Here is a 71,544-nt window from a genome sequence, read left to right as displayed (position 1 = left end):
CCCTGTTAGTTCTCCTGTTGGTCCGCCCCTGGTGAGCAAGACATCATTATAATCTTTACTGTCAGATCAAATAGTGGTGGAGACACCGGCTTTTTATCCAATTTCCAGTGTACTAATGTTGCTTTAACAAGGGCTAAGTAAGTTGATCTATGGTTTTTAATGGATCAGAAGTTGTTATATCCAATATATTACATCGTAACTTTCTATATTAAAATACGGGCTATGGATGACATTGCAGACACTATCTTTGGATTTTAGGAATGAAACAACTCTGGCTAACAGTGACTCTGTCTAGGCAGCATTAGTCAACAATGCGAAGGATCGCAAGTGCTTCTTTTTATGCAGATGAAGATAAGGGTCTTCTGAAAGCAGTAATACAGATCAAGAAAGAGCTTGATCTATGCTCTTAGTGTAGTGCTGCTTATATGAGACATATTTCGGGAGTAGCGGCCAGGCCATTCACTCAGAAAAGGATCCGAGGTAATTCATAGTTGATATTGCATCACCTTGGGGGTGCTATCATTACTGGGATTCATGAGTTGGATAATTGTAGATTCCGTGGGATTCAATGAATGTGTCACTGCTGCTATCACTAGCAGCCGAAGGTAACAAAGGTAATAAAGTGCTTTAGAATACCTAAATGTTGATATCACGTGTAGGAAATAGTACTAGCAATGACATAATTTTATAACGCGAATGACACAATTTGTTTGGTTTGCAGAATCATAATTTTGTAACGCGAATGACAGAGAAGCATGACATGGTAGTGGGCGGTACGATTCTACTATTGGATAATCAATTGATATAGATGTTGTTTATCATACTTAATGGCTTATTAAGAGTTGTATGCCCTTTTTGGTTTCAGTTGAATGCTAAGAGTTCGTTATTGGAAATAGGGCCATGCTTATACACTGCACCCGCTCACTATTGACATTAATCATCCTCAATAGCATCTATGCAGCAGCATATATCTCATTGTCTTCCTCATGTGAAAATCCAATGGTGGCCTTAAGGTATTTTGCTTAATTTGTCTCAGATGAAGCATGTTATTTCTTTTTGATAACTTATGTTTTTAGGGTACCCAAGCCATCACCATTCTATTCATTAAGTTCAGATTTGCAAATCTTTTTTTTTTTTTTTTTTTTTGGCTCTTATCAATTTTAGGTTTGCGTCCTTCATTTATATATTTTTTTGAGTGGAAGTGTAAACTACATTGGATATCACATATATTATGAATTGTCGGGCAATGGGTAGAATTTGTTATCCTATTTAGTTCATGATACGATCTATTCAGTGTCCTTGCTTTAATGTGATAAATCCTCATCTCTATTACAAGACCTCAAATTAGCTTATCAATCTGTAGATCCCATAAAGGGTTCAGAGTTTCAAACGAGCTGTGGGTTTAATATTCTTATATAGTTCATCTACTATTCCGGGTTAACTTGGTTTGGAGAGAAGAAGTTCATTTGTTGCCCAATTAGAAAAAGTTATGTGATGCAACCTTAACTTCATCTTGATAACTTTGTGATCAACATACTTTCTTTGGCTCTCTTGATACCATTTTTTGGTATATTTCTCTTTTATCCGTTTTTTTTTCCCTTTGTGTGAGTACTTTAGGTTTTGTTGTTAATTACTTCTTAGTATATGGAGCAAAGGGGTGGAACCAACAAATGATTGGGGTTATTCTAATACCATTAATAGCGATATTTTTTCTGTGAACATATTTATAACCTTGATGAAGTTTTAGGGAGAATCGAGATTTTGGTGTGAAGTTACAAATTTCAAATTTGTAACTAGATTATATAAGTCAAAACATATCAAGTCACGTGCAAGAAACATAATCTCAATAATTATGTGATTTTTATTGCATAATCTCAATACAGCGAGATTAGAACGTGGTTAACTGTATGTCAATAAAAATCTGATAACCACATAATCTCAATAACAATAATCGATGTCTAATCTCAATACGTAGTTATCTCAACCAATTATTAAAGGCCTAAGTCAAATAATTATCTCAGTCAAATACGTAATTATCTTAGATAAACAATCTTGCTCTTAATCTCTGAACCAATTATTGTTCAGAGATTATTTCTACATAATCTCAATACTCAAATGAGATATTTCTAGCTGTAAATATCTGACTTAGGCCCTAGATTCCAAGTATCATGGATTTTTTTAGCTTATTGCAGGCTGGCAGGGGAATGTATTACAAATTCATAGATTCTATGAGCCCAAGATTTAAGATGAGCAAGTTATAGGAAGACTACATTGATTAGCTATTTGTATTTAGAGATGAAGCTAGACATAGATTTAAGAGGATCGGAAGCACACATACATGCCCAACCCAAAATGTTAACCTGCAAAGATACCAAGCTTTATGAAAATCCAGACCAAGTTCTCTGACAAATAATAATGTAGTAACAAGTATGTACTCTAGGAGATGCATACAACTAATATGTAGAAGAAAAACAGAGAAAGCTCCATAGGAGCATTAGGTAGAACCTTAGTCCTCCTATGGGGCAGACTGCATAGATATGATTCATCTGCATAGATATCGTCTATGAGCGCATTCGCGATGATGAAAATTTTGCAGTAGATGTCCTTTGATTTGGCATGATTATTTGATTACTCTGTATTGCCTGACTTTCTCTTCTAGGTAATCTGTTATTGGATTCACTCGATTTTACATTTCTTTTTTATATTTCAGTAGCAAAAAAGGTGCAAGATCCTTTGCATGAGCCATTTATTAAGAATTTAGAAGAAAATACGTATTCAACTGAAAGAAGCTCAATTTTTATGTTAGAAGCGGAGATCCTGTACTTTGAAGTGGATATTGAAGTGATCGCCATTTGCCAAGTGCCAAACAAATGTGGAAATGGGAAATGTTGTGGTAAGTTACTGAGATCAGTATGGACAATGGTGTTAAGTGACTCACATAGTTGCATGTGCAACAGACGTATGGTCTTCTACAAAATTCGACCTACATACTGAGTTTCAAGTCAACTCACAGTGAGTGATTCACATTAGCGAAAAGCTGAAAAGGCATTTCCCTTGGATTGCTAATATTATATATAGTGAAATGCAAATTACCCTACTATATGCTAAGGTCACTCAGTTTTCACTAAAAAGTGTTTGACTGAGTAGCATTTTGGCTTACACTCTTTTATTTTTCTTAATACATTTTTTTATTATTATTATTTAGATCTTCATGTGTACTATTTTTGTTCCTTTTTTAAGGTTTGACTAGGTAATGTGTTCTTGATGTTGCAAAGAGCTATGGTTTCTCATGTCAATGTAAAAAGTGAATTTATGACGTTTGTTTGCATGTTGTTCATTTGGGCCCTTTGTAGATTTTCTGTCTTAACTTGATTCCGATTTCAGTTCTGCACTTGAATTATTTACGAGTTTCACGTTAACTCTGCCGGATTACCAGCCCAAAAAACTTTTTGTTTCTTATACGACGTGATAGCAATCGAGTACATCAACAAGTCATAATGCACCAAGTTTGGATAAAAGTGTAAGTGCAGTTTTCTTACAATTTAAATCACTTACTATGAAATTTCGTTATCTCTAATATATGCATTGATACAAATCTCTTCCTACTTTGCTAGTGACAACATTTGCTGTATTCAACAAAGAACTTTCCTGTAATATCAAAGACATGTTCCGATTAAATATTTGGTTCTTTTGCATCTGTATATGTGCATGGCATTAAGCTTTCTCTTATGTGTTCTTTACTGTCTACTCCATATACGATATTATGCATCTGTAAATATGTATGATGTTTTGCTCTTTTCCATTTTGTTCACTGGAGAAGCATCAGAACTTTTTTAAGCTATTTTAAGAGTTATGCATATCTATTTTAAGTCGATAATATGAATACATGCATCGCACGTCCATGATGCTAGATCTCTGATTATATGAGCAAATAACCAGTACGGTGTAGAAATATATGTATACACAGTATATGAGCAAATGTTTTACTGCTTAAGTTTAGACACTTGGTCTATTTGTTGTTTTACTAAATAGAATTCCAAAACCATTTACTATGAATAGGCAGAATTGCTATTTTCCTTAGACGGCCTATTTTATATATCTTATGGAAACCTTTCTAACATAAGGTAAGTATAATATTGAACCTTTCATCTGAATAGTGGAGTAGCTGTACGGGTTCCCTTTCTTAATGTAAATACGCTTTGGTTGTCACTAATTTCTCTCACCTTATTGGTCTTTGGTTTTGTAGAACAAGGAATATCTTTGGGAAATATTTGAAGTAGTGCCAATCACGTGGTGGTTAAGATTTGTTTTAGGTACAATTCATATGTTATTATGCAAATAGACTTATTCTAGCACTAATGAAGGTTGACCATATATGAATTTCTCACTCTCTATTTTCTTTTCTTTTTCCCCAAGATTCCTCTGTTTGGTGAATTCACATGCTAGAATGCTGTCATGGTTGACCGTTTTATTGAAGCAGGTAGCACATACGTATCTACTTTCACATGTCCTTCCTATAAGCTTTAGGAGATCACCCAATATAGGCGTCCAAAGGCGGGGTAAATGTTTATGCTAGGTATACTAATAAAGAGAAATCAATTAGAAAAGAAAAAAAGTTAGAAAAAGAAGAAGAGTATGTTGGAGAAAGATAGGAAGGATATTTCAGTCTTCAATCACTCTGTTTCTAGGGATTTTTGACATATGCCCACTGCTATATGGAAATTTCAAGTAGATGACAACACTTAACTCATGAAATATAAAACACAATCTACTAGCTGATATTGACATTAGTAGTGGAGAGATATGCTTGTCTCTTAACCGCTTTGATAAAGCTGACTTCTCCTACTACAAGGTCCTGACAGTTTTCAAATCCACCCAAGGGAGATGGCCAACCTTTAGTTGCATTAGTCTTTACCCATCTGTTTGATCTCTATTATAAGATAGGCAGGCTCCGAGAGTCTAACTCTTACTGTGAGAGTGCCTTAAGAATATATGCAAAATTTGTGCCAGGAACCACAGTAAAGGAGAGTGCCCCTGGGATGATGGAAATATCTGCCATATTTGAAGATGTGGATGAACCTAAGTAAGCACTAAAACTTCTTCAAAGGGCAATGAAATTGTTGGAAGACACACCTGGTCAAGGAAATATGACTGCAGGAATAGAAGCACAGAGATGGGTGTGATGCTTTACATGGTTGCCAGGTTGGAAGACACAGGAAGGCTTGGAGCTCTTTTGAGATTGTTGTAGCAAAACTTAGAGCCAGTGGAGAGAGAAAATCAGCCTTCTTTGGTGTTGTGCTGATCCCAAATGGCTTGGGTACAGTTGTACAAGATTGATGTGGCTGCTGAATTGTTTGAAGAAGCAAGAAGTACATACTCGAACAGGAGTGTGGCCCATGTCATCCAGATACGCTTGAAGTCTATAGCAATCACGCAGCAACTTATGATGCCATGGGCAGGTGAGGTTTCATTCACCTTTTGCTCTTCTACACCTAGGTAACTTATTGATAGGCTTCCTTAGGTCACTCAAAACATATCTTGCTATTTCTGTCAGTTAAATGTCATGAAATCTTTAGAATTGACTAATACAAATGACACGAACCAGATGAGTAGAAGTATGATTTAGTTAAATGGTTCACCATCCGTTGCTCAAAGTTTAGTGTTGTTTTACTTATCCAATATAAAATTTCTTTTATGCCCATTTCATGCAATTGTTTTTTAATTGGCTTATTTGCTTATTGTTTGAACAGAGGACATTACATGTAAGCCTTAAGGTAGATGCAATTGGAAGTTGTGGTGTCCACTGTAGCAGTTTCAATTAGCATAAACAATTAGTACTAGGAAGGACATCACATTTATTATTACTATTACTTTTATTTTTTGTAATTTATCTTTTTCTTAATAGAAAGAGAATGACAAACTGATTTGGATACCATTTTTTTTGGCACCCTGAGTAGCAAAATATAATCAATGGCATGACACACCACGGAGAAGTAGCTTCAGATGGGCGGTGATGGTTTCCAAGTGTTTGGCATGCATACCCCATGTGATTACCATTTACTTTGATGTATCATGAGACATGATAATATATAGTCTGACATATGCAGTCCAAACTATATAGTTTGCATGATATGGGCCGGGTTACTTTTGGATGTAGTACTGTTTATGTATTCACAACTGAACCAAAAGGGTGTTCCTGCTAAGTTATACCCAGTAGTGCAACATCTATGTTTGTTTCATTTTCGTTGGACTTAGCAATTTGTCAATTTGATGATATGCATGTTCGATGAATTCCCAAATCTCAAGTGTTCACATCTAATCCAATCTTTATGTGTGTTGCAGACTTACATGACATGTAGAGTAATGCAGTTGTGGTTAATAAACTCAAGTCCGTTCTTCTACTTGCTTTGTGTATAAAAAAATTTGGGATTTTTTCACCTCATGTTTATCCACTGAGTAATTAATGTATCTTTCTTAATGATATCTACTAATTGGAATTGCTATTCACGTACATTTAAGTTTTGCACACCAAATAAGTACAGGGCTTGAACCAATTTTTTTAGTGTTGATACGAGACTGATATAAACCGTGTTATGCTTTTCTTATTCTCATTTATGTGCGAAGCACGTGTATTTTAAGGATTTTTGTGTAAATTCAGGTCGAAAATCAAATACATGCAAAATTTCAATTTCATATAAAGGGTAAAAAGGAATTATTTTTGCTATAGTGAAGGAGGTTAAATAGTGAGCATCACTTTTTAGATATACCATGAAATGTCGCAATATAGGTAGCTAATGGTGTGCATTGTACTGCGTGGAAATTGTTGTTGCTGAATTTGGCAGGTAATACTGCACTATTATATCTCTTATTTAATTGTGTTTGGTTTGTGTGTTGACCTCAGCAATGTTCCATATTGGTACCTTGCTTTCAATGGTATGTTCATCAAACGAGTTCTTTGATTTAAGTTGTTCATTTTTTGTAGTTTGTAGTTTGTCTGTTTGGTTGATGTGGACATCTATTTTTTTGAATTGCACTTTGTGTGTGTGTGTCCTACAGGATGATTATGCTATCCAGAGCTTCGAGTGTGGCATTACTGCTCGGTTCCTTTGCATAGGAGATAGATCCAGTACGACTTCAATTATTAGTTTAGGTGGTAACAAATTTTACCGTTTGCATGAAACTTCTATTACTTTTCAACTTCTATGACGATTCTGGTTGAATTTCCTGGGGGAGGGGAATACCCTTCACATTTGTTGATACGGATGAAGGCCTAAGCAAGTTAATAGGAATCTAATACTATCAAATATTTTTCCTATACAGTAGTTTCTTATTATGAGGCGCTTTACATGTAGCATGGAAAAGTAGAATTTTTGAGATCATACAAAACAATATGGCAGTAATACGTACATGACTACTGAAACAATTCGGAGTTGTTTTCTTTATGGGAATCAGAATGCTTCTTTGCAGTACTAGGAGGTTGTGTTAAACGTGCGTTTTGATACTCTACATTCAAATTCACAGCCCAGAATCACTGATGGAACTCAAGTTATAGATTGATGTCTTCTGTACAATGAGATAACATGTGATAGCAAATTAGCAATGGAGTCACTACATCTGTTGGGATTTTGGGACCAGACACTTTTTTTCGGAGGTTTAAATTGCTCGGAAGATTAAAAACTGAAAATTGGAGCTGAAGGTTTGCATGTTAGACTTATTCAGAAATGTTTAGAAAATTGAGCTATATATGTTGATGCCTTGAAGCTTGCCAATTTGGTATTTATTTATAAATTGTTTTTTCCCCTAGAGGACTGCTTTAAGATAGCACAAGGGATCTACTAGAAGCTTAAAATCTCTTACTATTCCTGCACTAGGTGTATAGGTATTTGTTTGTAGCTCCTTAGATTTCAGTCTCATATATTTGTGTCGCTTGCATATTTTTGACAGTTACCTTAATCGAAGTTAGTGGATTGGAGCTTAATGCCTTCTGCTACTGATCCAAACATCGGCTATATGGAGTTTCAGCTTTACTGGAAAATTTTCAATACATTCAAGTTGGCATCATTGGTTTGTAATTCACTCAGTCCTGTTTATAAAATTCATTTTTCATTGATGTTAAAATGTACCTTCATGTATTTCATGTGATACAAGTTATTCATGGTTATAGTCTTATAGAAGAGAGTAAACAGGTGCATAAGATGTACCTCATTCCCTTTGGTTTGTTTGTTTGCTTAGCTCCTACGGTTAGTTTTTCCTGACACTATATATCCTCTTTGTTTAGCAAATTTGTTATGTTTCGTTAGTTTATTTTGGGGCTTGATATTATGTCGTTACTTAAGCTTGATTTTTAAGTATTTAGAGGTGCTTACTATTTACCTTAGCTGAAATATGGATTTGACTTCAATGTTTAATGCTTGAAAAGGGTTGTAGTAAGCTATTGGCTTGAAAAGAGGATGTAATCAGAAACATAGAGTCACCATATGTAACTAAGTATAACCTGAGAAGCCAAAAAAATTATGGATAAGATGTGAATTTTTTGCAGGAACAATTGCAAGCAAGCTTCCTGTTTGATTGAAAGCTTCCAAGGTTTTGATTTCTTATATTTTTAATTGATGTATACTTTATCAAAAAAAAAAACGTGACAAATCAAATGAATGTATTGCAATTCATCCTAAATTTCTTGAATTGCACTTTTTAAGGTTGTGAATATTTAAAACAGTTAGTACATCGATCCATCTCTGTGCTTTTTACTTGGAATAGAAATTCAATTTTGGGTTATATGTATATTCTTTTGAGGGACTTGGAATCTTAAATAAGTTTCATGAACATATTTTAAATTCTACAGGGAAATGAATTTTACCTTCAAGTGGTTCATGTACCCCTTTTAAAATTATGAATATGTATTTGTGTGTTTTGGATCTTGCTTTATTTGCATCTATGACTAAATACCTTTTGTATGCTAATTCAGTATTCCATTATGATGTTCTTTTCCACTTAACACATTTTATTAAGGTTCTGAAGCACTTCCACATGGGCGTCCACTTATCCTGGGTACAATGGAACTTAGATTGTGTTTTCATTCACTAATTCACAACACTTCTGAAGTACTTTCCTATTCAGGATCTCAAGCCTTTAAGATATTATGGTGGTAGTGAAACATAGTCAAACGAAGCCTACTAATAGCTAAGATATTACGTTCTTGGTAATGCCGAGGCGTGGGAAGATGCAAGGACACGGTTTGGTCTAGGCAACTCCCATGCAACATCTTTCGAGCCTGATAGACTTATCGAGTATATCAAAGCATTAGCATTTAAGCCATGTGGTCAAGGTGATAGAATGGAACTTAAAATTGCACATGCTTAACTGTTGGATTTTAATTGTTTGAAGGGGTATTTGTCTTGCTGAGTTTCGTATTTGCAGAGGGTTAGGTTATTGGAGTAGAGATGAACATTTTACTAGCAGGAAAACATGAACCTCCAGTTTCTATTAGTAATGAGCAAACACTATCTGTAACCACTAAATTGGAAACTCATGAACGTTCTTCCTGTAATAAGATAGATTGTAAGAGTTCAATGATAGGACTAAGGCTTCTTCAGGGGATGCTAAGGTTGTGACGAGCGTTCAAGGGTGGTTTGTGGTTGGGGAAATTTGTGTCAATGTAGTGTGAACATGGTGGTGAACCAATTGTTAAGGATCAAGACCAATAGGCCTCCATTTTAGCCTCGAGGAGGAAGAATAACTGTCGGGAGTGATTTGTTGAAGCTGATTACTGGTACTTAATTGGTCGCCTTTGAGAACCTTATAAGAGAATTAGGTTATCTGTTTTGCATTTTATAGATACTTTGTTGTTGATCATGTGTAAAGCGATTCTCTAAACTTCCAATACCACAATAATTGTGTCACTTTCATGACATGCTTATGAACAATTTTAATTTTAAAAAAGGGTTAGATACTTTATAAAGCGACTCTTTATAGATACTTCGTTGTTGACCATGTGTAAAGTGATTCTCTAAACTTCATTCGTTGTTTTGATAGTTGTACTGGTGGATTACTGGACTATATATATTGATTTAGAGAATGACTTTCTTTCACTATCTGCATTAAACTGTTAAATCATGGTGAATTCAATTGAATGTTCATATGGTCTACATAAAAGTATGGCAAATGCATGTTTATAAGCGATATCAACTCATTGAATATTACAGATGCAGTATTGGATGTCACGAGCTAGTCTGAAGTTTCCAGTAGGTCGTATCCATCGTCATTTGAAATCGAGGATTGGTGCAAATGGGCGAGTAGGGGCCACTGCTACAGTTTACTCCACAGCTACACTAGAGTACCTTACAACATAAGTATTGGAGTTGACAGGCAATGCAAGCAAAGATCTCAAAGTGAAGAAGTGTATCACCCCAAGGCATCTGTAGCTAGCTATTAGAGGGGATCGGATGAGGAGCTTGACACGTAGATCAAGGGAACAATTGCAGGTGGTGGTGTGATCCCTCACATCCACAAGTCACTCACCAACAAGTCAACCAAAGAATAAACTGTTCTTTGTTGAGTTTTCCATCAGGCTTAATTGTTGTTTCACAGGCATTGGCCTTGGTTGTATGTTTAGGTACTCAGTAGATGTTACGGTGTTGAATATTTTTAGGCTATTTGTTTTTGTTCTAACTTTTAATTCTTAGTGACGTTCTGATTTGAACTAGGATTTCTCTCTTATGCTTGACTTTCCATGGATTGATGTATTTTTTAGCAAATATGCAATCTGTCTTTCCAAAAAAAAAAAAACAACAAATTGTATTTTTTTTTTATATTATTTTCCCTCTATGGAGCTTAGCTTTAAACTGATTGGAATAGATTATATTTTTTATCAACAGAAAGTTATTGTGTTTCACTCTAAAGTCTTAATCATCATTTTCACAACCTAACCTAGCTACCATTAAAAACAAATTGTTTAATATTCACGTGCAAAAGCATGTGCATTTTAGCTAGTATATGATAATGAATGTGTGCAATACTAACAATTGTAGTACATATACTTGTTATACATTTTAAAATTTAGTGTGTGATATATATTTATATATAACGTATGTATGTATGTATGTACGTATAATATAATATACATGTATTTGATTTGAAATTCAAGTTAATACATGCGTTATAATTTATGAGATGTATTTAAAGTTTTTAGAAAACTTTCAAAGATTAGTGAATTTAGGACCATTACAAATGTTATTGTCGCACTAAAAACCGGTAAGAACCTAACCGGAACCGACCCATAATTTTGGTTTGGGTTTGGTCTTTGGTGTCTCAGTTCTTGTTTTGATATTTTTGATTTCTACCTGTAACTATTTGGTTCCGGTTTTATGATAGGTTGTTTTTTTTCCACTAATCTATAAAAATATTTATCTACATTTAAACAGGCAAAATTACCTAAAAATGCAATATACTTTGTTGTTTTTTACAGACTTTGAATTTATTCTAAAAATGAACGAACTTTTGATTTTTTTACAATTGATGCAACCTGTTTAATTTCCGTCAAATCAAATTTAAAATTGACATTACCGATTAACATCGTGTAATTGTTTAAGGGCAATAATGACTTTGTACTAACACATGTTTAGTTGGACCCAATGATAACACACATAACCCAACTAATTATGACGTCAATTTTGCACTTGATTTAACGGAAATCAAACAAGTTGCATCATCAATTGTAAAAAAAATCGAAAGTTTGTTCATTTTTAGAATAAATTATAAATATGTTGCATTAATTGTAAAAAACAATAAAGTGTAGTTTTAGGTAATTTTGCCTTTAAACTATACACGTGCCATTATAAATTTATATCGCACTCGTGTAGTATGAAATGTGGCATGAAAAATTATATTTATAAATGCTAGTATACATGTGTAAATTACACTATCAACGTTTAACATTGTGACATATAATTTTTGTGTCTTTTACACTTGAAGGCAAAACCCGATGTAGCAAATTCAAACATACAAAAATACTAAATCTCACAACTTAGGTAAAATGTATTGGGTTTACTGCCGGGTTTTGACCAATGGTTTTAATGGTTTTGATTTTGTATCAATTCAATTTTTATTTATCACTTGTATTATAGATTACCTTTTCAAAACCCATTAGCACTGTAATAATAGGGTTTGGTTTCAATCGATTTTTTCTATTTTCCCTACACGAGAGTAGAAAGTTGGTATACCTTGTAGGGCAGCGTCATATATTGATGCGTTGTACCTAAATGAGCAAAACTATGAAAAATCTTCGTTATACACGAGGAGACCATCAATTGGTTGAATAGTACTTAGAAAATATTTGCAGAGGCTTGTTCTACCAATAACTTTTAATATGCTAAAAGATAATAATTTGGGTTCGTTTTTTTGTTTCCAAAAGGATATAAATTAGAAGGAGCGTAGGATTCAATGATATCTTCCTAATTCACTTTGACAACAATTAATTTATTTTGTATATTTCCAAACGTTAATCAGGTTGGGTAGATTGCCGTTGTGATTAAGGCTAAGTCCAATGGTGCATCACCCTCTATTTCCATTCAACCAAAAAATAGTGTTTTGAGGATGGAGAGTCAATTTTGGTGTCCAATGGTTCGGACCATTCTACGCCACTTCGACCGGCGCGGAATTTAAAAAAAAATGCATTCCACACCACTTCAAGTGGCGCTGTTTGACATTTTACAAACCACGCCACTTTAAGTGGCACCGTCTGGGTTTTTACAAACCACGCCATTTCAACTCGCATGGAATGTACTTTCTATTCCTCAATATTACTCTCTATATAGAGAGTATTATGGAGATAAAGAACAAAAACCACCACCACTCCCTCCACTTTTGAAGGAATGGAGAGCCATTGCACCCAGCCTAACAGGCTAAGTCTGGATGTATTTGCATAAGAAGTATCCACTTTTACTAATTGAAAGCAGTTGAATGAGATTTAAAATCTTAGGTCGATATATATAATGTCAAAATTCCATCTACAGTAAGTTACATACACCAAAACGCAAACAGTACGGCATTTTAACAAAATAAGTTTCGGCAAAAACTAAAGAGTATCATAGGTACATTTCGTTATAAAAGTTGGTCGAGGAGAAAAAAAAATGAGGATTGAAGGCGAAGTAAACATATACAGTCTAATACAAACACTAAAGAACAATGGGCTTGGCATACTTTCTTCAGTTCCTAAACACCATATTATAGTTAGTGTTTTAGGAATAGCTGGTTTGGTATTAGCCATTAAAGAGACAAGGATTGGCTTTCCATCGATTTTTTTTACAAGGGGATCTTCAGAAAAGTTGCTATTCATACCTGGTTTGCATAATCTTGGAAACAATTGTTTCTTAAATGTAATTCTACAGGCATTGGCTGGTTGTGAACCTTTTCATCAATATATTGAGAGTGTGGTCGAAGAAGATGGAGTCGAGGAAATGCCTCTTCTTGATGCTTTGGCTTCTTTATTTGGAGGTAAGAATTAATAATTGTGTATTTGCATTTGACTAATTGTTTGGTTTTATATGTACATGATTTTAAGTTTCAACGAATTTAGCTATTGAACAAGTAGAGAAAGCTTTCTACCCTTTGTTGCATTATATACTACACTGGAGAGATAAGTGAATAAAACTCCTCTTTATGCTTTGGCAACTTTAAATAGTCGTATTACTGTGTGGTTGTCATGTTTAACACATAAAGGGAAAAAAATATTTCTTCCTGTACTTCCAGTAGGAACACTAACCTCCTGTTGGAGTTTATATACATAAACATTAAATTGCTGCTGCTTGTTTGTGCGGTGCTTGAGTGCTTCAACATATGCTGCAATTGGTCCATTTTTGGTTCTGTAAGCAAACTGCACTTAGCTAGAACTCGCAGAGATGTAGATAAGAACTATGAGTCTATGACAAGTTTTTGTGGGACTATATACCATATTTAAGGAGTTTACATACTAATTGTATTTTCGCATTTTTTGTCCGATTATTGATGAGTGGCTGCATTTACTGCAGATTTGTGCATCCTTCATGATAAAAGAATGGTATTGAATCCGGACGAGTAATGCAAGCAATGGACCACTACATTCCTAGTTTCAATTTGACAAGGCAGCAGGTAGGATCCTTTAGTTCTTAAACTGTACTTTGTTTTTATCTGAACACAAAAGTGTCATTTCTTTATTGGGATTTCTAGCATATTTGTTGTTTCTTAAACATAATCACATATTTTTGGTCGACAAACAGAATGCAACGAGGAATGAGATCGTTTCTAATCTGTCTTTCCATATTACTTTAGGATGCAGCAGAAGCATTGGATCATCTTTTGTCCTCCTTAAGAAAGGAACTTTTGGAATGTTATGTTCCACATTACTGTTCCCTGGCTGACATCTCTGCCTTAAGCAGTCGGTTTTCGTGTCCAGTGTGGGGAAGCCAAAGTGAGCAGCAAAGATGGCAGCAATACCTACTTGGCCCGTTTGATGGAATCCTTTGCAGTGCTTTAGCGTGTAGGAACTGTTCATCTCAGGTTCGAAACGTTTTTATACTTTTGATTGATAAGTATTTATATGAGGTCCTTATTCTTCTTGAAGGATTCTCTTCTTCGTATCAGATCTAAGTTAGCTTCTGAATATGTGTTCTTTTACCAAAGTATCAAATTTATATTAAAACGAGAAATGTAAAAGAAGTACATTAAGCAAAGTATAAGCCTTTGTCCTTAGAGGACCAGAAATCTGAGTTACCTTTGCTAGGATAAGTTTTTTGGTTGCAAGTTTGTAATACATGTTAAGAATGCTCTTTAAAATGGTAGCAATAGTGTAGGCGTGTAGCGTATGTCAGAAACATTGTATGGGTTAGGTTTTGGTCACGAAAACAAAAGGGTGTTACCATTAGATGGGTCCTCTATAAAAATATATACATCTGTTTGTGGCCTATACAGTTATGTGCACCCTACAAACTACTGCTGTGTGTTTAAAACCTGGGGTACTTGGAGATGTCTGAAGTCTGAACTGTGAAAAGGCACATTCATATAATAAGTCCATAACCGTTGAGAACTCTAAACCGAAAATTTACTTTAAGTAATCCTCACTGTTCAATCTGTGGAAGTCTTTTAGATGGGCAGGAAAAGAAAGCCATTGTCCTTTAATAAAGATTTTGATCCAGTACTTCAAATCGTCCAATTAAGCTGATGCTTGGTCCAAATATTCACCATTCACCAAGGTGTGGTAGCATTGAATAGTCAACCCGTTGTGAAAGCATATATGAGTACGTATTTCATTGCCTCTTTGTTCATCTGCTGCTGTCTTATCTTTTTCTATTTGTGCGTCTGCAGCTCTCAATGGGTTCTGAGTTTTTTCACAGCTTGCCTTTGTCCCCGTTGTTGGACGGTAGTGATTCCATTGTATGTGCATTCAGGATTTGGTCATTAGTGCTTCAGTATGTTTTATGTTCCAATTAGACTTCTATTGCTTTCATGGTAATTTTCGTATCTGACATTTATTTCACTTTTGATTTTCCTTTTAACTTCAGTTAACGGGATCTTCTCTTGAGGATTGCATTAAGAAGTTCACTGCTGCTGAACTCATAGAGAATTACCGCTGCAACCAGTGTTGGCATAATTCTGCAATAAAATATTTATCAATTATAGGAGGAAATGAGGTAAGTATTGGACGTATAGTATTTCTCTAGTAGTCTAGTTTAGGGAAGTCCTTTCTCAGAGGAAGATACTGCTCTTGCACACACACACACACACACACATGCGTCCTTAGAATAAAGTAAAATATCATACATTAAATTTTTTGGTCTGTCATGTTTTGCAGACACATATTGAATCACTCAAGTGCTGTACCAAGGAAGATTCATGTGACTGCAGAAATCTCTTTCCTCAAGACGCTATACTGTCGTCAAATAGTTTCTCATGCGCTATTAAGCAATTACGCATCACTCGCTGTCCAAAGGTATGTATTGTGAAAATCTATACCAACTCTAGGCTAAACCTGGAATCATTTTGTGCATATGCAGGAGATTGGTGTTGAAAATAGATAAGACTGGGTATCTGCTATGGACATTCTTATTATGGAGTCCAGTTACCATTTATAATCTGTTGACATTGAAACATTGCTACTGTCCAAGTAATTTGACATAAGAGGCCTTATGGACTTCTAGTGGGTGTTACACTTACCCTATGTCAAAGGATGAGTGGGCCGAGGGGTGCAAACCTAGTCAGGACATCTTAGTTATCATGTAGGCGTTCATGTCCCCTCATAGTTCTATTCTACATTGTTTTAGTTACAAATTTATTTTATCATCAAATAAACGAGGTTTTACTGATCAGATACACCTCTGCATATTACAATACAATGATACTCAGTAGGAACCAAGTGTCTAAACCTGTGGGTAACTGACATCTTCCTGTCCTTTCTTGAGTACCAATGTGCTAAAACGTTATCTTGATAGTGTTTTCTTTTGCTGGTTTTTCCCAAGGAGTGGATAAGCTGTGATTTGTGAATGTGTAATTTGATCCCCAATCATACCATCAGTATGACCATCTACTTACAGATTCTATGCATTCAACTACAACGTGCTTCGGTGAATAAGTTTGGAGAATCAGTCAAACTCCAGGTAATGTAATTTCCTTGTTATGTATTACGTACATACTAGTCTTGAACCTAAGAGTGGGGCAGAAATTCGAGTTTTCCATGAAACGTTACGTACTATCTATCTTTACTCTTTAGTATTATGCTGATGAATTGTTGCATAAATCTAGCTTGTGTATCTATCGTCGTAACAGAACTGTGACTATAAACCCCAAAGGAAATTACAAAGAGAGACAAGATCAATATTAATTTACCAAAAATTGCAAGGATGGTTATACTTTTTAAATTTGTCTATGACAATTGTAGGGGCATATTTCATTTCCGATGATCTTGGACCTCTTTCCATTCACCAAAGATGCAGTGGGATTGGGGTTAGAAAATTTGAATGAGAATCTCGGAAAGATTCAAGTGAAGCAGCATTTATCACCAATCCCTCGACACAATTATTCTGATATGCAGCTGGAGTGGCAAATGCTTAAACACACAGATGGACCTACAGAAGACTATGTCATTTCAGACTATGGAGGTTCTTTGCACAGAACTTTACATGATAAACGTGCTCAAGCTTTCCAGGCACAATCTGGTGTTTTCCAATCTGAAGGCTTATCTCATCCAGAAATCACAAAACCACCTATGCGTTCTGATATTAAGGTTGGTCAATGTATATTGGCTTGCATTTTAATTATCAAAAAATTAAAAATAAATAATATATATATATATTGGCTTGCATTTTTGTGAACTTTCACTACGGGTATCCCATTAAATTTTAAACGATGAAATTGGGGTCCTGTTTTACATCCTAAGTTTATGAATCCACTGGTTCTCATTAATTTCCTTTTTTTCTTAGATGGAGACTCGTGAGATTCATCCCTTGGTGCCTTCAAAGAATAGTATGTACCAACTTGTTTCTGTTGTGGAGCACTTCGGAAGAGCTGGAACTGGACATTACACTGTTTATAGGAGAGTGAAGGAAGAATCAAATGGTGAAGACTCTGTTAGACAGGGCAAGCCAGCACAATGGCTTTGTGCCTCGGATTCTAAGGTATTTAGTGTTTCAGAACGAGATGTTTTCACTGCAGAGGCAAGCATGCTCTTCTACGAGAGAATTGAAGTCTCAAAACAAGTACCTTCACTGCTTTGAAAAATCTCATCTTAATACTGGTTATTTCTTTTTTCTTGCACCACGCCGTCTCAACTGGCCTTGTATTTTTCGTGTTTTTTCTCATATTTTCATTTTCTGTAGCAAAAATTAGGTAGCAGAAACATGGTATATGCACACAATCCGCACTTACAATATGGAAAATTAAAGGTTCATCTGAAATGTCTCTTCATGTGTTAGAAACTTAGAACACATTGAATGTGGCAGAGCAACGGACGAGGCAACTACAAAACACAAATTTCTTTTTCTGAAGTTTAAAAACCTTCTCAGTATGTATGTACATATATTCATTAAGGAGTCTGTCGCAGCAATTTGTACCAACCCTCCAATATTTAGGGAGTATCTTCTGAGACTTGTATAATTGTGTGGCATATATCACTTGGCATGATTTACTGTATGGCTTTAAAATGGGATTTCTGGTAAGTTGGCATTTGGCATGATTACTATATGAAAATTCAATAATTTCTGGTAAGTTGGCATTTGACAACTTTCTTATTTGAGTGGAAACAGTTTGGTATTCTTCTTGTAAAAGAAAATTGCACGTCTTCCATTGACTTTCTGAGATTGGCAATAATCAGCAAGTCGCCTAAAATCTCTAGAAAACGTGAAAGATAGTCCGACAGCCTGCACCCGAATCTATTTATTATATTAGATGAAAAATTCCACATTTCCACTCTGTATATGACATCAACGTAGTAAACGCGAACCACCATATATATATAACACACGTGTCACGCATTCCCATCAATCTGAAAGCCTGTAGCATCATATACTAACACACACCATATATTAACCCCATTGACTCGTAACCGAGTCGACCCGACGACCCCGTTAATGGCGGCTCAATAGTCAAAGTTGGAAACTCCAAAACCCACCTTCAGTCCCTTCCTCTTTTCTTCAAAGCTCAAACGCCCTTCTTCTCTTCTTTCTGTCTACCAGAACATGAACCCAACCGCACAAGCACTGCTATCAGCGTCAGCTAGTTTCTTTGCTGTAACAATAATCTTCGCCATCGTCTATCTACTATGCAAAAAAGCCAAACACCCACAAACCCAAACCCGGACCACACCAGCACCAGCACCAGCACCTTCTGGTGGTCTCACATCCATAACAATCAGCGAAAGTGCATCGTTCGATCCATCATTAAACCGTATCTCGATGCAAGAGCTACTTATCGCAACTAGAAACTTCTCAACTGACGGAATTATAGGTGACGGAAGTTTCGGGTACGTGTACAAAGCGCGTCTAAATAACGGCGTAACAGTCGCGGTAAAAAACTAAGCAAAGACGCTTTTCAGGGGTTCCGTGAATTTCGGGCAGAAATGGAAACTTTAGGTAAGAATAAAATCCGACACAAGAATCTTGTTAGAATCCTCGGGTACTGTGTTTCGGGAGATGAACGGATGTTAATTTACGAGTTTATTGAGAAAGGAAATCTGGACCAATGGATACACGACACGTCGCTTGATGGTGCTATGTCTCGGTGTGGTTCGGGTTCTGTGTCAGTGTCTGTGTCTAATAAGTCAAGGTCCTTTTCTATAGTACCATTGAAATGGGACATAAGAGTGAAGATAATTAAAGGTGTGGCTAGAGGGTTGTTTTTTTTACATACTTTGGACACACCAATTATTCATAGAGATATTAAGGCTAGTAATGTTTTATTAGATTCTGATTTTGAAGCACATATTGCTGATTTTGGATTAGCGCGACAAGTTCAATTATCGCATTCACATGTTTCGACGCAAGTTGCGGGCACGATGGGGTATATGCCGCCGGAGTATAAGAATGGAGTTACTGCTGCGACTGTTAAAGCGGATGTATATAGTTTTGGGATTTTGATGATTGAGGTTGCAGCGGGGAGGAGGCCGAATTGGCCTATTAAAGTGGAGGATGGGACAGAAGTTGGATTCGTTGAATGGGCTAAAAGGAAAGTTGAATTAGGTAAGGAAATTGAGATGATTGATTCAACTATTAGTAGAGAAAATTTGAGGGAGGCTGAAGTTAGGGAGTTTATTAGGATTGCTGCTTGCTGTACTAGTGAAAGACCTAGAGATAGGCCTTTCATGGTTGAGGTAGTAAGATTATTGAATCAACTCTAATTGTAAGATGGAGGGACATGACTACATGAATGCTAGTGTATATCAACTATGTCAAAGCTTGAAGGTAAAATTTGTTTTGTAATTATGTTAACTCTTTTATTGATACATATTTTTCTTTTCAGTGGAATTTATATGATTGTGACATCAAAATGATCAAATACAATACAACTTATTAAGCTGTAGATTGGTCTTGTTCATTCCATGTGGATTCATGTATTTTTTGGTAAGCATCAGGCAATGTCATTTTGACTAGTCTTTAGTTCAATTTTCATAAAACCGAATTATTGATGCCTTCAGTAGTGCTTACAACAGTAGTTAGCTCCCAGGTCTGTTTTGGATGAAATTGTTATTTGAAACTGAAAATAGGTATCAATATTCATAAATAAATACGATTTTATATATAAGGGTCTGATCATTTGATCCATCAAAAGCATAGGAACATTCTCCGACTGAATGCCATCAGCCCGGCCCATGCCCTCCCTCATAATGATGGTGCTCATAACTCATAATCATATCCTAGGATTCCTAGCTAGTTTCCGAAATTAGATGTCCATGGTACCTTTAGACTTCAGTAACCGTGGACAGGAATTGCAATTTATGCGGCTGGGGCACAGACATGGATGTATCATTTTTCAGGACAAGACGGTGAATCCATGCAACAGAGCTAAGAACCAAGATCTTATTAAGTGAGACACTTGGACTTAGGGGTGATAATTTGGCCCTTGATGCTCAAAACCCTCAAAAGTTGGCCCCTCACAGATTTGAGGGGGGCTCATGTTACACTGTAGTTCTCAAGAAAGACTTGGCCCTCAAGATATTTTTTTTTTTCGATAAGATATATTTTATTTTTTTACATTATATATATGTAAAGCCCTATTTGGTAAATATTTTCACTACAAACGACAAGCTTAATAATTAGTTTATGTATCATATTTTTTGTAATTTGAAAAAAGAGTTCAAATATAAAAAGAAAAGAGTGAATTATGATTATTTTGTGTAAACCCAAAATAGAGGTGATAATTTATGTATTATACTATATATTTGTGTAACCTAAAAGAAAACCATATTTTTCTTATTTTACATTATATTTATGTATTATACATAATTATCTAAATTGTAAAAAAATTATTAAATTAGTTTTCAATAGGGGATAAATTATAACATAATATAATATATGCTTCTTTTTGTAATTGATTTAATGATATGTATATAAGTCATTAAAACAAATCCAACCTAACAACATAGTTAAGTATTAAAAATGTAGATATTTTAAGAATATCATCTCTTCCACCATCTCTATCTATTTTTTCTAAAGATATAAGAATTAGTTTTGTATAATTATATACATATCATTAAATCAAATAAAAAAAAAAAAAAAAAAAAAAAAAAAAAAAAAATAGTAAACTAGTAAAGATAATTAGAATCATTTGGCCCTCAAAAATGAGGGGCCGAGGGAGTTAAGGGCTGAGTTTTCAAACTGATACCCTCAATATCAAATAGGAGACTTGACCCTACCAATCATGAGGGCTTTTATGGTTTGAGGGCCGGGCTAGCCCGGCCCGGCCCTTTTATCACCCCTACTTGGACTAATGCTTGGATGCTCTCCATCAGTCATCAGTTACACTGTGTAGTGAAAGACTGAACAGTAAAGCAAAATGTTGGATTCTCTCTGTCAGTCATCAGTGATTTATTATTATTATTTTTTTATAGATAAAAAGAATACACTTCCAAAACTAGGAAGAGCTTCCTACGTTTCTTACATCCATACATAAAGTAATCAGCGACCTTGCCGGAGTAGGGTTCAAAGTAAAATGCGGAGGGGCTTGTTGTCCCCTAGCCGCGAGTACATTAGCAATAATATTCGAGTCTATGCAAATGTAAAAGAAATTACAATAATCAAACAAAGAGATACTATAGTAAATATCATATGCGATTGATCTAGCTCCCCAAGATAAATTGGTTCCTTTTTGCTCGAAGACTTCAGCTAGGTGTTTGCAATCCGTCAAAATGGTGACACGTTAGAGCTGCAAACGTCGACACAAGTCTACTCCTTGGATGGCTCGTGCCTCTACCTCTTCTAGGTCAGCGGCACTGGTTCTGTCATGTCCTGCACTAATACAATATCCAAAATTATTTCATATAGAAAAAACAAGGCCTGCCTAGTTAGTATTACTATTCCAAGAGGCATCTGTAGTGAGGTAGTGACAGTCATTTTCTATCTCAGGCCAACTATCTATGTAATTGCTTTTAGCATAAGGTTCTTTCTTGTTAGTTATGAAGGTTGAAGCTCTACGGATTATATTAATTGCATTTGTGTGCCTGTTGTTAAATATTAGATAATTTCTACTGGTCCATATTGAGAACATGATAGAAGCAAGAGTACTTAGAATGTCTCTTATCTCAGTCTTATTTTGTATTCTAGCGATAATAGTGGTGATAATAGAAGTAAAGGTAGTATCTTGATTCCAGTGGTCTGTCCTAATGGAAAAGTTAGAAGCATATCAGACAGGTTTGAGTAAATTGCACTGAAAGAGTGCATGAATAGTAGATTTCACCTAGTTATTACAGTGCAGACAAATTCCAGAAGGGATTATATTTCTATTCCATAGGTTTTTCTTTGTGGGAAGGTTGTTGCAAATGGCTTTCCAGAAACTTTTTGCTGTGTCCAGGTTCCACGAGTGATTCCAAAAATTTGGATTGTGGTTGTTGTTGTCTTCTGTGCTTTTGCTTAAATACTTGTACACAAACTTCACTGTTAGTTCACCGTCTTTTTTCCCCATCCATCTTATGGAGTCAACATACTCGTTGTGACTGAGAGGTATTTTCATGATTTCTCTCTCAATATCTGGGAGAAAGATGTTGTGGAGAGCAACTATTTTCCAAATTCGAGTTCCATTGTCAATGAGGTCTTCCACTCACTGGTACGGGCTTGCGCGTGGCGGAGGCCCTATTGGTTTTCTACTTGGTAAGGTTGGTATCCAAGGATCCAGTCATATGTCAATATTTCTTCATGTTCCGATACATCTGGTAGTGAAGGCATTAGGGGTAAAGCAAAATAGAAGAACAATATGTATATATTCTGCATATTGATTGTGATGCAGGGAGGAAAACAATATTTTTGTGATACATTTCAGTTCTCAAATGAAACCATATTTCTAAGACCTTTGATTGGTTGTAAGTTGTTGGTCGTGTTGCGCTATTTATTTTTATCTTTCTAAGCTCAGGTGTTCATCCACCAGATCAGAAATTTAGAATTACACCAGAATGACCAGATCCACTTAGGGCATCTCCAATGGGGGGTGTAAACCATCTAGAGTAGAAATTTTACACCCCAAATATAAAAAAACTTTTTCTAATAGGGGTGTTATACCGTAGGTAATAGAGTATTAGTTGATAGAGAGGGTGGAGAATTCCCTTCTCGCTATCAGTTAATAAAAAGCCCAGGCGACACTCAAGCAAATGTCTGAGTAAAAAAAAATTCGGACGTCACTTTAAGTAACGTCCCTTTCTAATTCTGAAGTTATTTTTTAACTCGGACGTCACTTTAAGTGACGGCACAGTTTAAATTAAAGAGGGACGTCACTTTAAGTGACGTCTGAGATTAAAATCTATTTTTTTTTTTTTTTTATACTTCTCCATTGGGGAATACAGAGTGTATATATTTATAGACTATATAATAATATACAATTAGAGGTGTAAAATCCTAATGACACTTATGTGGAGCCTAGATGGAGGTGTAATTTTACACCCCCCATTGGAGATGCCCTTATAACTCTAGTATTGGACTGTGATCTATAGTTTGAGATTTTAAAATTTTCGGAATTCTGAATTGTTGAATTGTTGAAAACTGAAAATCGTATACATTCTGACTATATTTCAAAATTAACAATTTTCGACCCAATATTGATATTTCAATTCCGTTTCGTTTTTGCCAAAGGCTAAAATGTCCGGTGGGATTTTGAGATTCTATTCGAAATCATGAACACTATTGTGAGTTTGTGATCATAGTTTGTGATTTCGGAATTTTCAGAATTTCAAAAACCTAGAAATTTGAAATTGATAATATTTCGACCTATGTCATATTTTGATTTCGACTAATTTTGGAATCATCAATATTTCAACTCTACATTGTTTTTTTCGTTTTCTTAAAAAACTGAAATATTTGACAAAATTCTGACACTGTTCGGAATTGTAAACATTGACTGTGATACATAGGAGTGTAAAAAAAAACCGTTGACCCATCATCCGGTAGGGCACCCAGTTTTCACCCGCCACCCAAACCCGCACCGACCCGAAAATAGACCCCCCGCCCCGTTACCGTTTTTACGCAGTCGGGCTATGGGTGTAGGTTCTATGTTCAAACCCGATCCGTCAAGCCGCCCGACCTACACCGTGTCAAAAGCTGTTAACCCAACCCCGTTGACCCGCACAATTTCAAGACTCAAGTCTAATATTTTTGTATTTTGTTTATATTTTCTTTTAACTTTTGTAGGAATTTGGGAGATATGAACACAAACTTATGAGTTCAACATCAATTTCAAATATTCAAGTTTGAATATTTGACAAATATCAAAAGTTCAAATTCAACTTTTGAATTTTGGAGAAGATGAATTATTTATCCTTGTATTAATTTCGAATTATTTTAGTTTATATTTTAGTATTTTGTACCATAGATCCTGGCTCTCATCTTCATTTTATCATGTTATGGAAAATAATCAATTTACAAATGGTAAATCACGATAAAGAAGTTTCAAATTTGCAAATATGGTTTTGGGTTCAAGTTAACGTTTTTTTATTTTTGTTTATTTTTCATTGATTGAAAGTTTTTTTTTATTTTTGTTTATTTTTCATTGATTGATTCCATTTTTTTCTCTATGTTGTGAATTGGAAATATATTACTTGTAGAATTAGAAAGTTTTTTTTTTTTTTTTTTTTTTTTTTTTTTTTTTTTTGAAATTAGGTTAAAATGATAATTTCCACTCGACCCGGATGATCCGCCCAAAACCCGCCCCCGTAAGCTGACCCGACAGGCCGGGTGATGGTACTAAGACATGACACTTCAACCCTCTCCGCCCCGCCTCATCAGGGACCACTGGATTTATATCTCCTAGACCCGCTCCGCCCCGACCCATCACTATTTGACCCGCGGTTGACCCATCCTGCCCCATATTACACCCTTAGTGATACATCGTTTCATATATTGGTTTCCTTTTGAATCATTACCCTTAAATTGGTGAAACAAATTTGATTCGGGAGAGCTAAATTTGTGTGAATCATATCGAAGGTGTCATTTTACTTCTTTTAAAATCACAATCCCCATCTAGGTCCCCAATAATGAAACCCTATTATTTTATATATAACTCTTTAACCATTTTTTTAATAGAATTGTTTTTAATCTATTGATTAAATTACAAAAATCCCAATAAAAAAGTTTCAGTAAATTTAATTTAATAATAAAGTCAAATATGTCATTCAGATTCAATATAGTTTTCCCAAAACACATAGGCCCTAACATGTGTCATGTGTATTTTTTAACAAATAAAATAAATTCATTTTTTAGCTAAGTAGAATTGCCTCTATACTTTTGTATATTTATGAATTAGGTATGCAAAAAAACACGTGAAGATGCACGTACATCATACTAGTATGACTGTTTGAGTATATTCACGAAGTAATCAAATGAAAAAAAAGGCCAACTTCCTCAGGATGAACACTGAGGGATCCACCTTAGAGTTGATTGTATTTGACTGAACACGGGGAGAAACACAGCTATGTTGCTTAAAGCCTTAAACTAGAGCCTAGACATCGAACGGGCCTAATCCACCTTTCAAATTTCGGTTGATGTCCTCATATTCTCCCGTTGTACATTTTTTTAACGTAAACGGTGTGCTTGATATAATGCAAGAAATTTTACTGGACCTAATGCAAGAAATTTACTGGAGTTAGAAGTAGGGGTGGGAATTTGGCCCTAACGACCCTAACCCGAAATTTTAAGCCCTATAAAGCCCTCCAGAAGGGCCGGCCCGCCCGACCACTAATGCAAAAATCCTAAGATTCTAAAACATAGGGCGGAGTTAACCAAGCCCTAACCTTATACTTTCACTATAAATACACATACCATAATTGTCCAACTCTTTTGTTAAATATTTTCAATTAAAATAACATTGTCCTTTGTAATTTATCACTTACACCCAAGGGTACCCAATAACTTGTTTTATATAACAAAACTTGTCACTTAAGAAAAAAGCAATGTAGCACTTTAATAAAAAATAAATACTTTATTCCTTTTTAGTCAAAGTCCATAACTTATTATTCTCTAATTTCTTTTCTCACTTATTTCTTATAAATTATATTTTTATTCACATCCGTATGCAGTCTAAAACTAAAGGTTTCCTTCCACACCATTAAAAGAAAAATACGAGCGGACATTTGTAAACCAAAAACAGTCGACATTTGTAATCTCAAACCTTTCTCCATCACTTGTTCAAAAGCCAATATTTTCATTTCCATATACAAAAAAATCACTTTTAAATTAGAAGAAAGGTAATATTATATTTGTTTGAATCTATTATAAAAATAATTTATGATATTACAAATAGTTTAACAACTTCCAAAACCAAAACTATTATGTTTCTTCTTATATCTATTACTTCTTCCTTTAAAATGATAATATAATTATTTGTCTGATTTATTTGTTAAATGTAATTTTAGTAAGGTTTGAGTTCAACTCTGTTGTTTGAAAGCCATTAATGTGCATTTTAAATTTTTGACTTATACGGGATTATTACTAGATTGGTTGAACTTTGAAATTTGTAGATTATTGTACATTTTTTGTAATATAAATGAGTTTTAAAACCGTGTAGTAAAAAAAGAAAATATATAGGTCCGGCCCTAAACGTAAACGGTGTGCTTGATAATTTAGACTTGTGACAAGAAATTTTTAGGGCGGATCCTGGATCCTAATAAATGTTTAGGGCGGGCTAGCCTGGAGTTAGAAGCGGACTCGAGTGTTGAGGGCATTGGTTGAGTTATTAGTGGTGGTCTTTTTTTTCGGTGGTCTCACTATCACAATATGTACAAAGATGAACTGAACTATAACACAAACTCGATTGGATTCTCTACAAACTTGCTTTCCAGTCGTTTGTTTTCCTTTTTTTTTGCTTTTGCTTCAAACAAACTATTAGACTAACACATTTTGATCTCATAACACTTTTATCCAGAAACAAAACTTGTTATGGAAAACTAGTGAAGTTATAAAATAAGTAATTGATGATGTATACAGGTAACTAGATAAGTGCCTGTTCTATGAGGCAATTCCTCCACTCCTACCAAACATTTGAAATTACTACTTTGAACCAAGAGATTTGTTTACTAAATGTTACGTAGAAATACGTAAACGTTCGTTCCATAGTAATCAATGATAGTTTGGCCGAGTGGTCTAAGGCGCCAGATTTAGGCTCTGGTCCGAAAGGGCGTGGGTTCAAATCCCACAGCTGTCACTTTAATTGTTTTCTTATTTATTTAATTGTTTTTAAACCAAGACAAAAACAGTTCCAAGAGCAAAAGTTTGATGATTTTTGCTGAATTTTGCCTTATTTATTTACTTGTTTTCAAACCAAGACAAAAACAGGTCTAAGAGCAAAAGTTGGATGATTTTTGCTGTTACTCTAGTAGGGTGCGTTTGGCGCTTATACACGCGAACTTCTTAGTTTATGGATCGGGGGAATTCTTACTCACAACCAAACAACTTCTGCCATCAAGAATTCAATTCTTAGAAATTGCGCCTAGAGTTATATTTTTCATAACTTAACGCTCCCTTAGTTCAGTGGTTTTAGGATTTGTTGCAACTCGCACGACAACCTCCATTATACAAATTTCACGTTGATCACGTTTTCACATTTGTTTAGCCTACAAATGGCTCTCGGCCTAACATGGCCGTCCTTGAGTTTTCAATGGCCCTGTGCAAACGGTAGAATATGGCTCTTTTCCCGTTTTCTATCAACACAAAATGGATCATCAAAATATTTTCCTTCTTGCATTTTTGGCTGCAAAATCATCAACGAAGCTTTCAAAGTTAATTTTCTTTAAAAATTCATTTTCAATAGATATTAACGCTAGCCCATTTAGACTCATAATCGATCTAAAATATGATTTCAATAATTTTAATTTTAAAAAACATCTTTTGCATACGCGACAGTAATGGAAACACTCAACAAAATTTTATAAGCTATGTCATGTATTAGGAAAACAATCATGTCGTTTCAAGAAATCGAGTTAGGTGAATAATATTAGACTAAATTACTTTGGAATTAAATTGAGTTATTGAAATAATTTTTAAGAAAGAAAAAATTGATTTTAATCTCTAACTTACTTGAAGAATAATCAAAATTTAAGTGAATAAGTAATTGAGATTGATCCAAGTGAAAACTAATACAAATCCGCAATTGTAAAGAAATAAATTATTCAGAATTGATATGAGAGGATACTAGATGGTCATGAGGTGAATAGGGTTTTTTTTTTTTTAGTAATTGATCGAGGGTGACTCAAGCAATTAATTGGAGTGAAAAAAAAAAAAAAAACGTTATTAATTAGGAAGACAAAGATCTAGTCGTTGAGAAGATCTCCTCATATATTATATCTATTATTTTTATTTTTTTTTATGAAAAGAATTAATAAGGAAAGAGAATATTTTTTTAGCTGTTTATTGTAAACTTAACTTTTCGTTTTTTTGAACTTTTGATTTGCCAATTAAGCCTTAATTTTCCACTCATACTATTTTTTGGGGCCTGTGCGGTCACCCGCATGGTACTGCTCAAGGCTGGGCCTGCGGCCTAATACAAATTTGATGATTAATTAAAATTACTGTTTACATTTTTGTTTTTTCTTTTTTGAAAATAGAAAAATGTTTAAAACAAAATGGACATCATCACAACTCACAACTCGACTATGGTATATGTAAGGCAAATGATTTTGCATAAAATTTAAATTAGGCAATCCATTTGGGAAAAATATATTGCTCGTGTTAAACATATATGGTTGTAACATCTCAACGCAAGTGCTCCAAGTTTTTGGCACACTGTGACCTGGGTTCTGTTGGAGATGGCATCTTATTACCGAGAAAGTGAATTAGAGATGGCATCTAGTTATCGAGCAAACGAAGCTCATTCGGTAGCAAATGGAACAGGGTTAGATACCAAAAAATCACATCAAGAACAATATCTGAAAGATTGAAAGGAGGCCGGGGGATAATTTACGTTGGTCAACACGTATTCACGACAACTGAAGCAAACCATATATGTTGTTAACAACTGAAGCAAACCATATATGTTGTTAGTAGTTAATGTTATCGTTATTGAAGAAATTAAATGATTCTAATTAGAGTGGAGTGGTCATATCTACCTACAGGACTATAACTGCTGTGAGAAGTGGACTGCCTGCCAATTACCTTCCTCTTAAAAACAGATGGGCTTGGGACGTTGCACATTATGTCAAGTTTAAATTGGTATGATATTCCATATGTTGGGAGGATTTTCGCTAATGAAAGGAGATCGTGCGTAAAAGAGGGAGGGCAAAAGCCAAACAGTGGAGGGGCCATATGCTCATTAGTCGTTACCAACAAGGGAGAATGGAAACCACGTGAGGCAAGGTGCTCGACATCCAGTCTTGTTCCATCATGTACTGTATATGAGAAGGTATTTTGACAAAACAGCTCCTTTCATGTATTAGCTGATACTGGATGCTAAATGAACCATTCTCTGAATGTTAAATGCTTATTGTTGAATTCTGAAAAACATATTTATTTTCTGTTAGAATAACCTAGTTCTGAAGACTGAATATAAATCATTCCGACAATTTTACTCATGTTATCTATTTTAAACACTAACTTGATTTCTTGTAAAACAAAATATATATTATATTTGAGGAAGGGAAATGGATTATCGAAAAAAAAAATGATAAATAAATTTATTTAAAATATGCTTTCACAAATGAGAAAAGCTAGTGTGCGTCAGGAGAGAGAAAAAACTAGTGAAACTAGGCCACTCATACACACAAGTTGAGGGTGTATTGCATGGCAAGGTACTGGATTTATGCCCTTTTAGCCCTGCGCACACTAGATGCCCTCTTCACAAATATATTTTAAAGGTTTATTTTCATATTTTGTTTACTTTCAAAAAATATATATGTAATTCTATTTTTAACAAAGTGGATATCATTCACCCAAAAAAATAAAAAGACCCGTGACGCCAACATCAAATTTTTAAAACCCTATTTTAAAACCATAAAGTTCAAGGTAAGAAAGTAGATGAGTTCTTGAGATTGGGTTCTTAAGAAATGATAAGAAGGGATTTTCTCGTTTTAAGTTTTAGAATTCAGTATTCAGAAAAAACTTTAATTTGTTGCTAAATGCTGAAAGTACCATTGAATGCTTAAACTACTTTAAAAAAATAAACAAGTTTTGAGAAAAAACTTTAATTTGGTGCTAAATGCTGAAAGTACCATTGAATGCTTAAACTACTTTAAAAAAATAAACAAGTTTTGAGTCTCTGAATGTTTAAAATTTAAGTTTAAGAGGCTCTGAATGCTGAATTCAAAAAAAACAAACAACTCCTAAGTCTAAGACCATATCTTTTATAAGACCATATCTTTTATAAAGAAGTGCCCAGCCAAATTTACCATTTACTTCTAATGCATCAGTGGACTTCACCATAGCCCTTGGGTAGTTTAAGTAGATTTAGGACGTAAGGACAGATTCGCAGTTGAAATTACTCGTGTGCTAGGTTCAATATAGAATATCACTAGGTATTTGTGCCATTCTAGGATCTCTTTCGCTCTTATGAACTTATATATTAGCTTGGGGTTGTTTATTTGAAATATAAATGGGATTGGTATTTGGTAACAAAGTTAAATTAAAAACGCAACTTTTGGCTCAATTTGCAATATAACTAGAATCTGCAACTGAAGTGATAATTAGCGCTCGCAATGCATATGGTTTGCGGCAATTTCGTGCGTCTATGCTAGCAAATATCTGGGAACACCCTGTAAAACAATAAAATTATCTGATATAGGCCTTGTACTTCTCAATCATACCGTTAGAAGTTTTTGCGTGAGTAAATATTCAGACGAAGGTTAAGTATTGAATGACATTATTAATTCCTACTATACACTTCAGCAGGGTCAATACCAGTCCAGTAGGAGTAGTAGCAACGGCAAAAATGTATTAATTAATTTATGAGTCCATCTGGAAAAGGAAAAATAAATGGTAACTGATAGCTCTTAAACACGTGAATATTTCACTCACACTGTAATCTTGTAGTTCTATTCATCCAAAATGTAACGTTTCGCAAAATCTTGCCCTTCCAGCTGCCTGAAATCTCTAGTGGAGACAGACCTGCGATCCAGACCTGATCTGTTTATGTTCCTTTTGCCCTCCTTGTACTTGGCGGTGCTTGTTTTGGTAGTTGGCAAAGGAGGCATATTCTTAATGTTCTTGGTAGCATTTGGATGACCATCTGTTCTTGGTGAATCATTACGATGAGAAATAATACCTGGAAACGGTGGAGGTGGCGAGTTCTCTTCACGCACACTTGGCTTTACACTAGACGAAGCACTGCCTGTACTGCTACCAGTGTCTCGGGAGGTGTTGAAAAATGACTCCGCAGTTCTTTCCATATCCTGACCATAATAGTGTATATTAGGTTTTCTCTTAAACGGCTAGTCCGTTAACAGAAATGCTCGTGGGGCAGTTTATATAGTGTCTTGAAAAAATTTATATAGTGTCTTGAACAACTTTTTAATTTACACTTATTAACTTTTTAATTTATGCTTATATATAACACTATATAAACTGTTCAAAATACTATTTAACATGTCTGTAAATGGACGTTATATATAGATGACAAACCATTTTTATGTTCTTAATTGTAAGTTATTGAAGAACTTGCATCTACGGAAAGTGGTGCAGATCATATTGTAACTATAGCATAAGGCCATCGGCCCATCCCCATGGATAAATAGAGATTTTATAGAGACAATATCTTAATACCGAATATAGGTGGCATAACCAACAACTAGGTACCGAGAAAGCGAGACATTTTCGGCATTGAAACACCGAATATGAAAAAGTAACCTGACTAATTGCTTTTCCAACAGCGAGTTATCGAGCCAAGCATGATATCTCGGTATCCAGATACCGAAATTTTATACTCACTATATAAGGGAAAATAGAGGGAGAATGTAATGATTTTTCTTTGTGAGAAAGTTAGAGAAAACGTTTCTAGGGTTTCCTTGAGAGAGAACTAAATAGATATTTGTGAGAGCATTCTTTGTGAGTGAGAGAGATCATTCTAAGTGAGTGAAGTGAGAGCTCTTCTCTGTAATCCTCTATCTTATTTATCTAGTAAATTATTGATCTCATCGTGTGTATGTATGCACATTGCCGAACCACAATAAATCATCTTCTTGTGTGAGTGTGTTCTTTACATAGTCTCTACACTAGTTTATGTTGGTTTGTTGATATTGTTGATTGGGTTTATTGCTTGAGTTATTTGTTTGAACTTTTTTTTCTTGTGTGAAAGATTACTCATTTGGTGGTTGATCTAGTTGTTGTTGCACGTTTGCGTGATAAGGCGCAACAATTGGTATTGGAGCTCCATGATTAATACCTAGGGAGTATTGAGTTTGAGTTTTGGGTTAAATCTTAAGGTGTTCAAATTTGTTAAGACAAAGTGTTTGATAAAATTTCCAAGTGAATTTTCTTGTGAGTTACTTTGTGTGACTTGTAGAAATGGCTCCGATCCCAAGATATCTAGTGTGAAGTTTGATAAATAAACACAAGAATTGACAACAAAAGTGAGGTCGAATGAGAAGACTTCCACAATCAAGTGGAAGTATAGTTCTAAGAAGCCTTTAAAACATATACAGTGCTACAATTGCAAGGAAAATGAGCATTATCTAAGTGATTATCCTAGCCCAAAAAAGAGTAATAAGATGAGTGGTAAGTTGGAGAATGAGGATGTTAGTGAAGCAAGTCTTGTTTCCGGCTTCGATGGGGATGATGTAAGTCTTTCAGTGTCTACACAAGACGACCACATGACCAATGGGTAGATTCTTGATTCTGGGTGTTCCTACCACATGTGTCCAAATAGAAAGTGGTTTGCTACCTATGAGAACTTGAGTGGAGGTTCCGTTTTGATGGATAATGATGTTGTTTGTAAGACGGTAGGGATTGGAACTATACGGGTCAAGATGCATGATGATGTGGTGAGGACTTTAACCGAGTGAGATATGTTCCCGAATTAAAGAAGAACCTCATTTCTCTTGGTACCTTGGATTCCAAAGTCCACAAGTTTGTAGAAAATGTTGGAGTCCTAAAGATCTTTAGTAGCTCTTTAGTCATTATGAAGGGTTAAAGATATGGAAACTGGTATAATATGTTGGGTAGTACAGTGACAGGCGATGTAGCAGTGGATACATGTGGTGATAATTCTGAGTGCACAAAATTGTGGCATATACGCCTTGGGCATATGAGTCAAAATGGATTATCTGAGTTGTACAAGCGAGGGCTACTAAATGACTTGAAGAAACCAAGTATGGAGTTATGTGAGCATTATGTCTACGACAAACAGTGTAGAGTCAAGTTCGGTACAAGCAAGCACAAGATGAGAGACATCTTGGATTACGTGCATTCAGATGTGTGGGGACCCTCCAGAGTGGCTTCTAAAGGAGGTAACCGGTATTATGTCTCTTTCATCGATGATTATACATGTTATGTGTGGGTATATATCTTGAAAACAAATGATGGATTTTTTAGACATTTAAAAAGTGGAAAACAATGGTTGAGAATCACACAGAAAGAAAGGTGAAGACTTTAAGGTCTGATAATGGTACTGAGTATACCTATGGTCCTTTCAAGGAGTTTTGTGCGCAACAAGGTATTGCTAGACACTGGACAGTGAGAGGCATGCCGCAGCATAATGGGTTAGCAGAAATAATGAATCACACATTGCTTAAGAAAGTTTGGTGTTTGTTTTCCAATGTCAATCTTGGCAAAGAGTTCTGAGCAGATACAGTGGTCATGGTGTGTTACTTATACAATAGATTACCAGTTCCGGCGATAGACTGCAAGACACCTTATGAAGTGTGGACAGGAAAACTAGTTTATTATGATACTTTGCGCGTGTTTGAATCTAGTGCTTACTACCACATGAATGATAGTAAGCTTGATTCTAAAGCTAAGAAAGTTATATTCTTGTGCTATGCAAAAGGAGGAAAGGCATACAGGTTGTGGTGTCTTGAGAACCACAAGTTCCTAGTCAGTAGTAAGATTACCTTTGATGAGACTTCGGTACTATATTTTACCAGGCTGGAGATAGTGATGATTTTATAGAATCTCAAGTGGTTGAGATGGAAACATCAGAGGATGTTATAGAGAGCGATGTTCTTATTGAAAGAACTATTTAACAAGAAGTAGAGTTACAACAACCTGAGCAACAAGTTTTGGCTAGATCAAAGTCAAAGAGAAGTGTGAAACAAGTTACGAAGTATGGGCATGATAAGCTAGAGAAGCATTATAGTCGATCGGACTCGGTTTCATACGCACTGAAGAATATCGAAGGTGATGAGCTAAACGACTTCAAAAAAGTTGTTAGAGATGGTCATTGCAAAGATTGGTCGATGGATATGCAGAAAATGGTGGAGTCTCATGACAAGTTTTGTACTTGGGAATTTGTTTTATTGCCTAAGGGCAAAAGGGCTTTAAGCTGTAGAAGGTTCTCTATGGAGGTGAGCTCCAACATTGGTTGGAGGTATTCCACTTCTTGCATTGTTGATTAATGCCTTCTGTAGGCATGGCCCTTTGTGGGTATTATTGCTCTTTGTGAGTATGACTCTTTGTAAATATAGCTCTCTGTGAGCATAGCTCTTTGTGGGCACGAAGCGGCTCTTTGCGGGCATGACTCTTTGTGGGTGGCTCTTCATGGGCAAGGCTCTTTGTGGGCATGACTCTTTGTGGGCATTACTCTTGTGGGTGGCTCTTCGTGGGCATGACTTTTTGTGAGCATGGCCCTTCGAGGCAATTGTCGGTGAGTTCGGGATGTTGTTTTGAATACTAGTGATTTTTTGTGGATAGTATGCTTGTGTTCGGCTCGGTTTTATGTATTAAAACCTCACCGAGGTGGAGAATGTTGAGAAATAGAGATTTCATAGAGACAACATCTTGATACCGAATATGGGTAGCATAGCCAGCAGCTAGGTACCGAGAAAGCGAGGCATTTTCGGCATTGAAACACCGAATATGAAAAAGTAACCTGACTAATTGTTTTTCTAGCAGTGAGTTACCAAGCATGATATCTCAGTATCCAGATACCGAAATTTTATACCTACTATATAAGGGAATATAGAGAGAGTGTGTAATAACTTTTTCTTTGTGAGAAAGTTAGAGAAAACTTTTCTAAAGTTTCCTTGAGAGAGAACTAAAGAGAGATTTGTGAGAGCATTATTTGTGAGTGAGAGAGATCATTCTAAGTGAGTGAAGTGAGAGCTCCTCTCTGTAATCCTCTATCTTGTTCATCTAGTAAATTATTGATCTTGCCGTATGGATATAGGCACATTGCCGAACCACGATAAATCCTCTTCTTGTGTGAGTGTGTTATTTACATAGTCTCTACACTAGTTTATGCTTGTTTGTTGATATTGTTGATTGATTGGGTTTATTACTTAAGTTATTTGTTGGAACCTTTTGTCTTGTGTGAAAAATCACTCATTTGGTGGTTAATCTAGTTGTACGTTGTTGCACGTTTCCGCGATAAGGAGCAACATTAGTCTAGATAAATGATAATCGAAAATGAAACCTTAAATGTTGGCAACTTAATAGAAATGAAATTTCGCCTTAACAATTAACACGTTGGTGCCATCAAGTCTTCCTCGCAAGTAGCTTTTGTGTTTCTGCTGTAAGATATGATTAGGAAAATGTGTAATAGTTGTACAATTACAGCCTAATGTTATCTTTAGTTATGTAGATTATTCATATATAGTTCTCTATAGCCCTGTCAGTTTCTATCAAAACAGGGCAAACTTCTGAAGTGTGCGCAATAAGAGAACAAACTGAAATCTGGACATCTCAAATGAATTAATAGTCCTTATTGTTGCCTCACCATTGAGCTGGACGACCTCACCACACCATTTGAGAAGAAGTGTGAGCGACCCGGTTGTGCCGTTTGAACTTGATACTACTGGAATCGAGTTTTGAACGGTCTGCTCACATTGTGGGGTAATAAGCATGAATGACCCAGCCGCGTCGTTCGAAGTTGACTATGCTGGAATTGAGTCTCCACGGTCTGCACAGATCGTCTAGAGCAACATCAGCCCGACCACACCATGTCGTTCGGGACTTGATATTTCGACATGGGCATGTCGTTTGGAACCGAAATTTCACAGACGAGCCAAAATTTTAGATTACTATAAAAACAAAAGTTAGGTTTTGAAAAACCAAGTCTTGAATAAGAACCCAATTTTGAGAGCAATCAAAATTGAAAAGGTTGGAAGGAAAGAAGAGAGATCTAGTAAGGTGGAGAGACTTGAGAAGAGTGATTGTAATCTTCCTTCCTACACTTATAAAAATATTAGCTCTTGTGGAAGTAGGCATCATTGGCCGAACCACGGTACATCTTGTGTTGTGGTATGTTTTACTTTCCTTGCTTTATTATTACTGTTTGTGATAGTTGTTGATTGCTTAGGAAGTTGAGTTGGTTGTTGGTTGTAGTGAAACTTAGATTTTTATTAGAGTAGTAGATTGTCCAAGTGCAAGCTATCTTAGTGGGAATCAATTGGTATCGTTTTCCCCAACAAGTGGTATCAGAGCCAGGTTGGATTAAGTTTAACAAGGTTGTTATCCAAACCTTGTCCAGAAGGTGTTTAATAAAATTTCTGAGAAGAGGTTTGAGTTGAAATAGCTTGTAGAAATGGACCATTCTGTAAACACTCGCATGACTAATCTTAATAGAGCTAACTACACTATTTGGAAAGTCAAGATGGAAGACTTACTCTATTGCAAGGACTTGGCACAACCCATTGAGAATGGAGGAGTAAAACCATATGCAATAGCAGCGGCTGAGTGGAGCAAGCTTGACAAAAAAGTAATTGGGTACATTTAACAATGGATTGATGACAGTGTCTTCCACCATGTATCCCAAGAGACTACCACTTTTGGCTTGTGGAAGAAACTCGAACACCTCTATGAGAGGAAGTCGGCTGGAAACAAGGTACTACTCATTAAGAAGTTTGCTAACCCAAGGTACAAAGAAGGTTCTTCGATGTCTGAGCATCTTAATGAAGTATATAATACCATCAATCAATTGCATTTGATGAAGATTGATATGAGTGACGAAGTTGAGGCTTTGTTCCTATTACACTTTCTACCCGACAATTGGGAGACGTTAGCAGTTTCTCTTAACGTAGCCACTAAGAATGGAATCATTTCCGAGATGGCTACCGAGCATTGTTGAATGAGGAGACAAGAAGGGCATGAACCAACTCCTCTCACTCAGAGATCCTTGTCATAGAGAAGCAGGGGAGAGGTAAGAGTAGAAAACCATCTCATTCTAGAGGTGATGACAGAAGCAAATCTAGGGGTGAATCTAGAACTCCTAAAGCAGAGAGACAATGTTACTATTGTGCCACCAAGGGTCACTTCAGGTATGAGCATAGAATACTGAAGAAGCTAGGATGAGAAGAATAATTGTGTTCATGAAGACATGGTAAATAAGAACGAAAGCACAGGCCGAGATACTACCTCACTAGTAGACGATGATCTAGTGGGAATTGTGTCAGATTGTGGTGAGTGCTGTGTTAGTATCTCATGTCAGGATACAGAGTGGGTGATAGATACAGGAGCATCCTATCACGTCATACCGCACAGGAGTTTCTTCACTACTTACAGTTGTGGTGAATTTGGTAAGGTAAATATGGATAACAGTGGCATCTTAAAGATTATAGGCATTGGGGATGTTCATGTAGAAACCAATGTCGGCTACACCTTGACACTCAAGGATGTAAGACATGTCCCTGACATTCGGTTAAGCTTAATTCCCGTTGGGAAGTTAGATGATGATGACTTTCAAAACTCGTTTGGTAACGGGGTATGGAAACTAAGCAGAGATTCCATTATAGTAGCCAAAGGGAAGAAAATTTGCTCGCTTTACAAGACACAAGCTAGTTTGTGTAAAGTAAAGTTGAATGCGGCACAAGAAGAAGCTTCTTCCAAACTATGGCATAAGAGACTGTGTCATATAGGAGAAAAAGGCATGGAAGTTCTTGCTAAGCAAAAGGCCTTGCAAAAAGGTACGCTTTTAAATATATGTACTCATTGTTTGGTTAAAAAACAACACAGAGTGTCTTTCCAAAGATTCCCCTCTCACAGAAAGGACAATATTCTTGAGCTAGTACACACAGACTTATGTGGTCCTATAAAAATAAAGTCTCACGGGGGAGCTTTGTACTTTTTGACTTTCATTGATGATGCATCTAGAAATATATGGGCATATAGTCTGAAGACCAAAGATGAAGTACTTGGCGTGTTCAAGATTTTCCATATCATAGTGGAAAGAGAGACAAAGAAGCCTTTGAAATGTATTCGCTCAGATAATGGGGGTGAGTACATTGGGCCGTTTGGAGAGTATTGCAATCGTCATGAGATTCGTCATGAGCAGACCGTTCCCAAGACTCCGCAACACAATGGTATAGCCGAGAGGATGAACCGGACTATTGTAGAGAGGATGAGATGCATGTTGTCTCACTCTAAGTTACCTAGAAGTTACTGTGTATAAGCAATACGCATAACCAGTGATCAACCTATCGCCTTCGAAGCCTCTGAATAGTGATTATCCAGAGAGAGTATGGTTAGGCAAATATGTTGATTATGGATACTTGAAGGTATTTGGGTGCAGGGCATTTGTTCATATTCCCAAGGATGATAGATCCAAGCTTGATGACAAAGCTAAGCAGTGTATTTTTCTAGGTTATGGGGATGAGAAGTTTGGTTACAAACTTTATGATCCGATCAACAAGAAGGTAATCCGAAGTCGAGATGTTGTGTTCTTAGAAGACCAAACCATAGCAGACTTTGAGAATGGTGAGAAGCTAGAAGCTTTCATTGATGATCTTGTTGACTTAGAACCAGAAGTTCCTACTGTGGAACGTGCAGAAAACATTGAGAATACAGAAAACCATGGGTTTGAAGCTCATAATGATGATCCTATAGCTCATGATGGGATAGAACCTATTGATATAGAAGATGCAGATGAAGTGTATGAACCACCACCTGAGCAAGATGAAGTGCATCCTCCCGAGCCACAAGAAGATGGGGTAAAGAGGTCTGACAGAGAAAGACAAGCTTCAACCAGGTATCCACCACATACGTATGTTTTACTATCTGATGGTGGAGAACTTATGTACTATCAAGAAACTCTTGAAGGTACAGATAAAAAGAAGTGGTTGAAGGCCATACATGATGAGATGGATTCTTTGCATAGAAATCACACTTATGACTTAGTTGAGAAACTGAAAGGAAGAAAAGTTCTCAAGAATAAGTGGATCTTCAAAGTCAAGCATGAGGAGAATAATCCACATCCAAGGCACAAAACTTGCCTTGTTGTGAAGGGAATCGCTCAAAAGAAAGGTATTGACTTTGATGAAATTTTCTCTCCTGTAGTTAAGATGACTTCTATCAGGGTGGTATTGGGTCTGACCGCAAGTATGAACCTAAAGGTTAAGAAACTGGATGTCAAGACAGATTTTCTTCATGGAGATCTTGAAGAAGATGTCTACATAGACCAACCATAGGGGTTTGAGGTCAAAGGCAAGGAACACCTGGTATGCAAGCTAAGAAAGAGTTTGTATGGGTTGAAGCAGACACCGAGACAGTAGTACATAATGTTTGATTATTTTATGGTGAAGCATGGCTACATGAAGTCCGCTTTCGATCATTGTGTGTTTGCTTATAAATTTCTAGATAGGGATTTCATAATGTTCTTGTTGTATGTGGATGATATGTTGATAGGTGGCCAGAACATCAACAAGATATCTAAGCTAAATAAAGACTTGAGTAAGTCCTTTGAGATGAAGGATTTGGGTCAAGCAAAGTAGATATTTGGGATGCGGATCACTCGTGACAGAAAGAGTGGGAAGTTGTGACTTTCTCAAGAAAGTTACATTGAGAAGGTGTTGAAAAGATTCAACATGGACCAAGTGAAGCCAGTCAGTTGTCCGCTTGGTGGCCAGTTCCGCATGACCAAAGATATGTGTCCAAAGGGTGAGCATGAGCAAAGTCAAATGGAAAAAATTTCTTATGCATCCACAATGGGCAGCTTGATGTATGCAACGGTGTGTATAATACCGGATATTGCTTTTGCTGTTGGTGTTGTAAGTCGTTTTCTGTCAAATCCGGGTAAAGAGCATTGGGAAGGTATTAAGTTGATATTGAGATATCTCAAGGGCACTTCCAAAGTGTGTTTGTGTTATGGTAGGAGTAAGACCTTGCTTGAAGATTACACAAATGTAGACATGGCAGGTGATGTTGACTCTATGAAGTCCATTTTCCGATTATCTATTACTTTTGCAGGGGGGAGCAGTTTCTTGGTAATCTAAGTTGCAAAAGTGTGTTACCCTCTCCACTACAGAAGTTGAGTATATTGCAGCCATTGAGTGTTGCAAAGAGATGCTATGGATGAAGTGGTTCTTCGATAAACTAGGGCTAAAGTAGAAATAGTTTGTAGTTTTATGTGACAGTCAGAGCGCCATCCATTTGAGCAAGAATCAGAGTTTTCATTTTAGATCTAAGCACATACATGTGCGTTATCATTGGATTAGAGAAGCTCTCGAAGACAAGCAATTATGTATTGAGAAGATCCATACCAACAAGAACGGGTCGTATATGATGACCAAAGTTTTACCGAAAGATAAGTTTGATGTTTGTTGTGCTACTGCAGGAATGGTAGCACACTCCTCCTGTTGATTTAGAAATGTGTGGAGTAACCCTCTCATGGTTTCGGGAGGGGGAGATTGTTAGGGTCCCTCACCATTGAGTTGGACAACCTCACCACACCGTTTGAGAAGAAGTGTGAGTGACTTGGTTGTGTCGTTTGAACTTGATACTGTTGGAATCGAGTGTTAGAATCGAGTTTTGAACAGTCTGCTCACATCACGAGGTAATAAGCCTGAACAACCCAACCGCGTCATTTGAAGTTGACTCTGGTGGAATTGAGTCTCCACAGTCTGCACAGACCGCTCTGGAGCAACATCAGCCCAACCACACCATGTCGTTTGAGACTTGATATTTTGACATGGGCATGTCGTTTGGAACCGAAATTTCAGAGATGCGCCGAAATTTCAAATTACTATAAAAACAAAAGTTAGGTTTTGGAAAACCAAGTCTTGAATAGAAACCCAATTTTGAGCCTTGTTAGCAATCCACCGAATTATTCGCGAATAGAATTTTTGAAAGACAAAACGTATAATACTTTCGAATATTTGAAAGATTCGCAATAATTCGCGATTTTTTGCCTTCAAACAAATAATACGAATTTTGCCAAATTTTTCCAAAATTCGGCTCCAAAATTCAATAAATAAATAAAAATAAAAATTTGGTTGCGTTTTTGTTTTTTTATGTATTTTATGTCCTCACTCTTACTTTAAGTCTCTCACTCTTACATTTTTAGTGATAAATTAATCCAAAAGCTTTGCTTTTATACTTTTTGGACAATATTTAAATTGTCATGTCATGGTGTGTGTGTATTTTGAAATTTGAATGTTAATTTCAATCCAAGAACAAATAAATGAAGGTACCTATGTGGACCATTCAATTTGTTTCCATGTTTTTGTAGCTAAATTATTTAGATATGTTTGTTATGTTGTAAAGAATGACAACTATTATTAATATTTACTAACATAATATCATGAATTTTTTACTTCCGAATTTTTCCAACCAAACGTTTAAAACGAGTATTAATTAAACACCGTATAATTGTCGTATTACGAATTTTTGACCGTACCATTTTTTTGAATCACCGAATAATTCTCAAATTATTCCCGTACCAAATTTTTGCCGTATCCTGAATTGCTAACAAGGATTTTGAGAGCAATCAAAATTAAGAGAAAACCCTTGCAAAGATAAAAGCTTGTACGAGAGAAAAAAGATTTAGTAAGATGAAGAGACTTGATAGGAATGATTGTAATCTTCCTTCCCACACTTATAAAAGGATTAGCTCTTTATAGAAGTAGATATTATTGGCCGAACCATGTTACATCTTGTGTTGTGGTATGATTTACTTTCCTTGTTTTATTATTAGTGTTTGTGATAGTTGTTGATTGCTTAGGAAGTTGAGTTGGTTGCTGGTTGTAGTGAAACTTAAATTTTTATCGGAATAGTAGATTATCCAAATGCAAGCTATCTTAGTGGGATCGATTGGTATCGTTTTCGCCAACTTAGTTTCTAGACTAATAAGATTTTATATAAGATGGAGTCCCGTTACTGAGCAAAATATACTGCACTTCTTTATTGGGTTCATAGTTGCACTATTAATGAGTTGGAAGGTTTTCAACTTCAGTATGAATTCAGTATGAATTGCGTAGAACGTTAGTAATTTATTAATTCTTTCGGGTTTTAATGTCGATGCACCAGTGCTTTTGATGCATTGTATAAACTATGCATTCAGTATCTCATAAAATGTTTAATTCAACTACGTTTGTGGTCTCTAAATTGCATTGAGAACATACCTCCTTAGAAGATCCAGAATCTCCTTTGGCATTTTCAAGAGACAGATCCCTTTTCCGCCGTTCGCGTTGAGTCCGAGATCGTTTTGTTTTTGAGGCCTTGTTCCTATGGAGAATAATATTAGTCAAACAGTTCAACCTTATAGTGACAAGCCCGATTAACATTATCATCAACTCAGACAGTCAGACAATTGTAGGTATTCTCAAGGAGCTGCAACATTGTTTCTCTAGCATCCGTACATATATCCTAACACCAGATATTAAAGCAAGAACATGCAAACAACTTTGCTTACTTTATCTTCTCAACATGAGCTGGTTCTTCCTCTCTGTAGATTACAGGTAAGCCTGATAGTTCGCATGCCAATGGGCTAGTAGTAAAGAACTGCAAGGAAGGAAACATCTCATCAGCATATTGTAAACAACTTTAATTAATGTCTTGATTCAACTCACAAACTATTTGGCATTCTAACTTGAGCTTCAATCTAAAGCTTTAGTGAAAGAATCCGTATACAGGAATTCTCAATATATTTTCTAGGATATTGCTAAGGACTCCACATGTATGATTTGATGCAACTACCGATATCATATCTCGATGAGCATGAAACCAAGTACTCAAGAAAGTGAGTGAACCTTGACGCATCACAAAGGGCATGTAGTTGCATCTGAACTTACTTCACTTTGGAGGGCAGAAGATGTAGTGCCACGATAAGCTGGATCTAGAGAAAGAAGCACTGTCAATAGACCCAGAGAAGATTCGGGAAAATCCCTAAATGATTCTAGAAGGCTAGGTTTATAAGGTTGTGGCGGTTGAAAGCTTGTGGGAAGCTTCAATTTCTTCCAGTAATCCTCTGATGGTGATCCACATAGCTTGAAAATCCTGTGAAGTTGCTCAACCTGTATGCATCAAAAGCTCGATTGGATCAATAAAAAAGGACGTGCAAGGCAAGATGAACATATGTAATTCAAGGTATTAACCAGTGATGAATAAATCTAGGACCTCTGTTCTACCAGGCATAATAGGCCTTCCAGCAAACATTTCTGCCATAAGGCAACCAGCACTCCAAAGATCAATGCCAATTCCATAATCAGTCGCACCTAATAGCAGTTCAGGGGCTCTATACCAAAGTGTCACAACTCTGCTCGTGAGAGGTCGCTTTTCGTTGGGATTGAAATAATTTGCAAGCCCGAAATCAGCAATTTTTAGCATCCCATCCTTGTCTATCAGCAAATTCGATCCCTTGATATCTCGGTGCAGTATCCCTCTCTCGTGACAATGCTGCAGACCTGATAGCAGCTGTTGCGTGTAACATTTTACCTGCATCAAGAGCAACCACCAATGATTGATTCAAAACATGGATCTTCTCTCTCTAAAATGCAACGACCGGGCAAAGAAAAATGACTGAACCTGTGGTTCAGTGAGTCTTCCATCTGGACGGGAGATAATTCTTGACAAGTCAGTCAGCATAAAATCGAAAACCAAATATAGACTATACTGCATTCTTGATGTAGCTAGTCCTTCAAGCTTCACAACATTAGGATGATTCAAATGCAGTAGTATCATTATCTCTCTGGCCATAAATCTTACACTCTCCGGCTCTGAAGTGTCGAACCTGACCTTCTTCAGTGCAACAATTTTACCAGTATCACGATCACGAGCTTTATACACGTTGCTGTAGGTTCCTTGGCCTATCTGCAAAAGAAGCACTCGACACCTTAATTCGTATTCAGCTATCATCTTCTCAGCCGATTACAGTGTTTACTTAGATTGAATCGATAAATTTAGCTTCAACTACTGTCTCAAGTTTCAGAATGTACTGTTGAGAGAAAAAAAAAAGTTTAATGCAGTAATATGAAATGTAACATTAAGGAGGACACAGAAACACGCATGGATGGACATCACCTTTTTTTCTATCAATTGACCAAATGACATAATATTTAAAGAACTAGAAAAAAAGGGCTTTTAAACATCAAAGATGGTTAGAGAACCGACTGTTCAGTTCTTCATTTCTTCAGTTTTCTATCTTCTGTAGAAATGGCTTAACAAATAAGTTTAAGAAGTGATCAACTTCATTGAAATTCTAAATTGAAGTTTACAAAACCTTCCATTTTAATCAATCTGTAAGACCTCTAAACTCTACTTCTAGCTTTGTCATACCATGCCTACAGGGAACACGTAGTACTACCATTCAAGTAGCCCAAGCAAGACTTGCTCTAACCATATGAGTTAGGTCCTGAAAATCAGAAAGTGATTATGACGAGAAGCTTTAAAGAGCCAACCAAACGAAAGTTTACAGAACAAAATATATTTATATGGATCTTCCAGGTTTTGCGTTATTGGTCGTTTATTCATTGTGATGACATACAGATCAAATAGTAGGAAAATAAATAAAAATATATTTTAGCATCTATCACTCACCTTATCAAGCTTATCGTATGATTCTGCGCTTTTAGGGACTAAACCAACAAGAGCTTCCCTAGGAATGTTATCAGTAAGCCACTTAGGCCAACCATCCACGAGCTCATCTCCTACAGCCTCTTTATCCAACAAAATTCTCTGAGAAGCATTCCCACCGCCACCTTCTTTGTTGCCTTCTCTGCGAATGTTTTTGTCCCCCTTTTCATCACCAGCACCACCACTGCCTACAACGCTTATATTTATACTTTTATTACTATCCCCTTTACGCCGAGAGGTCTTATCAAGTTCCCTGCTATAGTTCTTCTTACCTACTGGTCTTCCTCCCACTCCTCTTACTTTACCAACAATATATCCATTCTCCAACTTCATCTTCTCGATTCCACGAGGTGGTGAATACGTAGAAGGCCTAGATTGAACACACGCCCCCATCGACAAAAACTTGTTATCAATTAAGTTGCAATGTTATTAGTCCAGAGAACACCCTTGGTATAATAGAAAAAGAAAATGAGAATCAAGGATCAAGAAGAGTTAGTTCATGTGTTGTTGTCAAGATGGATTGTAATTTGAGATTGATGTAGAGAGATAGTAAAACAGGATTGGAGCATGTACTGTAGAGGTGTGCAAGAAGCCAAATATGCAGGCTACGGCCGGCTCATTCGAAATATACCTTAATTATCCACTATAAATTTCTCCGCATATAAAAGAAGCTGTACCTGATTCAACTTTTAATATTTTATCTTTACCAGAGTTTAATCTTTCTATCCATCTATCTTTCTTTACATATTTAATTATGTTTATTGATCTGGAAATTGAATTTTAGCGGGAAAGCTATAGAAGGAACTGACTTAACTAATAGTCTAATACACTGTCCCTAATGAGACCACAGAATATCTCTTTTCAGAATCTGCTGGAGCGGACTTGCTGAAGTGGGGATGCATTGTTGATCTATAGGGTTGAGCTGTAATTGCCTAATCGCAAATTTATACGCATTCAACTCTGCCCGATTCAACTGATTTTGTGATACCCTCATTGGGCTTAGTCTAAAATCTTATAGGAAACCATTTGAATCCTGGACCCACTCACTTCTGTAGAGGCGTTCTCAGCCTATATTACACTTAGCATTGCTATGACAGGTTTGAGTCATGGAGTCCATACCTTCAGAGAAAATTGCAGGAATGAAACTAATTTTGCAGAGGATAGCGTTTATGTGATATGATTATATGAAGTAACCATTAAATTTTGCTGGCCTTGCGGAAATTCTCCATCACATAATGAGATTTACCCTGAAAATTCTCTCACGCAATCAAACACACTGTAAATTGCCAACCATTTACATTTGTTCTATTTAGACATCTGATACTAACAAAACAATTCCTAATTTCCAAAGGACAAGTACAATCAAGCATCTGCGTATCATAACTTTATAGAAAACAAATACCTCACAGGCTCACACCAGCGAGGCAGTGTCGCAGCTCCCAGTGACCATTCAGACCAATTTCACTTGTCAACTCTCGGATGAACTAATAATTAAAGTTTTACTACTTGTGGAAATCTCAAATCAACTGAGAATAATAGCAACTGCAAGACTCGATATTTTTATTATCCATATAAGAACATCACTGAAATATACAAGTGACATAAGATTATTGCAATTTAAAAAATAAAAATAAAAATAAAAATCGTACTAACAGATGCTTAAGATAACTTCAATTATATGCAATCTCGGACTTCAAAAACTATGTTCAGTCAAAGAATTACAATCTTATTCCGAGTTCCTTTCCACGTTTTCACAAAAGATATTGAATAGCAGATAAATGGTTAAGACCATAAGCAGCCATCACAAACATGACAACCGAGTCACCACATCAGACTAACAAGAAAAGACATAACAAACCAGAAGACCAATGTGTTGATACAAAAATTGATATTGACAGTTGGAACTTTGGGTGTTCTGAAATGCAAGGAGAGGCGGGCCAGTGTACACATAAGAATGGAAAACTTCACAGCTTTTGCTCTTCAAATTCTGCAATATTATAAAAATGCGAGTTGGACTAGCTTGAACTGGGTGCAACCTTTGTGTCTCGTGCAAATAGCGAGCAATTTTGGAATGCATCGAGACTGTTAGGTAGAAAACCACTGAGGCTGATATTGTCTCCCGTGACAAGCTGCCGAGAGGATGATAAACTAAGGTCTAAGAGACCAAAAGGATTACTCTGCACTCCATAAGGGGGAAAATAAATAAAAATTAACCATCTATAACAACTTACAAGATGAATAGGAGAAAAAAAAGAAAAAATAGATGGGATAAGACGTGCACTTACCCAATTGACACCTGTCTTTCCACTTTTTCTTGGAGCAGAATCCATTTCCTGCAAACGAGGTGGCGAATCTGCTTTGGCTTTTTGTAAAGTACGGTCCTCTGTGATACCAGCTTGGACGTTTCCCTAATAGTACACATTCCAGAGTAAGTTTGATGGTTGCTCACGTTTATATTTTATCATTTTTCGAAAGAAAAAATGAGAGACACAGCTGGCCATGGTAGAAGTAACAAACATGCAGATTTGCATCACAAAAGATAAAACTGATTCATTGGAGTCACAAGTTTATCCTATGCTATATTACTACTTTACCATGTACTATGTAGTATGTGTTCGTAGATAAGTTATCAATGGAGATGCTTCAACCGAGAATGGAACATACCTCCTGAATGCAAGAGACAGAAGCAGCACTTTCAAATGATACCTCTTTGCCCAAAGAAGTAAACTTTTGAGATGGAAATGCATGGCAGGTCTCTTCAGCATCCAAAAATGAAGAGTGGGAGCCACTAGTAACATGCTGTGGCTGTTGAGAATGGCGATATATATGGGCAGCAATTGCAGCATCAAATGAATCACAGCTGAATGGAATCTGCTGCAAACACGAAGCACTTCCTGCAGGCGCTGGAGCAGCATGTAAGGATGCTTCTGATAACAGACCCCCGATGCTTATGTTAGTGAGGTTATCAGTCCAAATTGATGAAGACGGGATAAGGCTCTGAGCAAAATTAGGCTTATCCTGATAAACAAGATGCACAAAGAGTAAAAATGAGTTCTCTCTCCTTCACCAGTATCAGAGCACAAGATGTGTAAAGGTCAAAATAAATATGTAATATCATTACTGGAAGCATACCAGAGATTCAGCCGCTCTATCTGGCCTTATAATTTCATCTTTTACTTCAATTGGTGAATCACTCCCCGAGATCAAAGTGTAGTCTTTAGTAACAGTTTCACAAGGTTGTTTTTCGATTTTAGCATCCTCAACATCCATAATTCCACCCTTCTTGATGTTTACGTTTTGCAGACAGTCTTCAAACTGGGAAGAAGTGAGAGGTGTGGACGTGAACATGGTCTCAGGCTCTAGATTAGTAAACCACCCATACCTTGAAAGAAAGACCAATCAGTAAGTTCAATATGCCCAAAAATAAGAATGAAACTACGCAATAAAACAAAAAAAAAAATTGAGTTTCCAATACTGCACTGCTATAAACTTGATAGAGGCCATAGACAGGCTCCAGTAAAATTGCCATACATGCAAAACACATGAAGTACATTCCATCAATTCCGGAAAAAAAAAAAAAAAAAAAAAACCTTAAGCGAAAAATGGCAGGGTTCCCAATAGATTCATAAACATCAGCCGCAGTACAATTAGTATCCTTGGAAGTCCATCTCCTATAACCAGCAAGGTTATCCAGCAGAATGTCGAAAGGGAAAAGTACAATCTCGTCCTGAATATTAACACTGCCCCACTTGCTCTTTAAATGCCTCAATACAGAAGAAATCTTCTTTCGTCTACTTATCGTGAGCTCCAAGTGTGGATTGTATCCCTCCTAAAAACATATACAATAAAAAATTCACTTATTCTAAAAACAATCATATAATATATTCATATTTTACCTTCTCCAATGCTTTTCGAGTCGATTCACCAATCGGGAACAACTGGAGTTTTATTCTTGCCTCCTTGCGAGGAGCCCTATTAGACTTAACAATAGAAGCCGTTTTTCGTCGCCGCGGCTGCATCTTGGCTTGTGTCATCGCACAAAAAAAACAAAAATTTGTAAACCCTAACTATAATCAGATTGAATTTCCGGCTTGAAATCGAAAAATAAAAACAAATTCGAGCAGCGGGAATTTGGAAGGAATATATATAACTTTTTCCCGAACTGGGCCTCAGGCCCATTCAAAGCCCAACAAATAGAAAAGGCCCATATACTACCAATAATCCCCACACGAACACTTGCCGTCAGCAAAGTGGTGAAACCTATTTGAGTCTCGCACAACTATCTGTCGCCCAACTATTTTCGAGATGTATCCAAATGCAGAATGACAGTCACCACAAACTCGGAGATTTTTCATGATACGTATAGGCAGATTTGAAGTACGAAGGAGAACAAATGCCACTGCAAGCTTCTCACTGTGGTGACTTAGAACTTCTTCCTTGTTCTCAACTTCAAGATCGTACAAAGCATACTCCGTTAGAGGAACATATCCGGAGTCTCTCATTTTCTGCTTCAGCTCTTGTAGCTTGGCATAGATGTTCTCTGTGTCAGGGTGTGATTTGTCACCAGCTACAAAAACATGAACACCATCTTTCATGCTCACCCAACTACATCCTGCTTCCTTCTTCACTGATACCTTCTTCAGTGAATACCGAGCCTTTGCCACATCTTCCCACCTCCCTCCGGAGGCATACAAGTTAGAAAGAAGAACATAGTTCACAGCGTTTTGAGGTTCCAACTCCAAAAGCATCTCTGCAGCTTGCCTTCCTAGATTTGTATTACAGCCTTTGGCTCGACAGCAAGCCACTACTACTGTCCTCCACATCAGAACATTAGGCTTCATTGGCATTCTTCCTATGAAGTCTTCTACCTTATCAAGCTTGCCCGCCCTCCCAAGGAGGTCCACCATACATGAAAAATGCTCAATTCGGGGACCAATCCATATTTCTTGCTCATAGATTCAAAAAGATCAAGGCCTTGGTTGACCAACCCTGCATGGCTACAGGCAGATAACACCCCAACAAAGGTGACATGACCTGGTGGTTGACCCTCATGGCACATAGAAGTGAAAAGTTCCAATGCCTTTTTACCATGCCCATGTCGTGCATAGCCAGATATCATTGAATTCCAAGAAAACTCATTTTTCACAGGCATCAACTTAAAGACTTTTGAAGCATAATCAACTCTTCCACATTTGGAATACATATCTATAAGTGTGCTTCCAACTACAACATCAGATTCCAAGCAAGCTCTAATCCCACGAGCATGAATTTCCATCCCACGCTCCAATGTTGCAACAGAAGCACATGCACTGAGGACTGTTGCAAAGGTGAAGGCGTCCAGTCTCTGCCCCTTCTGCATCATAAGCCAAACCAAGTCCATGGCTTTTGGGAAGAGATCATTATGGATATATCCAGCGAGCAGGGAGTTCCAAGATACCTCATCCCTTCTCTCAGCCAAGTTGGCAAAGATCTTCTCACAGCCATTTATCTCTCCACACTTACTGTAGAAAGAGAGAAGTGCATTTGCCACAGCATCGTCATCTGCCAGACAGTATTTTAGCACTAGGGCATGAACCTGCTGACCAAACTCAAGAGTTGAGAGTGAGGACACAGCTGTAAGAAGGTTTAGAAGTGTTACTCTGTTCAGACTCCACCCGTCCTGCAACATGTTCGAAAAATAATCAATAGCTTCAGAAGCTGATGCTTCTGAATTAGCCAATGCCCCAATCACAGAATTCCACGAAATCAGATCATACTCTGTTATCAAAGAAAAAACTTTTTTGCAATCAGGAAGACATCCACATTCTGCATACAGCACTAAAAGCGAATTTGAGACAGAAACATCCAAGTCATGACCCAATTTGACTGCTTCCGAATGCACCTGTGATCCTAGTCTAATACAGGACAAGCTTGCACATGAACTTAACATGCTAATTAAAGTAAACTTAGACGGAATTAATCGAGTTTTCCTCATTCTACAAAAGCTTATCAATGCTTCCTCAAAGCATCCATTCTGGTCAAGACCAGATATCATTGTGTTCCAAGAAATTAAATCTTTCACACCCATGAGCTTAAAAACCGCTGAAGCGTCCTCAATGGCACCACACTTAGCGTACATGTTAACAAGCCCATTGCCAATTGAAACCTTAACATCATTTAATTGATTTCTAACTACAAAGGCATGAATCTCCCTGCCCTTCTTCCTCCCTTCTTCTGACGAAGTAAACTCAGCACAGGCACTTAAAAGGACCACATAAGAATCATAATTTACCCTAACCAAGTCCCTTGTCTCTCTAAAAATTTCTGCTGCTTCTACACCTCGCTTCTGCTTCACCAACCCAACCATTAATCCATTCATTGAGACAGCATTTCTCTCCCCCATCTCTCTAAAAATAATCTTTGCCGTGTTAAGCAACCCCAACCTCGCAAATCCACTAACCAATGCACTACCAACATATAAGTCACTCAAGAATCCATATTTCATTACCTGATTAAGCATCTGCTCAAGTAAACACAAGCCTGAACCGCTTCGAATAAGTTACTGTTACTAAACTACCAAAAGTATATTCACTTGGTTTAAATGGTACCCCCTTACTCCCTTGTTGCATTCCAAAGAAAAACTCAAAAGCAGAACCAACATTTCCTCGTTGAGAATAAACAGATATCATCGAATTCCAAGATATTGAATTCCTAACCAATATCTCATCAAAAACCTGACGAGCATATGCAGTAGATTCCACACAACAAACTCCATACATCGATATCAATGCATTACACACCACACTATCAAAAACATACTTACTCTTCAAAACCAACCCATGAATTTGCATCGCGTACTTAAGCTTTATAGGCCCAGAATCTTGACAAGCTCGAAGCGCACTACAAAGTGTATAATGAGTAGGAAAAAACCCCTCACATAACATTAAACGAAAAAGATAACAAGCCTCTTCAGACATTTGATGTTGGGTATAACCAGAAATCAAACAATTCCAACTAACAAGATTCTTCTGAGCCATTTCATCAAACACATTTTGGGCCCAAACCATATCACCCCCTCGTACATAAATATTAATAACAGTATTAGATAAAAAGCAATTTCCTTCATACCCATTCTTGATAATTTCAAGATGCAATCTTTTGGCATCTTCGACTTTTCGACACCCTTCATATTTCTTTGCGAGATTTTCAGAACTTGAAAATGAATCATTTAGTGATTTTTGGGGTGTTTTGAAATGAAGTAATGAGTTTTGGTAGTTGTTAATTAGCTTTTGTAATGGAACTAGTGAACAAGGTAAGGTTTCTGAACGGAAATTTGACTTCTTTGTATCAAAATGAAGGAATTTTTTTGCTTGAGATTGTGAAGAGGTCAAAGTGGTGAGAGTAAATTGGTATTTGGGTAATGTTGGTTTGGTAAGTTTGTGAATCATAGTAGAGTTGAGAGAGAAGTTTGGTTCATGGTTTTCGCGCGAAATCAAATGTTAGTTAAAAAAGCAAGTTGAGCGGGTAAGGTCGTTAAACTGTTTTTCATCAAAATGGGCCTGATCCGGCCCGGCCCAATCCCCCCAAAAGATTGAGATTGTTCTTTTTCACGGATTTTCCCGTCAGTAATGCTACACAGTCTAGTAATCATTGATTTACATAGAGATACGTGTCCATATGTATTGCAATGCAAACTAAGAGCATCTCTAGGTGGTGGTAGCATACTCTTTATATTTGAAAAAAAAGTTTGAAGAAGCTGGTCGCAAATTTCAACCAACTCTAGGTGGCCGCAAATTTCATCCGCAAAATTCATTGTAGACCCCACCCTACGCGACATTAGTACTGGCGCGCACCAATACTAATGTTGCGTGCTATACTTAATAAAATGTCGCGCGACAGTCGGACTTTTGTCATTTCACAACTTTTTTTTCAACTTAAATTTCTCTAGTTCTAGCAAAAAAACGAATTCCGACGACGAATACGTCTATAATAACCAAACACGATGGAGTGGTGAAGGTGAGGAAGAAGAAAACAGTGGTAATAATGCATATGTTTGGAACAATCTCATTGATGATCTAGATGATGAACCAAACACTTCTGGAGCTGGAAATCAGGGAGAGCTGAGGCTAACGATCCATTGCTGCTTCAGTATCAGCAAGTCGATTTTGAGTTTCCTACTGAGGCTATTGATTTTAGCCATTTTAGGCCGATGCCTATGAGGTTTCATGATAGGCATGTCTCAAGAATTGTTCTTGAACAACAGGTATGTATTTTAATTTCATATATTAGTAGTAATAGTAGTTAATTTTAGTAGTTAAATACGTACATTTTTATTTTTATTTTTTAATTTTAGTTTTATTTTTGCGTACATCATAGATGTGTTATGTATCGGGTTCAGTGCACTCCACGTGCGCTTAAGACGTGGTGGGATGATATTAAAAAAGTCGGTGCACTTAACCATATTAGAGATGCAATTTTAGCGACTCCCTTTAGTCATCTAGTTGACATATCTTACAATAAGACTGACATTTAGGGAGTTATTAATGGTTTAGTTGAGAGATGGTAGGATAGTACACATACTTTTCACTTCCCTCAAGGAGAGTTGGGCTTCACTCCACTAGATTTTTGCATGATATTTGGTTTGAGTATAGGATTAGGCAATCCATTGAGATGTAGCACTGAATTCCAAAGTTATGCCCAAATGATGACTTTGTTCCCTTGTCTGACCGAGGAGTCATATGATAGTGCTACTGTTAGGAGATTTGGTATCAAGGCTGCATACATTACACCGTTGACTACTGATTCAGGGTTGCAGTTTTTGATAAATTATTTGTCACTTGATTCTGATGATGGTCAAGCACATGTTGATGAGTATGTAAGAGCTTCCTGTATGTATTTGATGGGCGTCTTCTTTTTTCCTTCTGGCCATTCCACGATTAACTTGGGGTATCTAGCCAACTTTGAGCACTTGCATGAGTTGGGCGGTATTGATTTTGGTGGAGCCATATATCGGCCATTTGTTTGCATTGTTTAGATAGGGCTTCTCGGCAGACTGGTGTTGTCAGTAGTCCCCAGATGGGAGGGTTTGTCATCCTCTTAGAGGTATGGTTTTATGAGTATTTCTGTGCTGCAAATCCTATCCTCACAGAGTATACCAATGAGAGGCCTAGGCTCAGGGCTTGACACAGACCTCGTCGAGTTCGTCTGACCAGTGAGATCAGTTATAACATAACTTCTGTCCAAACCCAGATCGAGCTTAGCACACAGGCTTCCATTGTTTGGAGGCCTTGGAGGACATCTATGCACATCGGCACCAATGACTGTAGATACGCATTGATAATTTCTCATAGGAGGATGGTATTCACTTGTGGAAGTGATATGGAGTGGTATTTAGGGGATAGATGTTACAGACAGCTCACACCATGCTTTGGTATCCCCCCTAATCCGCCTATCCATGTATCAGAGGCTAAGGACATGACCTTAGAGCAAGTCATCGAGAGAAACATGCATTGGAGTTGGCTACAGGCTTCTGATCTAGTTACATTACAGACTTATGAGCAGTACTACCGTTATTGGTTTAAGGTATCTATTGGTCATTTGCTCGCTGTGGGTCGTACAAGCAACATTCATACGATTAACAGAATGGGTGTTAGACGTGAATTCCAGATTGGCCAGCTGTCACAGCCGACGTTTCAGCATGGACTGTACACACATTTGTTCCAGCACCAAATTCCTTCTCAGTCAAAGTGGCCTTGGGTTTTCAGCTTGAGTGATCCGAGTGGCCAGACGATTTACTAGCCCATTTCTTCTATTGATGACACTCACATCGTACAATTAGAGCATGAACTTGGACATCTACCTCTTGTAATTATTTTTATTGGTTTTGGTTTATTATTGATGTTTATTATGAAAATGTCATAAATTATTAATGAATAATTATTTCAGGATGAGCTACGCATGAGATGTGAGACATGCCTTCGTGTAAATGATGGCTTGCGCTCCTCGGTATTCGCCTACAGTGTTGAGAGAGAGAGAGAGTTATTTCGCAGGCTCATGTGGATTATGACAATTTGCAACGCCAGATTGATGAGTTACAGGCTCAGATTGATCGCACAAAGGTGAGTTCATCACATGGACAGATGGAGAGTTCAACACAAGGACAGTCGAGGAGTTCACGGAGGAGGCGTATGTAGGAAGTGAGGATTTTATGATTTATAATATTAAGTTTGTTGTATGACGATTATTATTATGTAATGTGATTTAGAATTGTTCATTTGATCATTTTGATAAGTTCTAATTTACTGCCTTTGATTTAGCAAATGAATTGCAATTTTTATTAATAGAACGACAACTAATACATGATTGCAAAAACATAAAATAAAAATAAATAAATAAATAAATAAAAGACAACTCTTATATATCACCCTTATTACATACTACTAAAGTTACTCTAGTTATCAAGTCAGTCATCATTTTCTTCATCATTGGCTTATTCGTCATTGGAAGCTTCATTTGTACTACTTGATCCAGCCTTTTTTTCATATTTAGCTACAATTGCATCTTGTTTTAGCTCTAAAACTCTTCGCAAACGAGGATTGACTTTGTTGAGTGACATTGCCAACAACCTAGTCTCATTTTCCTCCTCTCTAACACGGAGTTTTTCTTGCTTCAAAAATAATTTTTTTTTGTGTCTTCTCTTGCTTCAATTTCAGCATACTTTGAAATTGCCCATTTATAATCTCTTATTTATTTCTTCGACTTTCTTTAAAAGCTTCAAGAAATTCATCCATATTTTTAGCAGTGGATGCAACATTACCCTCGACAGTAGAAGCAACTTTCTTGTTCTTCTCAATTTCTTTGCTCTGCTTTCTACCGACCGACCTCTCCAAAAAACCTTCGGTACTGCTAGGATCGTATTCCGAGTACAGTGAAGGTGAAGGGGTAGAGTAAGGCGTTGAAAGGGTTGGGGTTGAGGATGAAGAATCGAAACCTTCAACATATCTGGATCTTGCTTTCTTCTTTGGTCTTGGAGCAAGCGTTTCGTTGCGTAACTGAGTTCTTTGCCACTTTGGCGTATTGTTTACTAGATTATAACAATCTTGCCATATCCATGGTTTTCCAGTAGTAGCCGCATAAGTTGTCAGCGATGCGAAGCCCGAAAGCTTTTTTTTTTTTTTTTTTTTATAAAAAAAATCAATATCAAGTAGTATATAAAACGAAGTATAATAAACGAATCTTACAATGTCTTCACGTCCCAACCCGCTTGGAGGTTGTTCTTCAAGCTTTCTTAGTATAGCATGATATTTGTTGAAGAACGGTAAAATAATTGCCCAACATTGTGAGACTCTCTTCCACTTACGGTTGCAGTCAAAACCTTGAATTTGATTCATCCTAGCCATAATTCGTTCGCAATAAACTTGTCCCGATTGATCATTCCCTACTATAGGATCTTCTCCAATCTCAATCCACGCTCTAGTAAGAGCAATATTTTCTTCATTTGTCCAACTTGGACCCCTTCCTTGTTTTGGTTGTGACATTGAGAGTGTTGTGTGTGAAAATGAAGAAGGAGGTGAGTGTAGATATATGGATGTAGAAATCCGACCGTTTTTTGCCCATTGGAGTACGCGACATTGGCATTGGCGCGCAACGTTAGGAGTGGCGCGCGACAGTACCACTAGCTCGCCTGGTGCTGGTCAAAGTCAAAAAAAAAGTTGGCCGACATTTGCAATGGCGCGCGACATTACCAATATCGCTCCGCATCCGCATCCGCATCCAAATTGCCAAATTTGTGAACAAGAATGCGAACAAGCAAGTGATGCGACCGGTTATACTACCACCTAGAGATGGAATTCCAAGATATTTCAAACTTTTCCTTCAAATATGAAGAAAAATGGCAGGTTATACTACCACCTAGAGATGCTCTAATGTTATCTAAATAGTGGAGTCACAATAGTAGGTCTAAAAGGTAGGTTCGTGTAGCACTACTCTTTTCTACAGCCCCACTGGTTGGCAATAGAGTATATTTTGCATTTTTGCGATCGACACCGAGCATATTGACATAAACATGTGGCACCTTGCATAGTTGGGTAATGGACTAATGGTTCTTAGTGTTTGAGAAAGGAACAAAAAAGATGGACTACAACAAGGAAGAAAGATTGGCTTGCTATTCGAAAAGTTTTGATGCGTAAACTTTAGAGAATTTTGAATGTTCCTGAGGTACATGTAATATTTCCTGATTTTATGTGTATCTTCATAACCAAGTCAAATACAAAGGTTCACACAATGAGGGCTGATTATAACCTCTTTTTTATTTTTACACAAGTAATGCATACTTATTGTTAAATTATGCTAGGAGATACATATAGTGGTTAGCTGGTTAGATTACAGAGATGTAGTGGAGAAAAATAAGAAAGGATGGAGGCACAAGAAGAAGGTAGGGTTTAGAGTATATTTTACTCTAACCTACAATTCATATATTTATACTGGGGTGATAGACTTCACCGAAATAGCAACTACTTAAATAAGATACGGTCTCACACTTATAGAATTTGTGAGACCGACTCTACATACTTCAACACCCTCCTTCAAGCTGGAGCATAGATATCTTTTATGCCCAGCTTGTTACCAATATAATTCAAAACTGGACGAATCACTGGTTTGGTAAAGATATCAGCTAACTAATCTCGAGACGCCACATAAGGAGTACTTATCTCATTTGTTTCAACTTTTGTTTCAAACTGACATAATAACAATCTACCTCTATGTGCTTAGTTCGCTCATGAAATACTGGATTAGAAGCGATATGAATGGCTGCCGGATTGTCACAATGAAGAGGGATCGGTAGTTGTATCTAGAAACCTAACTCATGTAGCAGATTACAAATCCACATTAACTCGCCAGTCCCTTGAGCCATAGCTCTATACTCAGCCTCTGTACTAGACTTTGACACAACTATTTGCTTTTTACTCTTCCATGTCACCAAATTTCCACAAAGGAAGGTACAATACCCAGTGGTGGATTGTCTATCTAAAACTGATCCTACATAATCAGCATCTAATATCCAACAACATCAAAATTTCCATTAGAACGATATACCAATCCACGACCAGGAGAACCTTTTAAATACCGCACAATCCGAATAACTGCCTGGTAGTGAGGAATCCATGGGGCATGCATATACTGAGATACTACATTGACTACAAATGAGATATCTGGGCGAGTGATAGTAGCATAGATCAGCTTTCCCACCAGTCTACAATATCCCTCAATATCAACATACAACTCTCCAACATCTGACTGGAGTTTGTTGTTCAAATCCATAGGAGTCTCTACTGGGTGAGCTCCTAAATTACCTATCTCACTAAGCAGGTCTAATACATACTTTCTCTGTGAGAGATGAATTTCACCAGGGAACCTTGTAACTTCAATGCCCTAGGAAATACTTCAGTTCTCTTAGATCTTTGGTTTGGAACTGTCTTGAGAGATTGACTTTAAGTCGATCAATACCTTGTTTGTCAGACCCTGTGACAATGATATCATCAACATACACAACTAAGACAATAATCCCTTGCTGGGTCTTTCGGTAAAACACGGAATGATCATATTCACAACTAGTCATTCCATTAGCCATCAAAACCTGGCTAAACTTCGCAAACCAAGCTCTAGGAGACTGCTTGAGCCCATAAAGAGACTTCTTTAATCGACAGACTTTCCCCCTTGAGCAACAAAACCAGGAGGTTGTACCATATAGATTTCCTCTAAGAGATCTCCATGTAAAAAGGCATTCTTCACATCTAACCGAAACAGAGGTCAGTGATGATGAACAACAAGAGAAATAACAATACGCACGTAAGCTAACTTTGCAACCGAGAAAACATCTCGAGTAATCAATACCATAAGTCTAGGGTAAAACCTTTTGCAACCAGCGCGAAAAAAGCCTTTAAACGAAAATAGTACCATCCGGATTATGCTTAATAGTGAAAACCCACTTACAAGCAACCGCTTTCTTCCTAGAAGGAAGATATGTAAGGACCCAAGTGTCATTAGAATACAAGGCACTCAACTCCTCGTCCATTGCTTACTTCTAGCCAGGATGGGATAGAGCGTCCCTATAGTCAGAAGGGACAGAGACAGACAACAAGGACGTAGCAAAAGACTTGACAGATGGTGGTAAATGAGCAGTGGAAACATACTTAGAAATAGAATATTGGGCACACTTACTAGGAAGACACATACTGGCATTATCAGTTCGAAAAACATGCATGTTACGCGCATGTATAGTCTTTGATTAGTAATCATGCATGTCGCTAAAGATAGAATTTTTTTTGAAAAATAGATAATACTTGAGAACGATTTTCCATAATATATACCCAACAAACACGAGAGAAATCATCTATAAATGTAATAAAATACTTGGCTCCAAAAAGGTCAATGGTTCTACAAGGACCCCAGACATCTTAATAAACTAACTGAAAAAGAGCACTAGAACACTTATTTAACCTATTTTTGTAAGTAGCACGACGATGTTTAGCTAACTCACAAACCTCACAACTTAAAGACTGAATACTAGAAGAAATACTGGGAATTAAACTTCACAAACTAGCCAGAGGAAGATGACCAAGATGTATATGCCACTGAACAGGAGAGACTGATACTGTGAGAGCCTGCTTCTAGTGAGAGTGCCCATAACAATCTTGAAAGTAATATATGCCCCGTGCTCATACCCCCCCCAACTAGTGTTTTTGTCTGTAGATCCTGAAACACAACATGAGTGGAAGAAAACATGACATTATAGTGAAGAGATTGGATGAGACGATGAATAGACAATAGATTAAAGGGAAAATTTTGAATAAACAAGACAGAGACAAGTGATATATTACGAGTTAACTGAATAGTACCCCTACCAAGAATACTAGCTTTAGCCCCATTTGCTAATGTGACATATGATGGTGTGTGAGTATACTCAAGATTAGAAAACAACTAGGGATTACTATCATATGATCAGAAGCTCTTGAGTCAATGACCCAAGAGTTGTTACCATTTGTATGAAGACATGTTTTACCTGAATCGGCTAGGGTTGCAGTGGGTTGGTTGGATGAACTCGATGAACTGACTGGAATAGCTTGGATCCGCTTCACCAGGGTTGCAAGGTCTTCTTAAACTTGTTGAAAATCGGTCACTTTCTAATCAATTACTGTGGCATTATTGGCTTTGTGCAAAGGCGGGCGTCCTGTTATATCCTAACAAAAATCATAACTATGATTTGTGCGCCCACAATGCTCACAAGGATCAAAACCCCCAATACCACGACCACTCCCTTGGTTACGACCACCTCCATGTCCACGACCGGCTCTACCCACTCTACCTCCATTACCACGACCAGAGGAGGGGTTGTTATTACTACTTGGAGGGATCAATAAAGTCGCACTGTCATTGTGCCTTGGAGAAGGTGCAGTAATACGAGAAAGACGAGAACAGGCTTCAGACAAAGTAGGGAGCTTAGAATCCTTAGATTCAGCTTGAACTTTGGCTTTCACATTAGCAAACTCGGGACGTAACCTAGATAGGAATTTTGAGACTCGAAATTCCTCTCTTTGTTTCTTCAACTGATTTATGTCTGCAGTAAGTAGGTGATAAATATTCAGTTCTTCTCACTTGCTACGAAGAGAATTATAATGCTCAGAGATAAACATATCGCCTTGAGTGAGATCAAAGATATTCTCATACAACTGAAAGATGCGAGAAGTATTCTGAGATTGATATATGATTCTTGTAGATACTCCCAAATCTCCTTAGATGTTTTGAAAAACCACACAGTATTACAAACACCTTTCTCCATAGTATTCCACAGAAAATTCTTAACCAAGGCATCATATTTCGTCCAGGTTGTTTTTCCTTTATCATCTGGGGGATCTGTCAGATGATTTTCCTTACCTTTTCCAATAAGATAAACAGTAACTGCCTCTGCCCATTGAAGGTAATTGGCAACACCCTCCAATTTGACAGAGGTCATACCAATAGAGAAAACAGACGTATTACCAAATTCATCGGATTTTGGAACAACATCAGTTATTGTAAAGAGAAGAAAAACTCACTTGATGGAAAGGCAAAAAAACTGCAAGATATAGTACTCCAAGCGCGTGCGCGCTTCAAAGACTCTTGAACTGAGCGTGGGCGCGCTTGTATAAAGAGATTGAGAGAGATGGTGATACCAGCCTTCCCCCTTTGAAAACGTGACGTACTCCTCTTTATCAATATCGAGAGATTGCAGAAGCGAAATAATACTAAGACAGCAACTAATACTAAAACTGGAACCTTGAAACTGCGGATCTCTCTCCTAGCATTCTCTAAACCCAGTCGGCTCCTGATACCATGTTAAATTATGCTAGGAGATACATATAGTGGTTAGTTGGTTAGATTACAGAGATGTAGTAGAGAAGAAGGAGAAAAGATGGAGGCACAAGAAAAAAATAAGGTTTAGAGTATATTTTACTCTAACCTACAATTCATATATTTATACTGGAGTGATAGACTTCACTGAAATAGCAACTACTTAAATAAGATATGGTCTCACACTTATAGAATGTGTGAGACCGACTCTACATACTTCAACAGTTATTAAATAAGGTGTTCCAGGATGAATGTCCATCAGGAAAGTTATCAACTTTTAGTACGTTTTTATTGGCAGGTCAAACAGAGGATCCTTAAACAACTACACAAGTGCTAAGATACTTTCTCAGTCTTCTGGATGAATTGGTCATTGGTGTACCCCCGAAACGGCATAATGTGACCTTTCAAGCTCTAAAGAGAATAGCCAAGGCAAATGTAGCTGAAGACGTCTGCTTGGCATGGCTTGAGATAGCTTGCACATCTGATGCAGGCGTTAAGAACTTGCGTATTTGGTGAATATGGCGCAGGCAGAATACCAGTTTTAAGAAATAAACATAAATAAAAATCAATGCAAGCACTGTATAACCAAAGAAAGACTGTTTACAGATTATATGTCTCAAGCAGATGGAGAAGATACAATGTATGATTGATCAAGATTTAAGCGTGAAGAAACATTAGATGATAAACTCAAGAGGATAAACAAAAGCACTGTTTATCATACTTTTTGAAGCCTGCACTCAAAGATTTTGATAGATAATAACAATTACAACAGAGGCAATGGGCGAGCAGTATCCAGCAGAAGAATCACTCTAGGTCTACTATTCCAAAATTGGAGAGGAGGATCTTTACTTGATCAACAAAGTTTGATCCTGTTGCAAACTCTGTTAGCATTCCAACAGCAAAACCAAACATTGCCCATCTGCATAAACACCATAGAACATAAAGGAACAGCAGAAACCAGAAGCTTAAATCATTTAGACATGGGGAAGTAAGTAAAGGATAGATGGTTATATACAGAATCCAATTCAGTAAACTAATTGTACGGTACACATGAGTAACTGTTGCATGCATTCTTTTCGTATAAATCTGAATTGGTGAATCACGTTCGACATAGGGTAAATGAAACTTCCTTACGGAGCTTCTGCACATAAGTTTGAATAGATATCTAGTTGGATGCACAATATGCGCACCTTAGCAGAAACATTCCTGCTTCACCATCTCATCCTTCAACAATTTACTATTGAGTAAGTCGTGCTGAAGAATATTTTCTGCACACCTCAGTAGATGCTTAACTCACTAGTTACTTTCCATGAATTTTAAACTCTGTAATTTGTTGAGTTCCATTGATGGCTTAAAAACAAGCTAGCTAAAGTTGGTCTATTTTGGAAAGGATTGGAGATGCTCCCAAGGAAAGTGTAGTAACCAATCTGATGAAGAGTTCTGAGAAGTTTTATGAATGACACCAAAACTCCCTTGTAAAACCCTGTTAAAGAAAAGTAAGACCCTGTTTTCTTTAAAACCAATCCTATCACCAGAACCATTTGAAAAGCCTACCCATCACATAATGCCCCTATGATTCTTGCGAATAATATGATATCAAAGTAATATCAGAACGTATTAATTGAGCTGAAACGAACTCAAAGCATGGAAACACTATTTTCAAATGTCTCAACAACTGGGGAAAAACATAATGGCATTAACGATGGCTCGACAAAAGCACACAGTTATCTTCCTCACATTAAAGTGGAATCATGAATGGTGAAATGTGTAAGTATAATAACGTATAAAAAACCAATTAACCACAAACTATAAAAAGAATAGACTAGAATTGATAACTAGAAAGGCAAACAATAACACAAAGTAGAGAAACTGAAGAGCACAATTACCTTCCATTGCCAATCTCATTTTTCGCAACCCACCCAAAGGCGGGTCCCTGATCAGCTTGTTCAAGCTTCTTCTGCTTAAAGTATTCTTGTAATTCCTTGGCCATTTTCCTCTGAAACTCCATAGTGACAATGCTCTGATCAGTCACAACTGAAACTGACTTAGTTGGAGGAGGGGGAGAAGGAGAGACAGGATTGAGAGAAGGAGAAGTGGGTTGTCTTAATGGAGGAGTAGCAACAGGTCTTCTAAGTGGTCCATCTGCATTAGAACTCCTTATAACGAAAGAAGGTTTAGTAGTAGTACTACGAGAACACTTGAAAGAAGAAGAAGAAGAAGAAGAAGAAGAAGAAGAAGGGGTTGGAGAAGAGTTGGAATGAGAAGAAGAAAGATTGTATTTATAAGATGGGATGGAAGATGTTACAGACATCTCTGTAGTTTTGCGTTTCTGATTCTGCAACTGTTTTTGGGTTCAGTTAGAAAAAAGAGAGAGAGAGAGATTGGCCGTGTACTTTGTAGTCGTCAAAGATCCAAAAAAGCTGTGGATAAGGTACAGCCAAGTTTTTCAAGTGAGAGCACTAATGTAAACTTACAGAACCCCTCTTATAAATCAACATTAGAATCGGCTGGTCCAAGCCTCCAAGGGACCAGTGATTTTATCCTTCGTCTGTGCTGGAAAAAGAACCACATCTTTCACCAGGCAGTACCATGGGCCATAGCATGAGAATGTTCAACAGCTAAATGTCTGGATTGTTCATACGATTTCAACTACAGGCACACCACCGCACACCCCTTGAGGCTTCAAGTTTTGGTTTAAAACTTTAGTAAAAGTAAATCTTACAGAATTTCTTGGTGGTAGTATCTCCTCCCAAATTCTTCAAATTTGTTTTCAAAACTCAGAATTTCCCGAAATTCTAACTCTAGGTGAAAGCAAATTCGGTCGCATCACCTGTCCATCTGCATTCTTATTCGCAAATTTGGCATTTCGGATTCGGATGCGGAGCGACAGTGGTAATGTCGCGCACAATTGTAAATGTCGCCACAATTTTTTTTTAACTTTGACCAGCATCATGCGCCAATAGTATTGTCGCGCGCCACTCCTAATGTCGAGTGCTCCAACGGAAAAAAAAAAACAGGTAAAAAACGGCCAGAATTCTACATCCATATATCTACACTCATCTTCTTCTTCATTTTACATACATTCAACTCAAACATTCTTATAAAAAAACTCAACCATTTCACATCAATCATCAACAAACAACACACACACATTGCCAAAAAATAGATCATGAAGTGTATGAGATTTTTCCCCTTCAATCTTCATTGTTGTCTTCTTCTTCATCTTTATCTTCTCTAGTGGAAGACTCAGCAGATAGTCTTGATGAAGAATTTGTTAACATCATTGCCCTTATGAAGCATCATTTGGCTATATTTGCATAAGCACAAGTACATGCTCCGAAGGCACCACATGGTGGTTCAAAGAAGGGTCGAAAAGTGAAACATAAAAACTATGCTTTGACTTTGGAAATCTTGAAGGCCAACTACTTCATCGATCGTCTTGTTTTTCGAAAGAGAATTTCAAATGGCCCTTTTATATGAAAAAAAATCTTTATTTCTTCACATCTTCAACGATATTCAGCCTCATTTTAAGTACTTTCAGACTAAATTTAACAATACCGGTAAACCTGGTATAGATCCTCTTATCAAGGTGGCTGCAGCTTTGCGTATTCTTGGTTATGGTACAGTGGCTAATCAAATTGACGATCAATTATACATTTCTGAGCAAACTAGAAACCAGGCATTGAGGCATTTCTGTAATGCAATTATCAAATTGTACGGTTCAGTCTACTTGCGAATGCCAAATATTGCAGATACAGAACGCTTGCTTGTACATTCTGCCATACGTGGATGGTCGAGTATGTTGGGAAGCATTGATTACATGCATTGGGAATGACATAATTGTCCAACTGGATGACAAGGTGCTTACAATGATCGTTCTGGAAAACCATCTGTTATTTTCGAAGCTGTTGCAACCGAAGACCTGTGGATATGACATTCTTTCTTTGAGATGTCAGGGTCACATAATGACATCAACGTGTTGAACAACTCACCAGTATTTGAACACGTGTTCAATGGTACTTCTCCACCTGTTTATTTTGATGTAAATCAGCATAGCTATAATATGAGTTATTATTTAGCTGATGGTATCTATCATGGCTATGCGCCATTTATACAAACAATTTCAAAACCTAATGCTCTAAAGACGAAGTGGCTCGCAACGATGCAAGAAGCTGCAAGGAAATATATTGACAAAGCTTTTGGGGTTTTGCAATCTACATTTGGGATTTTGGCAAAAGCTTGCAAATTATGGCATGTGGAGACAATGGATACTATTATGAGAGCATGTATCATATTGCACAATATGATAATCAGAGCTAAGAATAAAAATTATGAAATGAGGAGGTACATTTCTGATCCAGAAAAACAACCACAAATCCCACCTACTCGGGAATACTACATTGAGGAGACTCTACGAGTTTAATCAAAGACTATGCATGATAGACTTAAAAACGACCTTGTCGAGCATCTATAGAGCATTAGGGTTGACCGATGTTGATTGTTGTAATTTAATTTAATTTCGTAGATGCATGTTTATTCTTAATCATCAATAAACAATGTTAATCAATTTCTATTTTAATATATATATATATATATATATATATATAAGGGATAGAGCCACAGGTACTGTAGCCACATTGTAGGCACAGCAAATCCCGGCCCTTTATCTATTCGAATCCAACGGATGTGACATAAAGTCTTTCTCCAGCAATCTCCAGTTTTAAGTGAGAAATAAGGGAGGGTATTTTTGGAATAAAAAATTTGACTGAAACAAAACGAAATCATTTTCTCCCAAAAATTTGGTCGATCTCTTCCAAACATTATCTTCTTCACTCAACCACTGACTCTCTCCAAAATCAGTATACACCACCCTCTCTCCACCATTCCAACTCCTCTATCTCGCTCAAGAGTAAGCGCTGCAACTCTCTCTCCGAATTTCAATTTCACTTTCAATTTGGTGGACTGTGATTTCAATTTCAATTCCAGATTTGGGGATTTCCTTCCTCTCTTTCTTCGTTCGAATCAAGGTGAGAGATTCTTGGTTTGATTTTTTCGTATATGATGGTATCAAGGATCAATTTGGAAATTGCAATCTGGATTTTGATATATAAAGCTCTTGTTTAGGTGTCAAGGATATGATGGTGTGAAACAGGATAGAAATCCAATCATTTTTTTCTAATATATATTGGTTTTGAAAAAACTAGAGTTTTGGAACTTGTCATTATATATGTATGGGGTGTATATGGTTGAATATTTGTTGATTTGGATGATGACACAAAGGTTATTTAAAGGAACATGAAGAGGGTTGGTACGTGGCTGATTAAAGTTTTGGTGCTTGAGTCTATGTATATACCCTTATTTTGTATGGGGGCTTGTGGCAGGAGAACTTGCTATGGGACTTATCCTTCTGTTCGTGTTATGTTATCATGCTACCATGAATATAGTTCTTGTGCTTATGGTGCCCTATGATATAAATATGATTATGTTGGTTTTATCTAGGATTAATGAATTTATTTTGTATTTTGTTTAGCTTTCCTAAGTGGGTATTTAGGAGGAAATTTAAAGCAAACCTGAATGCATATTGTTCTTGTTGGTTTGTGGCCTATGATAAAAAGTCATTTTTCCATGGCCAGGTCCTTCGTACATGTAGTAAGAAGTTTCTTATTGGGATGGCCTAGGTTCTAAATAAAGGTGTGGGTCTAGTGATCTTAAAGGTTAGTTATATGTTCGATTTTGTGGATTCTTTTTTCAGCATTTGCTTTTGTATTATATGGGTGTATGCTATTTTTTCAAATGTATGATTGTCACCCCTTATTCCAAAATTTTCATGATCCATTTAGTTAGATGCAAGTCTGTGTGCATTTCTTTCTAATTTTGTTGTTGTTGTTGTTGTCAAACAAAAACTCGGGTATTCATTGTTTTTATATCTTGTACTTAGTTTACCTCAAATGGGTATGTTTGAGTCAGGTTTGGTAGTGGTTTAGTTGGAACCTTGAGTTTGTATATATATATGTTTTTTGCTTCTTTACATATTTTTTGTGGGCTAATCATGTGTTTTCTCTAGTAATTTGTTAATGCGTATATGTGATACAATGGATCCATAAGCTCAAAATGGCAGAGCGCTCAAATAATTGAGAGGTTGATGGTTCGAATCCATCGGGATCCAATTCCATTTTGATGGTGCAGAGGTGTACTGCAGGTGGTGGTGTTGGTGGTGTAGGTGTGGTGTGTGCAGTGTGCTTGTGGTGTAGGTGTGTGCTGCTATGCGGGTTGCTGTGTGTGCTGCTGTGTGACTGTGTGGGCTGTTGGTGTGTGTTGCTGGCGTGTTGGTGGTGTGTGATGTTGTGTGACTGTGTGGGTTGTTGTTGTGTGACTGTGTGGGCTGCTGCTGTGTGCAAGTGGTGTGTATTGTGTGCATCATAGTTTCTGAAATTTTTTCATGCAATCTGTTCAGAGTTCTTTGTTCAACTGGTAGAGAGCCAAAAGGCTCCTGTGTTTGCAAAATAGAAGGGTAGAATTTGTAAAACATTTGTGCTTTCAAATACAGCTCTGACCGCCCAATCACACATTAGAAGGGTCTACAATAAGAGTGAAATCTAATATGCTATATCTAGTACAAGCTTCACTTGGAGTTTTCACCCATGAATAGAGAGAGCTAATCACTCTTATTTCTGTTGTTATTGCAATGGTGATGATTGTGGCTACTGCCAACTCTTTTCTCTTGCTTCAGCTGAGTAATCTCCAATTGAGTCTTCGTGAAGAACTGCATTCTCTGCAATTCGAGATTATTGGCAAATCCCATCCGCTGCTTCTCCATTTCTACCACTTGCTGCAGCTTCATTGTCTCTGCCCGTTCGTAAGCCTCTCCAAACTCGCTAATTGCCTGACTTAGTTCTCTCAGAGAATTGGCCCAAGAGTTGCCTTTGCCTGCATTAAAAAACTGGTTCCAGAATCAGTCTTGGGTAGCTCTGAATTAACATTTTCTTCAAACCTCAGTCTTTTATTGCTAACAGTCTCAGGTGGTAAGCTATCTGTAGAATCTGGTGAAGGTGGCGCCTCAGATGATGAACTTGAGTCCAGTGATCCCGATATCTGAAATTGCTGTTTCTGTTGGTGTTGCCGTAGCCACGGCTGCTTTTCTTGCTGCTGATATTTGTTGTGGAACTTGGAACCAGCAGTTATCAATGTGGTAGGCAAACCAGCATTGATTTTGGCATTTGGACCAATAAGTCGATCAAGCCGATGGAAAAAGATCCACTTACTAGTACCTTGACCGGAAGCAATCTTGGCCTTCTCAATCTTGTACTTCTTCTTACAGGTATCAATCCTGTTTTTACATTGAACATCTGTTTTGGCAGGCTTACTATAGTCCTGACGACTACTCACAATATCAGCTACTTCTCTCCAATGCTTTTGCTTCAAATTCCCCCTGCTTAATTCCAAATACCTTTCCCCCCATGCGTCGATTAGTATCGAGGTAGCCCCTTCGCTCCAACAATCCTCACGACCACCCCCACCACCAGCAACAGCTGTTGCTCTCGGGTGTTGAATTGGTAAGGCTAAGGTTAACGTGTTTTGAGGAGACGGTATTGAAGCTACCGTTACAGGTTGAGGTAAGTGCTCTGACAAGTGTAGAATATAAGTGCTCACATTTTCATTAGAATAACAAGAGTGAAGATCACAAGATTACCAAACCAGTGCTCTGCCATGTTTTACTTAAAAGTGCTCTAACATGTGTTGTTAATTGTGTGTTGCTCCAATTATAGCAAACCAGTTTTGAGCTGCAAATATAATGGAAATCAGTTTTGAGTTGCAAAATATAAGTTCTGACAAGTTAAAACCAATACTCTAATAATCACAAACTGCCCCATAACACTGTAACAGTCACAAGATTGTGTTTGAGCTTCAAAATACAAGCTCTGATAGGTTAAAACCAATGCTCTAACAGTCACAAACCGCCCCCATAACACTGTAACAATCACAAGCTCAAACACAAGATTTTATTGCCTTAACAAACAAGTAAACTAAAAATAATCCCATAACACTAACAGTCACAAAAGATCCAATAACACTCTAGAATAGACAAACACAAGTTACAACGCCAACACTCTAATACAAAAAAAATACAAGCTTCAAACAATTTCAATCATCTTCGTCATCATTTGTGTCCTCGTCTCCGTTCTCCTCCTCGTCGAATACAACACAGTGTGGTCACCGAACCACATTTCTTTGAATAATGAGTGGAATCACCACACCTGTTAAAGAAATTTCTTTCCACCTATGGCCAAACCTACAAACCAACATATAAATCAATATCAATTACTCTAAATCAACAAACCACACTCAAAATCAAAAACCAACAAACAAGAACAATATGCATTCAGGTTTGCTTTAAATTTCCTCCTAAATACCCACTTAGGAAAGCTAAACAAAATACAAAATAAATTCATTAATCCTAGATAAAACCAACATAATCATATTTATATCATCATAGGGCACCATAAGCACAAGAACTATATTCATGGTAGCATGATAACATAACACGAACAGAAGGATAAGTCCCATAGCAAGTTCTCCTGCCACAAGCCCCCATACAAAATAAGGGTATATACATAGACTCAAGCACCAAAACTTTAATCAGCCACGTACCAACCCTCTTCATGTTCCTTTAAATAACCTTTGTGTCATCATCCAAATCAACAAATATTCAACCATATACACCCCATACATATATAATGACAAGTTCCAAAACTCTAGTTTTTTCAAAACCAATATATATTAGAAAAAATGATTGATTTCTATCCTGTTTCACACCATCATATCCTTGACACCTAAACAAGAGCTTTATATATCAAAATCCAGATTGCAATTTCCAAATTGATCCTTGATACCATCATATACGAAAAAAAAAATCAAACCAAGAATCTCTCACCTTGATTCGAACGAAGAAAGAGAGGAAGGAAATCCCCAAATCTGGAATTGAAATTGAAATCACAGTCCACCAAATTGAAAGTGAAATTGAAATTCGGAGAGAGAGTTGCAGCGCTTACTCTTGAGCGAGATAGAGGGAGTTGGAATGGTGGAGAGAGGGTGGTGTATACTGATTTTGGAGAGAGAGTCAGTGGTTGAGTGAAGAAGATAATGTTTGGAAGAGAGATCGACCAAATTTTTGGGAGAAAATGATTTCGTTTTTGTTTCAGTCAAATTTTTATTCCAAAAATACCCTCCCTTATTTCTCACTTAAAACTGGAGATTGCTGGAGAAAGACTTTATGTCACATCCGTTGGATTCGAATAGATAAAGGGCCGGGATTTGCTGTGCCTACAATGTGGCTACAGTACCTGTGGTTCTATCCCTCCCCATTATATATATATAAACTAACATATATTTATATAAAATAAAAGTTTATTCATATTAAAAAAACATATTACGTTACATAGTCATAGAAAATAAAATGATTAACCACTCTTAACATTTTCCATTACAACACCCAACCACTCACATTTTCCACACACTAAACACTTCAATAGATCAAGACATTTTCCTTCAAGGTTCATGAATTTTTTTCAGCTCTCTAACACCATCACAACCATTTGGGCATGGTATGTATGCATAGGGGCAATACATATACCAATGATCATCCTTACCACAACACGTGCATATATATATATATATATATATTCCAAACCAGGACATATATCATACATACATTTCAAAAATCTTATTTCTTCACAATCTTCGTTACAACTTCTATGTATTAGCATATAATCTTGGCAATGTGGTACTTTAGGACACTTTGCATTCAGATACTTGCATGATAAAGCAAGGTGTTTTCTTAGAGGTGTAAATTTGGCACCTCTCTTAATCGAGTGTATCAAAATAACATGATTGTTAAGTTGATTCGCCAACATCGGTATGTTAGCTAGTTTTTTACAATGATGAAGAAGAAACCATGGTAAAATGAAATGGTTATGGAGAGAGTTTTGGAGTGTTGAGTGAGAATGAAGCAATTTGTGAAATTCCCAACTTTCTACTCAATAGCATGCTACATTAGTAATAGCCACAACAGTACCAATAGTGCGCGACAATGGTACTGGCTCGC

At 36.9% G+C, this 71,544-nt stretch overlaps 7 protein-coding genes, 1 long non-coding RNA gene, 1 other non-coding gene and 1 pseudogene across 10 annotated transcripts; 5 read left to right on the top strand and 5 right to left on the bottom strand.

Annotated features, from left to right (window-relative positions):
* The first annotated feature begins 13,063 nt into the window (after window positions 1-13,063).
* On the top strand, window positions 13,064-20,040 carry UBP27 (ubiquitin-specific protease 27). The gene is given in 10 exon segments (XM_086607353.1): window positions 13,064-13,491; window positions 14,025-14,063; window positions 14,066-14,124; window positions 14,305-14,532; window positions 15,337-15,405; window positions 15,534-15,662; window positions 15,824-15,961; window positions 16,563-16,625; window positions 16,907-17,251; window positions 17,448-20,040. Coding segments are annotated over 10 exon segments (1,728 nt in total). The 5' UTR covers window positions 13,064-13,127; the 3' UTR covers window positions 17,742-20,040.
* On the top strand, window positions 18,227-20,040 carry LOC147502586 (leucine-rich repeat receptor protein kinase EMS1-like; annotated as a pseudogene). The gene has a single exon (XR_015221741.1). The product of XR_015221741.1 is annotated as a leucine-rich repeat receptor protein kinase EMS1-like (transcript).
* Window positions 20,041-27,277: 7,237 nt separating this feature from the next.
* On the top strand, window positions 27,278-27,357 carry TRNAL-UAG (transfer RNA leucine (anticodon UAG)). The gene has a single exon. It is a non-coding gene; the product is annotated as a tRNA-Leu (tRNA).
* Window positions 27,358-31,054: 3,697 nt separating this feature from the next.
* Window positions 31,055-45,641, bottom strand: LOC147502583 (putative serine/threonine-protein kinase At1g54610). The gene is made up of 7 exons (XM_086607351.1): window positions 45,039-45,641; window positions 44,028-44,312; window positions 43,620-43,937; window positions 43,295-43,516; window positions 42,916-43,004; window positions 42,626-42,728; window positions 31,055-31,531 (listed from the first exon to the last, which is right to left on the bottom strand). The coding sequence occupies exons 1-7, from the start codon at window positions 45,465-45,467 to the stop codon at window positions 31,175-31,177; spliced, it is 1,803 nt and encodes a 600-aa protein (XP_086463477.1). The 5' UTR covers window positions 45,468-45,641; the 3' UTR covers window positions 31,055-31,174.
* A 1,089-nt stretch (window positions 45,642-46,730) lies between these two features.
* LOC147502582 (TSL-kinase interacting protein 1-like) lies at window positions 46,731-51,084 on the bottom strand. The gene is made up of 6 exons (XM_086607352.1): window positions 48,971-51,084; window positions 48,665-48,903; window positions 48,207-48,456; window positions 47,739-48,092; window positions 47,360-47,482; window positions 46,731-47,251 (listed from the first exon to the last, which is right to left on the bottom strand). Exons 1-6 carry the CDS (start codon window positions 49,106-49,108, stop codon window positions 47,090-47,092), a joined length of 1,266 nt encoding a protein of 421 aa, XP_086463478.1. The 5' UTR covers window positions 49,109-51,084; the 3' UTR covers window positions 46,731-47,089.
* On the bottom strand, window positions 49,205-52,543 carry LOC147502581 (putative pentatricopeptide repeat-containing protein At5g09950). The gene is given in 3 exon segments (XM_086607350.1): window positions 49,205-50,007; window positions 50,010-51,601; window positions 51,603-52,543. Coding segments are annotated over 3 exon segments (3,213 nt in total). The 5' UTR covers window positions 52,502-52,543; the 3' UTR covers window positions 49,205-49,285.
* A 9,481-nt stretch (window positions 52,544-62,024) lies between these two features.
* OHP2 (one-helix protein 2) lies at window positions 62,025-64,033 on the bottom strand. The gene is made up of 2 exons (XM_086607349.1): window positions 63,329-64,033; window positions 62,025-62,361 (listed from the first exon to the last, which is right to left on the bottom strand). The coding sequence occupies exons 1-2, from the start codon at window positions 63,751-63,753 to the stop codon at window positions 62,247-62,249; spliced, it is 540 nt and encodes a 179-aa protein (XP_086463475.1). The 5' UTR covers window positions 63,754-64,033; the 3' UTR covers window positions 62,025-62,246.
* Window positions 64,034-64,905: 872 nt separating this feature from the next.
* On the top strand, window positions 64,906-65,865 carry LOC147502579 (uncharacterized). Its single transcript, XM_086604568.1, has 2 exons — window positions 64,906-65,239; window positions 65,399-65,865. The coding sequence occupies exons 1-2, from the start codon at window positions 64,906-64,908 to the stop codon at window positions 65,863-65,865; spliced, it is 801 nt and encodes a 266-aa protein (XP_086460694.1).
* A 427-nt stretch (window positions 65,866-66,292) lies between these two features.
* On the top strand, window positions 66,293-67,303 carry LOC147502578 (uncharacterized). The gene is made up of 3 exons (XR_015220022.1): window positions 66,293-66,469; window positions 67,076-67,156; window positions 67,283-67,303. It is a non-coding gene; the product is annotated as an uncharacterized LOC147502578 (long non-coding RNA).
* A 645-nt stretch (window positions 67,304-67,948) lies between these two features.
* LOC147502577 (trihelix transcription factor ASIL2-like) lies at window positions 67,949-69,128 on the bottom strand (the record flags this gene model as incomplete). Its single annotated transcript, XM_086607348.1, has 2 exons — window positions 67,949-68,377; window positions 68,410-69,128. Coding segments are annotated over 2 exons (999 nt in total), but the record flags the coding sequence as incomplete, so codon positions are not given.
* Window positions 69,129-71,544: the final 2,416 nt, after the last annotated feature.

The sequence above is a fragment of the Coptis chinensis genome, chromosome 4 (assembly GCF_015680905.1).
Source record: "Coptis chinensis isolate HL-2020 chromosome 4, ASM1568090v1, whole genome shotgun sequence".
Classification (NCBI taxonomy): domain Eukaryota; kingdom Viridiplantae; phylum Streptophyta; class Magnoliopsida; order Ranunculales; family Ranunculaceae; genus Coptis; species Coptis chinensis.
The sequence above is the reverse complement of the archived record's forward strand: the minus strand, read 5'-3'. Positions and strand labels throughout refer to the sequence as shown.

What these genes read in the sequence shown, in the direction of transcription:
- LOC147502579 (XM_086604568.1), top strand. Translation starts at nt 64,906, where the DNA reads ATGGCCCTTTTATATGAAAAAAAATCTTTATTTCTTCACATCTTCAAC. An exon ending in TGCCATACGTGGATGGTCGA is followed by an intron (nt 65,240 to 65,398) that starts GTATGTTGGGAA and finishes TTGAGATGTCAG; the next exon opens with GGTCACATAATGACATCAAC.
- LOC147502582 (XM_086607352.1), bottom strand. Translation starts at nt 49,108, where the DNA reads ATGACACAAGCCAAGATGCAGCCGCGGCGACGAAAAACGGCTTCTATT. An exon ending in CTCGAAAAGCATTGGAGAAG is followed by an intron (nt 48,904 to 48,970) that starts GTAAAATATGAA and finishes ATATGTTTTTAG; the next exon opens with GAGGGATACAATCCACACTT. An exon ending in ATAGAGCGGCTGAATCTCTG is followed by an intron (nt 48,093 to 48,206) that starts GTATGCTTCCAG and finishes CTTGTTTATCAG; the next exon opens with GATAAGCCTAATTTTGCTCA.
- OHP2 (XM_086607349.1), bottom strand. Translation starts at nt 63,753, where the DNA reads ATGTCTGTAACATCTTCCATCCCATCTTATAAATACAATCTTTCTTCT. An exon ending in AATGAGATTGGCAATGGAAG is followed by an intron (nt 62,362 to 63,328) that starts GTAATTGTGCTC and finishes GTGTTTATGCAG; the next exon opens with ATGGGCAATGTTTGGTTTTG.
- LOC147502583 (XM_086607351.1), bottom strand. Translation starts at nt 45,467, where the DNA reads ATGGGGGCGTGTGTTCAATCTAGGCCTTCTACGTATTCACCACCTCGT. An exon ending in GAAGACTCACTGAACCACAG is followed by an intron (nt 43,938 to 44,027) that starts GTTCAGTCATTT and finishes CTCTTGATGCAG; the next exon opens with GTAAAATGTTACACGCAACA. An exon ending in ATTCTGGATCTTCTAAGGAG is followed by an intron (nt 31,532 to 42,625) that starts GTATGTTCTCAA and finishes TATTATGGTCAG; the next exon opens with GATATGGAAAGAACTGCGGA.